Below are 64,899 nucleotides of genomic sequence, written 5' to 3'. Positions count from 1 at the left end.
CCAAATCTTAAGCTATTGCTTCATTTCTGTGGGACCTGCTCATTTTTAATGGGAAGAGATAACGGACAGGAAGGACAGTACAAGACCTCACTAAAAGATCACGAGAGGCAGATCACGTTAGTTTCAGAATGTCTTTATTTTATTTTCGAATTAGCATTTAATTCTAAATGGACAATATATAAGCACTTTAAACATATACATTAATACATTTTAAGTATAAAGATAGTTTTTATTAACATTTGTGAAAAAGAAAGATATAGCGCTTGAGTTTGCAACGGTAGTTTCAAATATGAGTTAATGACTCAAAATATCCATCTGAGATGATGGCGTAGTGGGCAGCACGAAGAAATGGAGGGGGACCTTGCTCAGATATCCGAAACACCTCTTGGCCTTCATCTGAGTTGTAATAATTTAGGCTTTTTAATATCTCTCTTTGGTACAGTCTGTTTTATGTGGATTTAATGCAGGCGTATAATCAATTCCAATGAATTTAGCGAGCTTTACTAATCAACCACACTATGTAAACCACCTGCAAAATCCCAAATGGTGCTTAAATGCATAAGTGCACACACAGGTGTGTGTATGGGTGACATTTACTGTAAATTAAAAGGATCACGTTGAGTAGTAGTATAACTGTCTGTTCAGAGATTTAACTCTCTATTATTATATTTAATAACACAGATTCATATCATGATTTCCAGTTTTCAGGCAGCTTTTGCAGATGCACAGGACAGTTCAGTAATTGCCCGCAGAAAAAGGACTGTCCGCAGTGCCAAAATCGCCATGGACAGTCCCAATTTTTTATGGAATAGAACCCCATCTGTAGAGTTTGTGGGAGAAATGGGTGAAGATTTGGGAGGCCCACGACGTGAGTTTTTAAGGTATGTTTATTTTATATAAAATTGTCAATCAAATCACAATGCTGCTACACCAACAAAATGGTAAATGGAAAATGTCCCTCAGGCTGCTGATAGCGGAGGTGAACTCCTCTTTGGGAGTATTTGAGGGTAAACCAGATAACCTCCTTTTCACATATAATCTTCAAGCCCTCGCCGATGGAAAGTATCACCTTGCTGGCAAACTAGCAGCTTGGTCCATTTTTCACAATGGCCCTGATCCACGATGAATAAACAAACAATTATTCCAACATATGTGTGGTCAGAAAACGGACCTTGGTGGTCTGGGCCCTGATGTCCTGACAGACGAAGATGAAAGGCTGAAAATGGAGCAGGTATTCAATGTTTAATTTGATGTGTAATTACTTTGATGGTGCCACTGCAATGTCTACAGGTGTGGAAGTGCTTGTCCCAGGAAGATGTCAGCAAACTTAAGGAGGAACTTGGGGACTGGGTGGCATCCTGTGGCGTGCCTGAAGTCTTTGCCACAACCTTGGAAACCAGCTGTCTGTGTATTTGTTGAAAAGGTTAAGATATACCTGGACAGAAATAGTTGTGTCGCAGCTGTCTTTATTGATTTCAAACGTGCATTTGACACGGTGAATCACGGAAAGCTTCTCTCCAGACTGCCTTTAATCTTAGCGACAATACAGTGTGAGCTCTTATCTTACAGACAGAAAGCAGTCCGTTCAGATATGTGACATCAAGTCGCCCTATCTTCATTATAATGTAGGAGTACCTCAGGGTGCAGTTTTGGGCCCCCTGCTATTTTCTCTTTATGTCAATGAACTACCAAGTGTATGCAAGAATGTAGATACCATTATGTATGCTGATGACACAGTAATCTTTACTTCTTCTTCTTCTTCTAGACGACCTGCAGAGGTGGTCGGTTAACTCGTGCCTCTGCTTGAACATTAAAAAAACTGTCTCCATGTTCTTTGGGAAGTCAACCACAACCTTGGCCCCAGCAAAAGTTTGCCTTGGAGGACAAGTGCTGCAAAATGTCAAACACTTTAAGTACCCCGGGGTGCTATTAGACTCAAAAATGACATTTCAAAAACATGCCCAGAAAATTGTAAAAAAAAATCAAAATTTTAATATACGCAATTTTAAGCATACTAGAACATCCCTGACTGATAAAGCAGCACTCACTTTCTTACATTCAATAATGACGTCTCATATTGAGTACTGTATCACTAGTTGGTCATACTAGTATCTCTGTCATTAAACTGATTGAATCATGTTACAAAGGGGCATTCAAAATTCTTGATAAGAAACCTTTTTCCTTTCACCACTGTCAAATCTTGGATAGATACAACTTGTTGAATTTCACAAATTTTAAACTTTTCAAATCCTCTTGCTTGATTTACAAAGTATTACACAGTTTGGCTCCTCCACCAATGAATGAGTTCATCAAACAGAAATCTGTCAGTGGCTCTACTCGGGTGACTCGAGCCACTGTCAGAGGAGACTGTGAACTCCCGTTCAGATGTACAGCCTTTTCACAAAACGTCCTCTCAGTCCAGGGCGCAAAGACCTGGAACAGTTTCCCCTGTCAGTGAGAGAATGCACAGGTCTGCTGACATTCAAGAAACAGTTAAAACTGTGGCAAAGAGAGAGGCAAGTATGTGAGCATGTGTAATGTGTAGGCAATGCTAACGTACCGGTGCAGTAGAGATCGGTGCAATAGGGATCGGTGCAATAGGGATCGGTGCAATAGGGATCAATGCAATAGAGATCAGTGCAATAGAGATCAGTGCAATAGAGATCAGTGCAATAGAGATCAGTGCAATAGAGATCGGTGCAATAGAGATCAGTGCAATAGAGATCAGTGCAATAGGGATCGGTGCAATAGAGATCAGTGCAATAGGGATCAGTGCAATAGAGATCAGTGCAATAGAGATCAGTGCAATAGAGATCGGTGCAATAGAGATCGGTGCAATAGAGATCGGTGCAATAGGGATCGGTGCAATAGAGATCGGTGCAATAGAGATTGGTGCAATAGAGATCAGTGCAATAGAGATCAGTGCAATAGGGATCGGTGCAATAGAGATCGGTGCAATAGAGATCAGTGCAATAGAGATCAGTGCAATAGGGATCGGTGCAATAGAGATCGGTGCAATAGAGATCAGTGCAATAGAGATCAGTGCAATAGAGATCGGTGCGATAGAGATCGGTGCAATAAAGATCAGTGCAATAGAGATCAGTGCAATAGAGATCGGTGCAATAGTGGCCGTGTGTTTCTCAAATTCAAAGAGGCTCTGTAATGGGAGGATGTGCAATACATATGAATTTGGTTCTTTCCCACTGTCATTGTTCCGCTGTCTGTGTTCAGTTGTCTCTGTACATGTCTTTATCCTGTTCTGTATGTAAATGTCTGTGCTGCTTTTGTGTACATAGTCTATGTATATAGTGTTTGTGCCTCTGTGTCTTTGTGATATCAACCTGCCAGGGAGTCTGCAGATGGAAATTAGCCTAGGGCTATAATCTGGCATATTTACTTTTTTTTTTTTAATGTTCATTAATATGTATTGTTCCCCCTTTCTCTTAAATTAAATAAATAAATACATGTATAATACTGGACAGGTTTTTAAAACTAACAAAGCGCAGTGGAAAACTTCATATATCTACTGTCACAGTTTAGTGGCAACACACACACAACCATTGAGCCATGCACCACCTTAACACTAGGGGGTGCCATCACCATCAAAGTACAAAAGAAGTAGCCACATGCATCTAAAAACAAAGACAGAGACCGAGCACATTTCGTCCATTTTAGCTTTACCTAAATCTAAAAGCTTCTTTGGAAAAAAAAATGTGTCAAAAAAGTGACAAAAATGTGACAAAAAAGAAATGAAAAGAAATGTCAAAACAGTGACTACATGAAGACAAGGAAAAATATCAGTTTAAAGTGAGGCATTTCACTGACCTATAGGCAGTAACCTTTTAGATGCGGATGAAGCTGAACTGGAGAAAATGCACTTGGTTAGGGCGGGCTTTACAACATAATGATTAAGGAGATCATTCGACTAACAGAATGAGTCACTAAAGTCTGAAAACAGGCTGTACTGGTTGCAGTAACGTAAATAGCATTAAACAACTTCTTTAATTCCTTCACACACAAGGGAGCGTCATCACCGTCACAAACTAAATCCTTCATACATTGGTCATGACTTTGCACGTCCATGTTACCTTTGTCCCGTTTCAAACAGGTTATTCTCAGTTTAAATGTTTTGCCCATGAAGCTGGAATGAAACATTTCCCTTTCACGTTTCATTTCTTATTGTGCATACACATAAGGGGAAGTAAATAGTGCATTTTGTTCAAAAGAACCTTTTGCTGGTCACTTTACCCATTTCTTTGAAGACACATGTACTATATACACAAGAAAAATACAATGATGTGAATTAACTACAAACTCTATGGGTGGTAACCGGTGCTTTCAGGCAACAGCCCTCCAATGATGTCAACCAAAAACGATGAAAAAGAGCTCCTTTAAGGCGAGGTAGGCAGGTCAAAATGGAAAAAAGAAGAAGAAAGTCATTCAGACATACTTTGGAACTTGTCCTGCAAGTTTTCTATTATTGTACGTTTTCATATCAAAGTAAGACAGTTAATAAATATAAATGGCCAAAATGTAATCTATCTTTAGCGACAAAATCTAAATAATGAGACAGGTTTAAATGTATAGTTATATTTTTTTGATATATTAGTTACAGATTATACAGTTTTTGAATAAGATAGTCATTAGTGAGGAAATATAATGTCTTGTTTTTTGAGATTAAACATTCAATCAATCCCGCAGGTATTAAACCTATTTATGAGAAACTGGGCCCTAAAGTTTCGTAATGTCGGCACATGTATGTTTGGCCACTTCTGTCTCGTAGAGAGGAAATGGCCCAGGCCGCCCCAGGGGCCACACCACTCAGAGGACCCGCAAAATCGTCAGCAGACTTCAAATGAATATTAATGATAAGTAGACACAATGATATATTAATGCTAATGCCAACCCATATTGTTATACTGTTAGCATTAGTTAGTTATTGCCCTGCTTGAATCTTTGGTTGTTTGGTCCAGTGGAGATTTTACCTCAGAAATATTAAGTGGCATTTATTTCAAACGTTGTTGTGTTGCTTTTGCCTAATTGTTTTTTTTTTTAATTCAGCACATAACGCCAAATTATTTAAATTAGACCTAATGCTGCAATATAACCTGAAATTTGGTATCCCCCAGACTTCACACTGTGCTTCATTAAACAAAAAAGTCATAAAAAAGTCCTTCAAAACCCTGGTCCTCATGCCACCCCAGCAAAACCAAGCGCCACCCCAGGGTGAGTTCGGTCTATTTTAGATGTTAAAGGAACAGGCCACTGTTTTTACATACTGAAATATGTTGTTACCTGAGCTTAGACAAGTTTATGCATACCTGTCTGGTCTTTGTGAGTGCGCTCGACCAAAGATGTTGTTAGCATTTGGCTAGCATATTCCTATAGCTCCAAGCTGCCACGCTCTTCCACAGGAGAAAGACCAGACAGGTGCATATCAACTCGTCTAAGCTCAGGTAAGAACATATTTCAGTATGTACAACAGTGGCCTATTCCTTTAAGGAAGAAAATGTTCTAAACATCTCAAAAGTCACAGTCGTTAGAATCAGATGTTTGCATCCAGAAAACTAGACTCTCTACTGCATAAGAGTATTCCAACTTCATGTGCCACAACGTCAACTTCAAAGGCTCTCAAGCCTTTAAAGTCTAACTGCACCTATATCTACATCCGCAGCACATCGTAGCGTTTCTTGGCCCAAATCATCCGCGCTATTTTGATCTCGGGTCTGCTTTTTAATACGATGGCGTCCCAGTAATACTCCGGCGACAGCACCTTGGATGGTTTATGGAGCCAAAAGTACTTGTTCAAATGGCTCTCGTCGTGCCACAAAGCCTCCACGTTGTTTTTCTTGTCCTCTATGATTCCGTCGTAGCACGAGTCCACCAGCGCTTTGACGTTTCTCCATGTTCCCCCAAACACTGCCGCGTGGTAGTAGTAGTCGCCCGTCTCCATGTAGGCCTTGGACTTTGGATTTCTGTCGTAGCTGAATGCTTCTTTGGAATACTTATAGTAATACGTGTGCAAAAGTGCGACGGACTCGCCCAGGGCCTCTGATCCGAACCGGCCTTCGAAAACGCTGTCCACGTCCATGCAGTAGACGTACGGGAACCGGTAGCTGATCTCAGATTCGATGATCCTGGAGATGGTTTTCATCCGCATCATTGAAATGTCCTGCCACCGGGAGTGACGCGCCGTGTACAGGACTTTCACGCTGCGTTCGGGGCCCAGTTTGAAGTCGGGCACTTTTTCAGGAGTGTCCGTGAAGATGTAGTACGTCACGGGTAAACCAATCATGAAGTGCTTCTCTGCAGAGATCATGAAGGCTTTCAGGTAGGCCTCCAGGTACCTGCAACCAAAATGGGAAAAAAAGGATGAGAAAACGGCTAATCGGAGTTTCAGTCAAATGTTCTGTTTGGTCAAGTAAGGCGGGGATGTCCAAACCTTTCTCCATCGTGGGTCTCTTATTAAAGAGTAGGTATTATGCTTTTAGCGGGTATTTTGTAATAATCTCAAACACACCTTCGTCACAGTCTTACACTTTGTAGGTTAGAAAATGCAATATTGATCTATAACAGCTGAAACAAAATTACCAGTAGTTTCACTTGCTGATTCTTTCAATAAAGATTAAAAATGAAAATGATCAAGTTGACTGGTGGCCCTTGTAGCTTTATGGGATGTTTCCACTGGCAGGCCCTACCCAGCCCAGTGCCTGGTCTACCCGGTTTGGGAACGTCTCCACTGGGATGACCAGGCACAAGTTTTGGGACCGACCTGAACCGAGATTGGCAAACAACATATTAACATGCAAGTCATCCATCCATCCATCCATCCATCCATCCATCCATCCATCCATCCATCCATCCATCCATCCATCCATCCATCCATCCATCCATCCATCCATCCATCCATCCATTTTCTTCCTCCTCCTGCAGGTGGTGGGTCCAGGACAGCCTCACGATTCAAACCGGGCCTGTTGGTCTCTCATAAGGGGACATGCAAGTCATACAGATTTAATATTTCACAACATCATACGGCCGTTGAAAAAGGGGAATTTGCCGATGATAACATTTAGCCGCTGTTAGCACAAGTTTAGCTGGTGTTAGCATAACATTAACATGTTGCTTCCCTTCATAGTTCATCTTTTAGCAGCTTCTTTCCTCTAGTATTTGCCTTGGCAGCTCTAAAGAACCCCTCCTGGAGCCGCCACCTTAACCTGGTGGAGGGGTTTGAGCACCCAAATTAACCTAGCTCTGTTGTCGGGGACTTTGTGTCCCTGGTAGGGTCTCCCATGGCAAACAGGTCCTAGGTGACAGGTCAGACAAAGAGTGGTTCAGAAGCCCCTTATGAGAGACAAACAGGCCCGGTTAGAATGATGAGGCCGTCCTTCCGTGGACCCACCACCTGCCAGAGGAGCCATGAGGGCCGGTGCAATGTGTTTTGGGCAGCTCCAACAGCTGCCCTCACGACCCGGAAACGAAAAAGGTGGAAGAAAATGGATGGATGGATGGATGCATGGATGGATGGATGGATGGATGGATGGATGGATGGATGGATGGATGGATGGATGGACCTCTAAAGAATGCCATAAACACCAACAAAAGCAGCATTTGTTCACGTTGTTCTCACAAAACCTTTGATGCTGTTCTGTTGTCCTTTCAGTAATGTACATTCCAGCATGCACATCTGTGGCAGCGCCACCCACACAGTTGTGATCCTTATGTGTAGTAGAAACTCTAGCCTGTACAGGGTAGAGTAGATACATGACAAGGCGAGTACATGGATGGAGGTGTGCGGGACACAACCATGTTATGTGGAACTGCGGCTTTAGTGAAGTTATGGCGAGTGTTTTTACTTCGCGATGAAAGGTTTAAGCTTAGCAAGAGACGGAGAGGTGAAGGAAATAGTCATGCGATTTACGGCTCTTTACTGGGAGCCAAGTCTTTGGGATCCTTTCAAAAGACTGGTTCTTTTTAATACTGTATATACTTAAAAAAATAAAAATAATGCCAGCAAAACATAATTGGGCAAAATTGGCGCATTGCATTATTGCAACCTGCTGACAAGATAATTGTTCACGACCTTACAGCTGAGTTTACGAGGTGACAGAGCATCAACGGTATTTTTTACCAGCCTTGTTTATACTGTACAGAACTTTAAGTGTCTGGATGAAAGTCTGCTTCCTCATTCCACCTCATTCATCTGCCTCTCACTGTCAGTCAGCAGTTTGTCAGCCTGATTTGTCACATTCATTTACACTGTATCCCCTCTTGAATATTGCATATGACAAAATTATTTTCTAAAAAAAAAGTTAGAATGAAGCCTATAGGGGTGAATTCAACCTGGCAGCCTATCAGCGCAGAACTACACTTTTAAGGCCGCCAATTATTGCCCTCGGTTCCACGTCTGATCCCCTAACGTTCATGGCTTGTCCGCTTCCCAGCTGTGCTGTGACCCACCTCTTCACCGCCTCTTCTATCCACAGCTTCACCCTGCTACATCTGTCACTGGTCTTCCATACCACCACCAGTGTCCAGGCTCCGGACGAAGACATGCCTAACCTCATCAGGCTCCGGGCCAAGACATGCCTAACCTCATCATTGTCTCTGAGTCTATCCAGGTTGAAAAAAACTTGTACAAGCATTAGAAGAGGGAGAGTTCTATGGTCCCATTTGTACAGTATTTTTGTCTAGAAAGAGTGTTGGAAATTCTACCTCTTCACATGGCAAAGAACAGATTTTCTTTCATTGTAATGTTTATGTACTGTTTATGTAATGCTGTCTGTGAATATGCCCGCGCCACCAGGGAAAAAACAATCCATTCAGAAGCTAAGCTCTTTTCTAATGTTGCTGATCATATATTCACAGTGAGGCAGATCCTTTCTCAGGTGTTGCCTTTGTGGAATGAAGTAAGAACACATTCGTTGTGGTTATAGTTTGAGCCGTACCTGCCGATCGCGAACACGGTGAGCGCCACGGAGGAGTTGGCCTCTCTGTGGGCCTTGTCGTAAACCTCTCCATCGAACATCCCCTCCCACATGATGGGGGCCTTCCAGGGGGTCTGCGTCCCCATGTCCGTCCGAGCTCTGCAAGAATACAGTAGTGAAAGAACGAGTCTGAATATGTCCATTGTAGCGACATGCACACATGAAAACTGCAGAAAAACACAACTTTATCTTCCTGCGTGTATTCAAAGAAAATGTCCTCATCGCACTAAAGGTAATTTTAGCAGAATATGGCTTTTCCGGCTACTCACGAATAGTTGAGGCTGGCGTCCATGCGGCTCACGTTGAGTGCGTCCACTCTCCTCCGCTTGGGATCCATGGGCTGCTCCGTCATCTGCTCCGTCATCTGCTCCTCTGTGAACCAGTCTCCTGCCCCCACAACCTCCAGCTCTCTTCTCCCGAAAAGACAAGACGTTTTCAGTTCGTTTGTAAAAATCCAATATGTCAAAAACAAAAAAAATGTCCAGGAGAATCCCGGTTAAATGGTACGTACCTGAAGTACATGGATTTGAAGCCGGTGAAGAAAAACACAAAGCAGCACATGGCGACGACGGCACATAATTTTCCTCTAAGAAACAGTTTCCTGGAAGAGGCAAACTTATTTTTTAATAATTTACATCTACAGTTCTTGCAAATAGATCTCATACCATACCATACCAACTTTATTTATAAAGCACTTTAAAAACTGTACAGTTGGCCAAAGTGCCGCACACAGAAACAGATGCAAATATTTACAGTAAAAAAAATATGAGGTAAGAAGTACAACAACAGCAGCAATCTCAATTTGCATTAAACGCCAGAGAAAAAAGGTGCGTTTTTAGGAGAGATTTAAAAACAGGAAGGGACTGGGCCTGTCTAATCTCTAATGGCAGCTGGTTCCACAGCCGCGGGCCGGCAACAGAGAAGGCCCGATCTCCCCGAAGTTTGCGCTTGGTTTTTGGGACAAGCAGTTGCAGCTGATCCGCTGACCTGAGAGCACGAGAGGGAGCGTAAGGCTGAATCAGGTCAGACAGATAGGTGGGGGCGAGGCCATTCAGACTTTTAAAAGTAAAGAGAAGAATTTTGAAATCAACTCTAAATCTGACTGGGAGCCAATGGAGAGAAGCTAAAACCGGTGAGATATGGTCATGTTTCCGTGTCCCTGTTAAAAGCCGAGCTGCAGCGTTCTGAACAAGCTGCAGTCGAGAGAGCGCCCTCTGGCTCACACCAGCATAAAGGCCGTTACAATAATCCAACCTGGTCGTTACAAAGGCATGTATTACAGTCTCAAAATGCTGCCTTGATAAAATGGACTTCAATTTCGCCAGTTTTCTCAAGTGGAAAAAACTGGACTTAACGACAGCGTTGATTTGTTTCTCAAATTTGAGTTCGGGATCCACTCTTACGCCCAAATTGGAAACAACCGGCTTGACGAAATCAGACAAAAAGCCAAGGTCAGGAGGGGTGCAATTAGGGCCACTAGGGTCAAAAACCATGACTTCAGTTTTGTCCTGATTTAGGCATAAAAAGTTAAGGGCCATCCACGCTTTGATATCACTGATGCAATCGAAAAGGGGCCTAGCAGCATGTGGGTCACCCTTCTTTAAAGGCAGGTAGATTTGACTGTCATCGGCATAACAGTGAAAAGTCATCACATCACATACACAAGAAAAGCTTAATTTACTTGAAATAATGAGTTCAATTAAGTGTAAAAAAAAAGTTAGCTGCTTAAATCAGGGGCAAACTTACATATTCAAGAAAATGTTATTATGACTAGATAACTTTTCACAGTGTTTTGATTACTTCAGTCTTTGATTTGCAAAAGTTCTAGGGCAGCAGTTCACAACTGGTGGATTTTGGAGGACATTGTTTTCATCTGTGGTGTAGTCTTCGTGATAAACTGGGCAAAGACACGCATCACTCATTTGCATAGTACCGGTATCTCTCCCTCTCTTTCTCTCTCACCGAATGCACAACATGCCACTCAGCAGCAGCAGAGGCGCAGGTTGAACAGGACAGAGAAAAGTCATTTACCAGTGGACAACGTCTCACTGTTTAAATATTATTGTAATAATATTAAGTTAAAGGGGGGGTATTATATTAAGCTTTACATCATGTTATTATGTCATTTCCTCATTAAAGACATGCCTGAAGTGTTGCCTTGGCACATTCACGTATTTTTGAGTAATCTGTAAAAACTCTGATGGCGGCCATTTTAGGGATAGCTTTGCCTGAGTCCTCCTAGGAACGCCCCCACCTCCTGGAGACGCCTCCGAGCTTTCATCACCAGCCGAGTAACCAACCACTGCTCCTCAGCAGAGCCCCCTCCCCACTGATGCCACAGACAGTGTGTGGAGGGGGCGTGTCGGAAAGGGTCAGAGGTTCTTAAAGAGACAGAGGCCTATTTCAAGACATTCACTACAGCTATTTTGAGAGAGCAATTTTATACAAGGCAGTTATTCTAATTTACTGCATTTACAGACCAACAGAAGGTTTCGTCTTCATTGTAGTGTGATATAGACTGGTGCTATGTGACTGAAAAAAGCATAATACCCCCTCTTTAAGGCATCTTTGCGTAGTTTTGTTTCCACTTATGAAAGAAACTGAAGCGCACATGGTTAATTTGCATGAACTCTGACAATACTACTACAGAAATATATAACTCTTTTTTTTGTATATACTATTTTTTGTAAAACGTAAAATGTCTAAAAATCCTGGCCATTCTTCGCTCTGCCTCTGGTCTTTGTTCTTCCGGGTGGTCATGCCATCGTCCGCCTGTGTTTGGAGCAACAGGCTAAGCCCCGGCTCACATTAACTACGGTCCTGGTTCGGACCTGAGGGCGTCGCTTAGAGAAAAAGGGGTCGGCAGGGCGTGTGCTACAAGCAGTGCTGACTACAACGAGCGCTTCCTCTTCGCTCTCTTCTTACATTAACATCGCCTTGCGTCTGTTATAAAGCGTTTGCTTCTCCCACTGTGAGTTAAACACTGTCCATGTCCACGAGAGAGAAAATATATCAATGCTGCTCTAGAGTTCAAGAGCGTAGGGAAAACTCCATGCAGCAGAAATGTGATCAAGACACCAGTGTAGCGACCCGCTAAAACAATAAGTTGAGCCAGTGGGTAAGCTGAACTATATATGATATTTTGAAAATTAAACATTTGTATTTTTATGTAAGATGATGAGTTCATCTTTTTTCACGACTCCAAATGAATTTTTGGCCTGATCACAAAAACGATCACAAAGAAACAGATTCATTTAGGTATTTTTTTTCTGATGTTAGTTGCTGATTTTGTTAGGTATAAAAGGAGAATAATAGTTTAGGCAGGTTTCCCCTTAAATAAACAAAACTGGGGGTATATGGACTCAGGGACATTGGGGTAAATTGAGCCGACTCTGGTTCATAAGAAACAATGAGTAACAAACTACAGAAAATTGAAAAGTACAATTCTATAGTTACATTTTTGCATTGTTCATTGGTGGTACTAAAATTAAATATTACATACAATTATTTGATTTTTATCAACAATTCAATTCAAACCGCTCCTGGGATACAATGAGCCACAAGACAACTTTTGTTTGAAGACCAACATATTTAAAACCAAATATTCCAGACAGTTTTTGAAAATGCAAACAAATAGAAAACATCCCAAAATGTATGGCTTCCATTTTCCTCCGCTTTATCCTGGGCCGGGTCGCAGAGGCAGAAGTCTCAGCAGAGATGCCCAGACTTCCCGATCCACACACACCTCCTCCAGCTGTTCTGGGGGGACCCCGAGGCGACACCAGGCCACAGAGACATAGTCCCACCAGGAGGCATCCGGAACAGATGCCCTAGCCACCTCAGCTGGCTCCTTTCGATGTGAAGGAGCAGCAACTCTACTCCGAGCTCCTCCCGGGTAACTGAGCTCCTCACCCGATCTCGAAACCACCAAAGCAAAAAGTGTGCTCAACTTCCCCCACTCTCCTACAGTATCCCCAGAATTTGGGGGCGTGGCTTGTCTTTATAGGCGGAAGGTGGGTCCCTAAACTACACCAGTTGTGGGATCACTGCCCCTCCAGGTTGGGAACCGCAGAATTAGACAATGGTAAGAGTGCAAATATGAAATGCATACTGACCTCATGGTGGAGGTGGCGCCGCAAACAAACCTGAAATCACAAAAGCAAATCAATGTCTCAAATTCACTTCCCCAGAACAAACAAAACAATGTCTCTTCTGCAAACTGTCTCAGACGCATTTTCTCAAACACTGGCGCTGATGCACCGCAGATCATGTTTCAAGTGGTTCATTATTCAATCGTAAAACAGGTCCTTTTTTCCCCCCTTTTGTTAAATATATATGAACTATGATCTCATTTTTGTTCATCGCAAATAGCCGTGAATCTCTGTGTTATTGTTCGACAGGAATTGTGGCCTCAGCGGGTTTTTTTTTAACTGACTGATATATTTAGTGTAATGTTTGTGTTTACTCAATGTGTGTGCCTTAAATCCAAAATGGTTTGAGTTAAATACCCAAATCATAGTGTCATAGTGTATCTGACCACTGGATTTAGAATAGTTTTGTATCTGTCGCCCCAAACCTCTGCACAGTAAATGTTTTTTAAATGACTCTTCCAATTTTGAAGCCTTGACAATAACCTGGTTTAGCCTTTAAGACCAGCGTTAACTTCAAGATTTCATCAAACCTTTACGGTCTTATCATCAATGTCTGCACTTGATATGAAGATGTTGGAGCGGTGCAACAGGACAAACAAGTCAGGCAAACTTTATACACTGCCTTGTTTCTCTGAAAGGGGGACGTCATTGGGCAACTATGAGTCAGTCATGACAAGCCCTGTTCCCAGTTTGACGAAATGTGGTCATCACAGTATCCAGGTGCACAAAAATGGACAGAATTATACTCTTCTGGTCAGAAAAAAAGACACTTTTACCCAAACTAGAGCTGTAAGAAGAAGCTTCTGTGACTAGAAGCGAAAAGTCCTCAACTAAACCAAAACCCAGTCCAGTTTATGATTTAGCTTCTCTATGATGGACACTCCCTGGATGAATGAGAGCCTTCACAAACATATGATCTCACACTTATAGAGTCAGTACTACAGACAAACATTCATGACGTCATTAACAAAGTATAATCTTTGTGTTGGCGCACACTCCCAGTCGTGCAGGAGTTTTTCATTGTAGACAAAGGTTCTTAAAACAAGTACTACTACTACATAGTTTATAAAAAAAACCATTACATTTAATCTGTGAAAACCAAAGACCACACCGGGAAAAGGAGATGGATTAAGAGATTAAATCTGAGTGGAGAAGATCTGCGGAGCCCCTCTCCCCTCTATTAAGGACACGTACTCGACCCGTCTCACCCGCAAAGCCGTCAGAATCACCAGGGACCCTTCGCACAGTCTCTTCGAGGTTGTGCCTTCAGGGAGGAGACCGTGGTATCTACGGGTCAGTTCCAGTCGACTGAGGAACAGTTTTGTACACAGGGCCGTCGGGAGGCCGAACTCCCTGTTTTGATACAAATTACTTTCATCAGTAAAGAAAAGCACTCAAGGCCGTGGGAACCCAGGGTGCTGAGGGCGCTGCAGCACCCCCTGGTGGATAGTTTGTGAACTGCAGGCAATATTAACCTCTTAACTCCCACCTGAACCGAGCACATTTTCTCCAGTTTGGCTTTACCCCAGTCCAAAAGCTTCTGGGGAAAAAGGTGTGAAAATAGCAATAAAATGAGATGAAAATAATGAAGGAAATGTGACAAAAGTGAGAAAACATTGACGAAAAAGTGACAAAAAATGTACAAAAAATGACAAAAATGGCACAAAAAAATTGACAAAAAAGTGAGAAAAATTTGACGAAAAATGGAGAAAAAATGGACGAAAAAGTGATAAGAATTTGACAAAAAATGCGAATAATTTGACGAAAAAGTGAGAAAAAAGTCACGAAAATTTGACAAAAATGATATGACTGCCCAACAAAAACAGTGATGAAAAAAAATCTGATGTGAGGATAAAGATCAATTTCGTTTTGTAGGTCTTTCAAATGAGGCGTTACACTGGCCTACAGGATTTGGGTAAAGCTGAACTGGAGAAAATGCTCTCGGTTCAGGCGGGAGTTAAGAGGTTAATAAATAGGATTTATGCACAGAAAAAGTATTTTGGGGGTAAATTTTGTCCCTCAGCGCCCCCTAACTAAAATATCTTCCCACGGCTCTGAAAGCACTGCAACCAATTTCAATAATTATGCCTATCGTAAATGTGTGAACCAACTCTAAACAATTGTGACTGAAATCAAGTCTAAGCAACCACAAACCCCAGATTATACCACAACCAAAGCCGTTCTTATTCGATTTTGAATTCTGCAAATCTCAAGACACTCAAACCCAAACAGCCCAGAGCTCGAAATTCTCCTCTTTTTTTTTTTGGAGTTCCCGAATTTCTCGACCCAAGCCATCCTCGAGTGACTTACCGCTGTTTGAGAACCTGTTCCTCTCCTGTGTGTTGTCAGTGTGTCAGCTCACTCACAGTGAAGCACTCGGTCTTAATGCATCACAGACTCTTGTTCACGCCCCAGATTCTGCACCCTGCCAAGTCAAATGACAGCTCATTCAAAATAAAAAAAGAGGCATTTAGGGAAGAGAGCGCCATTGTCTTCACTGCTACAACAGCCCCGAGAAAATATAGTAAATGTGGTTGGTATACAAACGAAACTTAAAACTAAAAATGAGAATGCTAATTGTCCCCCTTAAATGTGTTTTTATGTCTCTTACGGATTTTCAGTACACCATTTTTTTGTGTCATATTGTTTCGGTGATAATTCGATATAATCCTCTGAGCTTAAAAGAATCTACTGTTGCGCACCGAAGGCAAAGGTCTCTAGAAATGCAGTGGTGCCAGTGTGAAGGTTGAGGCAGCTCATTTTTCATCTTTAACCTTTTGCCAAGTCATGCAGATTCTATAGAGAAAAACAATATTTTTGAGGTAGGAAAGTCATTTTTTTGACCAAGACTATATTTTGTTTAGTGCTTATACTATTGCACATAAAACCATGGGACTTACATGATCTCACCTGAGATTCAAGGGCCATGGTGCAGCATATATCTCAAGGCTAGACTTTAAGAATTCAACTTAATTTAAGCTATCGATGAATCTAGTTCCTTGTTTGAGAACACAATTTGACCGAGAGAAACTGAGTTAGTCTAATTGACAAGTAAAATAAATAAATGAAAGAACACTTTTTTCACCAGAATTTGAAAATAGAAAAATCTTCGTACTCTGGCATCAACATTTCCTTATGGTTCTCTTGACTCATGCCTTAAAGCAGTACTAAGTAACTCTTCCCCCTAGAGGCCATAAGCGCAACTGCAGGTGTAGTAGCAAGTTACGATTTTTTAACGTATTAATTGTCTTGGAGAGTAAATACTACGCTGACAGGAAAGGCGAAGGGAGAGAGGGTTACTGTGCATCAAATTATACAATGGAAATATTTTTTTTCACTCAAACTTGGCTGTAAATACTGTTTAAAGTGACGTTAGCCCACAGTTAGCTTTGCCCGTTAGCATGTTAGCTTCTTCTTCGTGATTCCATTAGTGTGTATTGCTTTCTCCGCACCGGTGGCAGTCAAGTTGCAAACATGGTTTTCTGGCCAGAGACACCAGGGGGAGATGAAAGACCCTCCAATCATCCCATAAACACTTGTATTACCCCCACAGGGACTACGGAAAGGATTTATTAAGGTAAACACGTTACTTAGTACTGCTTTAAAATGAGGCTGTGATCCTTACCTTCCAGGCGAGAGCCACTGGTCTAGACCGCGGCACACTGGTGACTTTGGAAGCTAAGCAGGGAAGGGCCTGGCAGGACTTAGATGGGAGACCGTTTGGGAACACCATGAAGCCTGGCGAATGTGGTGCGTGAGTGAGTGGTTGGTGGTGGTCGGAGGGGCCGATGGCGCAGACGGGTTGCCTCGCTTCCGTCAGTCTACCCCAGGCCAGCTGTGGCTACAATAGTAGCTTAAAACCATAGTTATGGAGTGAACGAATAGTGCAATGCAAAGCGTCTTTCAGTGTCCACAAAAGCGCTATATAAAACTGATGCATTATTATTATTATTATTATTATTATTATTATTATTATTATTATTATTATTATTATTATTATTAATGTGTCGTAAGATACTGTCTGGTGTGCCTTAGGAAATTATTCAATTTCACGTAGTTGGTCTAAAATAATACTTTTTGAAAACAAATTAATTATTATCCACAAATAATGAGCTGTTAGTGAGTCTGCTGTCTCATGATCAGCAGAGTACTCTTCCATATCAGCGGTGACAGTGGCTGATGAGACTAGACAGTGTTCCTATTCAAGACACTTTGTGCACATAGGCTACAGAGTTACATTTTTTTTAAACATTTTCTGCTGTTAGTGTGCCTCATTAGTTTTTCCAATGAAAAATATGTGCCTTGGCTGGACTAGACATGTACTGAAGACCACACCCACAACCCTGTCGGAACACTTACAGTACTGACACACCCCAGGGATTCTTATCCTCAACCTGCTGTGACTGATCATGTGACTGTTTCACCTGTATTTCCCATTCAAAACAAGTCCGCTCAATGGATGTCCCTGAGACGCATGCAAACCAGAGATCTTTGAGTCAATCTCACAATGCAGCACTGTACAGAATGTACTGCTGATGAAAAAGCAGTCCTTCAAACATTGCCACTTGACATGAAAACTGCCACGTGGGGCCAACCAATTTACCAGTCTTATTACAAAAAACATACTTTTTCTGTCAATCTAATTCTTAACCCAATATACTGAGCTTTGAACCCCCCAAAAAATAAGGTCAAATCTGAGTTTTCACAGATTTTTGTCCCAGTAAGAACTAGTTCAATAGAATATTTAGATATGTTAAAATTTTTGTTAGAATAAATCTTTGCACCTAATATGTCATCAAAATAATGAAAAGTTCTAACCTGGCTCTATTATTTATTCATATAGTGAAATAGTTTGTGTGTGTGATTTTTTTCTTCATACAATGATTCAAAATATGAATGGTCGGCACTGACCAGTGTGAAGCCGCACCTCAGAGTCAGAAATGAAGTTTGTAGCATGGGCGGAGCACAGGCAGCAGAGGCCTGGGGGTCTGGGCCCCCACCCACGCAGATTGATAAGCAGTGTTTTGTTAAAATATAAATAAAAATTGGGAATTTAGCAGAAAAGTTGATTATAATCTTTATGTGGGGCATCATTATTTCATTGTGTGCTGAAATATGTGTTGTTTAATGTTTTAGGCCTTTTTTGCATGAATAAAATGTAGCATTTTATGAAAATTAAAAGGCACCAAATGGCAGGAGACGCAGTCTGTTCAGTTAAATAAAAATCTAGAGGACCACCACCCACCCCTTATTGTAAGTTACTGTACATGAGCAGTTTAAGGTATATATGTTTTTGTTAATGTTTTTTTTTTTTTTTTAAATGACGGGGGCCTGGAATCTTTGTTCTGCCTTAGGACCCAGAACATCTAGTGGCACCCCTGCTAACTGTAGTACAGAATACAATGAACAGGCTCACTTTTACCTGGACTAGTCGACTAACCAACTCAGACGCTGCTTCTCCTTTTTATTTCAGTGATGGACAAGGCTTTGCGCTGTGGTCACACATCATCGAAACAGGATGTTCAATCAATGCGACACTGGATCTTTTGACATTACAGATTCTTACTGAAACAATCGCATGCTAATCAAAGCTAACTGCGCTACATCCACATATTAGAGCATAATGACTCCACATCGCAGAACACAGACAAATAGATTGATATATAATCTACTTTCTGTAGGAAATGTGCTTGGTTCAGAACCCTATTAAGATACATTAACCCTCTTAAGATGAGGCTTAAATCTGTCAATGACGTCACAGGGGTTGGTGGAAACAAAGTAGTTTTTTTTATCGGAGCCTGCGTCTGTCATCTGTGATAGATATTATGCACAAAGGTTTTATCTTCAGGAAGTCTTTTTTTTTTTTTTTTTTACATTCTTTTTATTGAACATTTTTAACAGTTTTTAACAGTACAGTACAGATATACATTTTATACAAAACATGTTTTCCATGCAGATCCAAGTAAATCAACACAAAAATAAAAAATAGAATGTGCATAAGTTGTTGTATTTCAGACAATCCGACTCTAAGTTTTAATGTATTCTAACATTTTGCCAAACTTTTATACAAATGCTGCATATTGACCTTTAATACAGAATCTCAGCCTTTCCAAAATCACAATATCTACTACCATGGCTCTCCACATTTGTATTGAGGGTGGCTCATCCCCAACCCATTTATGGCTCGTTTCCACCAGCCCTACCCTTCTCTACTCTACTTGGTTTGGTCCTACTCTACTTGGCCTGGTTGTGTTTCCATTATTCTGTAGAATCTGATACGGTATCCATGGATATGGCTTTGCTTTTGACTGTATCCATTGGAAACAGTACCTGCTTGGCCTGGTTAGTACCAGGGCCAAGCAGGTACTAAAAAAAGTACCAGTTAACTGTAAAGTGGGCTGGTGGAAACATTTCAAATGCAGGCAAAGTAGAGCAGGGTAGAGTAGAGTAGGGTAGGTGGAACCGAGCCATTAGTCATAATAGCCTTCCGCCCCATCATGAGTAGAAACTGTATTGTGTCCTTATGAGTGGAGGATAATAGGACTGGGCTGTATAAACCGCTGAGTTACTGCACTAATCTCACCGCATACTGCCTTCCAAAACTGATGTATTTTTCCACACTCCCAAAGACAGTGGAATCTGGTTCCAAGAATGGTCTTACACTTTGGGCAGTTAGGAGAATCCCCGGGTGTATATTTACAGTACATTTGTGGTGATATATACACATTTAGTAAAATGTTGTACTGAAGTTCTCTAAGTCGATTACAGATTGATATTTTTGAAGGTAGAAGCAGTTGTTTTTCGATCAAGTGAGCAGACTCTCTCCTCATATTGTCAGTGGGTTGCTCTGAGGTGATGGAGTAGTCCTTGCTCTGCGAGCTGCCTCCCCAGGGTCGGGCAGCAGCAGAGTTTAAGCCCCTGGTTTTACATCCACTTCAAAAGGGTATTGAACTTATATAAGTAAAAATGATTAATAAATGAATAAAATAAAATTATAAGCATTGTATAACTGGAAAGAAATGTCTTCTATTTGATTGATTTTACTATTCTATATTCTAGTTGTATGACTGTTACTAACATTATTAGTAGTAGTATTTTTCTGCTCCTTTCTATGCTGCCAAAACTCTCCTTCTCTTGTGTTTCCCCTATAAACATATCCAAGTCGCACTTAGCATTTCATACAGGCACGCACACACATGCACACACGCGCACGCACGCACATACACACACGCACACACACACACACACACGCACACACACACGCACGCACGCACGCACGCACGCACGCACGCACGCACGCACGCACACACACACACACACACACACACACACACACACACACACACACACACACACGTAAATAGAATTTAAGGTAGCACTTCTAACTTGTGCCTTTTTTTGTTGTTGTATAGAATTTATGGTTATTACACGTCAGTGGACTTGTCTACTGTTTTTGTATTGTTTGTCTGCACTACCTTAAATAAAAATTTTTTTTTTAAAAACAAAAAAAACAAGCAGTTGTTTTTGTTGTAGAGTTGTTTTCAGGAGATTTGTCTATGCCGTTCTTAAAAATGATAATCAGTCAATATTAAGGCGTTGAAGCTTTGAGTAAAATCAGAAGTCTTTTTTAATGATTCAGATGATTGACAACAGGCAGGTTATAATAATGCCTGTTATGGAAAAAAGTTGTTTATCATAGCTACAATTTTAACAAAGTAAGCAACAAAAATGTCTCTTAAATTGCCATATGTCTTATTTTGATTCACGTGTTTTGTGTTCTAAATCCACCAAACTCATTCAGATCTTACTACAATAGAAAGATTAAGATGCATAAACTGTTTTATTTTCACTTCTTTACCAGCTGGTTGGGAAACCCTGCTCATTTACTTCACAATTAAAGCTGTATAATAGCCATGCAGTGCCCAGGGCCACCTTAACCTGCCCATAGGCCCCTGTGCTGACCATGAAATATGGCCCCCCCAACCCTTCTCTTCATCGCCATCCACCACAACAGCAAATACAAACAAAACACCTGATGACGTGAACTTTCTCTGCAGCGAGACATAGTGGATTATACGGTTTGTGCGGTTGGTCAACTGATGCTGCACTGATGTGACTGACAGATGCATAAACAAATCGCTTTTTATCAGGCTACTTGGTCAGTTCTGGCCCTTTGACATTAGCTCGGCCCTCTAGAGTGAGGTTGCGCCGCAATTGTAAAGTGATCAACAGAAAAAACAACAATTTTGTTAATTATTGAACTCTGATAGGCCCTTGACTACTGAAGGCTCCTGGGCTCCAGCACAGGCAAGCCCAGTGGTTAAGGTGGCCTGGCAGTGCCCTCTACTGGTGATGAATGTTACTGCTTCATCCAATATTTTCAGACCTGAGAGTGAAGCAGCTCATTTGTTTTTAACTCATGTTAGCATATATTTATATTTTAAGTTGCTTTTATACATTTTCAGAAACTACATCTGAACTTGGGTTGCCTTTCAGCAGCAAAAGAACACTTGCACGAGTTTCACTCTATACAGACATGCCATTCCTCATTTGAAAGCCAAGAACTTCACCAAATAGATCACTTTAGCTTTAAACTGGAGGAAATGCACAAGTTAGGGCTTGATTGGGAAATGGTGCCGGAATTCACTGAATGTTTTCAAGGTTTAGCTTTAGGATCAGCTCAATTTAAGGAGCAAAACAAAACTTAAACATCTTAAACATCTATGAGTTATTTACTAGAAATGTTACATAGCCTTTAAGCACGCACAAGTTTAACTCATTGACTGCCAGCCATTTTCAAATCACAGAGCTCCCCACTGAGTTTTTTTTTTTAGGATTTTGACTGTTTTTTCAAGACCCACAGAAAATGTAGGTCTATGTCAACACAAAACCCACCAAAAGAAAGATCAGACTCCCCACCCAATAAGCTGTTTTCTGACCAAAAAGCTGAGAAAACGAAAGAGCACCACAGATTTTAACACCAGACATACTCAAGGCTTTGGGTGAGGAAGGTTCAGACTGATCATACTTATCGGAGCAACGTCAGAGTATCTGCACTTGTACTCATGTAGTAAAATCAGGCACTTTGACCCTCTCTGGGATCAGCCCGCTGTGCGTGTTTCGAACGACACCAGAGGACAGAGGATATGCAAACCTCAGGGAATGGGCGTTTCCCCCGCTGCCGTGCGAGCGTGACGCTGACCGCTCCGCTGTCATGCCCTTTCATTTGCACAAGAAACCTCAGTCAAATGCGACCCCGACGTTTGCATGAACCAACATGAGGCCGCTCTCGTTCAGGGAGGAAACAAGCTGCGTGTTACAAGAATACAATCGCTCATCACTCCCAGTGTTTTGGCTTGTGCACGAGCGGTCACAGTGTAATTCAGCCCTTTGAATATATGAAAATGTTGCTTACCACGAACTATATGAATCAGGGAAGTAATCTGAAATGCGTGTGTGTGGATGGGCAGATTGATAAAGATATGAGATGTCTTTTATGATGGTTTTATTTATATATAGGATCTCCTTTTCAGCTATTCCTGGCCACAGATGGGACCCTATTGTAAATTTTTTCAGTGGCAGGGGAATGTGCTAATTGTATTTTTTGAAGAAGATTGTTGTTTGATCCACATCTCCTTTTTTCTTATTTCAGCCTCTCCACAAATGACCAACGTACCCCGCCCTCCCCTGGCTTCAGTGAGGGCTAAAGCTATTAGTCAGGTTACGGTTGATGTGAAAGTAAAGTCTCAAGTGAAATCACATACTTTGTTACATATTTATTGTCTACAATCACCCGTCTTATTTCATACAAAATACAAATAGAAAAATAAATACCTGTAAATACAATCACAAGTGCAAGGACAGACTTCATGTGTTTAGGCAGATCACGGATATTTGCATGAGTGAAGAAGACGCTGTCAGTGACGATTTCCCTTCAAAGTGCCCATTGTTTTTTTACTCAAAGGTACGAGGCATGGAGAGGAGCAATGTAGTTCAACAGCCCATGAATACATAAATAACAGCGAGAGCATGATGCTAACGCTAGCTATGACTGCCTACTGAACAATCTGCTGTGAAAAACACACCTGAGGGCTGTTTCATTAAGCTGGCTTACTCTGCATGCTAGGCTTATTTGGCCGAGTCTGGCTTATTTTGTTGTCTTTACGGTTTCATAAACCAGGCTCACTCTGAGTCTGGCTCAGCTACTATGGAAATATAGGCTCCGTCAGAAAGCGGTAAATTGGTAAGAGGTCTTACGCCAAGCCGGATGTGCGTCAGCGTCCGCCATTATAAGTATCGTCCGAATCTGTCTGTCAGTTAGGAAGTAGTTAGGGAAAGAAGCCTCAATGCTAACTATTTCAGCCACTGTAGCATAGGGACCTCTGATGGTCCCTTACCGGCGCTTAGGAGCTATATGTGCCATCCCATAAGCACGGCCCCACCCCCGAGTGATTCATGCGCAACCACTGTTGATTGACAGGTGCACAATAATAAAAATAATGAAAAAAAATATAGATATATACACCGCCGTGGTCATCGTCTACGGATTTTCCCATCAACCAGTGCTCCTCCTGTGACCAAAACAGTGAAGATGGCGGCCGCGACACAACCATCTTTCACCAAAAAAAAAAAAAGAGTGGTGCGCACTGAATGGGTGCTGCTGCCGGATGCTCTCTCATCGAAGGCAATTTCTCCATCTGTGAGATCAATAAAGTATCATCTCTTATCTTATAAGATTCTGCCCAAGCCAAACTTTATAAAAGTGACAAAATACATGTTGTCGTCACCACAGCTCAGTCACATGTCAGTGTTAAAGAGGAAACTCAGTAAACGGATTAACTGAAGGCAGTTTGTGCTTTTTGTTCATTCAGTAGAAACTTCAGCCACATGGTTAATTTGCAACTGTAGCTTTATGAAACAGCTGTTGAAATAAAATAACACTAAAGGGAAATGTGTGGCTCATTTGGATATTTTTTTCTCCTTAAATGTCATTGTTTGGACATGTTGTTGTTGTTGTTGTTGTTGTTGACTATACAGTAGGGGGCGACATGCACTGTTGTCTGGCCTGCACACCAATGACTGCAGCTGTTGGTGATGTCACTTCCCTTTCCCCTGTTTAAGGACGGACGGATTGTGCAAAATAGCTGTGAAGCTCTAGTTCACTGACTGCAGAGATCTAACAGTCGACCCCATGAAAGGTTAAAGATTAGTTGCTAGTGTTAGTGCTTAGAGGATACAATTTGATGGTTTCGGACGCAGCTGAAGTCAGAGAAAGAGCAAACTGAGCACAAGCCATGTTTCTTCTTCGTGGAATCCAACACCAATGGGCAATGTAACTGACAAAAGCAGGGTATTAGCGCCATCTGGCCAAAATGTATGTATGCCTCAAAAATGTGAAAAAGAAAACACGACATCTCAAAATCAGTTACTTTATGCAATACATCATAAATATACACCAACGTTGTCTTTGTCATCTGTGAAATACAAAGTTATGTGACATATTCATGACAATATGTGTCATCAAAAAGCTTGTCCAATAAACGGACCCTTGGCCCTCATGACCTGTGTCCTTTGTCAACAGTGTTTCCAGTGCTTGAATTCCTGGGGAAAAAAGTAAAGTGTTTAAATTCATAGGGGCTGATTTAAGTTCTTCGCAGCTGGTGCCCAGTCCAAAGGCAGCTCAGTCAAGGCTGGGATTGATCTCCCAGCCTCGTGGATGGGAGCCCTTCCCTTTTCTCAATGAACTCTGTGATCATTAGCGTGGTCCGCTTATGTACGCGGCAAGTGAACCTGTCTTAAGTGAGATTAGCCAAGCTTGGTGTCCCTTTGGGGAAACCCAGTAATGGCAGCTTGAATTTTTGTGCCCAACGTAAATCAGGATTTGGAGCCTAGGCCGAGCTTTACTGAGCGAGTTTAATGAAACAGTCCTCTGTTTCTGTGTTTGATTGGTCAGCAAACTCACCTGACCTGACCTTGCCAAAAGAAAGATGAGGGACATGAGACCGAACAATGAAGAGCTGGAGCTATTGATGTATCCTGGGCTGCGTCCGAAATGAGCAGATTGTAGCCTCTGAGCACTAACACTAGCAACTAACTCCTTAACCTTTCATAGGGATGACTGTTAGATCTCTATGCAGTCAGTGAACTAGAGCTTCAGCAGCATTTGCACAATCCGTCTGTCCTTAAACAAGGGAAGGGGAAGTGACATCACCAACAGCTGTTTTACTTCTTCTTTAAAGTTATTGGTGGAGTGCAGGCCAAACAAAAGTGCATGTCGCCCCCTACTGTACAGTGTCCAACAACAACATAGTGTCCAAACAAAGACATTTAAGGAGAAAAATAAATCCAAATGATCCAAACATTTCCCTTTAGTGCTATTTTATCTCAACAGCTGTTTCATAAAGCGACAGCAGCAAATGATCCATGTGGCTTATGTTTCTACTAAATGAAAACAAAAGCATTTAATCTGTTTACTGAGTTTACTCTTTAACACTGACATGTGACTGAGCTGTGGGGACGACAACATGGATTTATCACTTTTATAAAGTGTGGCTTGTGCAGAATCTTACTTTTTAATTATTATTATTTTTATTATTAAATGTGCTCCTGTCAATCCACAGTGGTTGCGCATGAATCACTCGAGGGTGGGGGCGAGGGGAGTTTGGCGCAGTGGCTTATGGGATGGCACATAGCTCCTAATCACCGGTTATTTAGCATCAGAGGTCCCTATGCTAAAGTGGCCATGATAGTTAGCATCAAGGCTCCTTTTCCTAACTACTTCCTAACTGACTTACCAATTCGGAAGCAACTTGCCATGGCGGACGCTGACGCACATCCGGTTTGGCGTAAGAGCTCTTACCAATCTGATGGTTTCGGAAGGAGCCCTGGTCTTCCATAACACCTCAGCAGTGCCACAGGCTGAGAGCTTCCATGCCACGCAACTGCATTACGGCAGTAATTCAAGTAAAAGGGGCCCAAACCAAGTATTTCTGTTTATTGATTTCATGTAATATTCTAATTGAGATTTTGAAATTTGGGTTTTTTACAAGCTGTAAGCCAAAACCAAAATTAAAACAAAGGCTTGACATGTCACTTTACATGCCATGAGTCATATATTTGTTGCACATTTTAAGTTGAATTACAGAAATAAACTAGAACATTTTGCAGTTGCGATTGACTGCGGAATTGTAGGCTACTGCTGCAGAAATTACACAAATTGCAAAATATTGTGAAAATGTCATTAAATCCCTATTTAGTTGTATCATACTGCTCTACATGCAAAAATCCCCATTAAGTTGCATTCCAATCCAATCCAGCTTTATTTATAGAGCACTTTAAAAACAACGTCGACCAAAGTGCTGAACACAGCAGTAAAAATGACATCATTAAAAACAAATGACCAGTAAAAGAAATACAAAATACAAGACATTCAAAAGTCAAACTACTCAGGCTGTGTTAAAAGCCAAGGAAAAAAGGTGCGTTTTAAGGGATGATTTAAAAAGAACAAGAGACTGTCTGTCTAAGGTGCTGGGGCAGGGCGCTCCACAGTTTAGGACGAGTGACAGCAAAAGAGCAGCCGCCTCTGGTTTTCCTTTTTGTTTTGGGAACAACCAACAAGGACAGATCTGCTGACCTCAGAGAGCGTGCAGGGGTGTAGGGCTGCAGCAGGTCTGACAGATACTGAGGAGCGAGACCACGAAGACATTTAAAAACAAATAAAAGAATTGTATACTCAACACGATATGAAATGGGGAGCCAGTGCAAAGACCTCAAAATTATACCGCATTATAGTGCTTTATATGCAAAAATTAAGTTGCATTATACTGCTTTATATGCAAAAATCCCTATTAAGTTGCATTATAGTGCTATTATTGTGAAAATCCCTATTTTGTTGCATAATTGTGAAACTCTAAACATTGTATAAACTTTAAATCACTGACAGACTGTATCAAAAATCCTATTAAAATGAATGGGCAGATTTCTCAATGTAAATCAATGGCAGAATTCCCAAGCCCATAGGGGGAAAAAAAATGGAAAACTGCAGAACTAAATTTTTTTCTGAAAACTGACAAGTTGTAGAACCTGAACATGCACAAACTGCAGAAAATTTAGAAAAAGTTGCAGAAAACCATCAATTTGTGGAAGCCCCATTATAAGTCAACGGAAGAAAAAAAAACAGAAGTTGCAGAATTCCCAAAAGTAATAGCAGGATTCTCTCCAACGTTTTGATGTATAACTTGTGGAAGTCAGTCAATCAATTAATTTTTGTAATGGGCTGAGGATGACTAAAAAAATATATAGCAAATATAGCAAAAAGGAAAACAAAAGCATTATAATGAATCACTATAATAATTCAAAGGTGCAATGCTGCTTATAAATATATAATCTTTCTTTCCTCACATTTTCAAGATGTGAACGTCAAAGGAGGAACCAATTCAACTTGACTTCTCCATTGATAATGTACTATCTTTAGATACTATGATCTTTTCCCCCCTCAAATTGTGACGTTGACAACACGCTTCAAAGAAACTTGCACTATTGTAAGGAAATTAATCAGTTCAACCAGCTTTAACCAGCCTAAAGATCACATTACATCAAACTTCATACTCGTGATTGTTTGCTGCTGTTCTCGCCTGGCTAACCCCAGACTGCTGTGTGCTCTCGGATCATTTCGAACTGCACAACAGCCTGGGGACCGTGGGTGAAATTTTGTCATGGATTTGGGGACCAATCACAGAACGAGGAGTGACGGCAAGACGATGACGCGCTGCTCAACATACGGAAGCTTGTAGTTTGATTAGTTTGATTAAAAAAATATATCTACAGATCCAACATGACAGCAGTGACTCCATCGATCAAGCTTCAGACCGTGTTCTAAATAGTTTAGCTGGAAAGTTTACAGCGGGTACGTCATCGGATCCGATGATACAATTGGCTATGGCTACGTGCAGACACATATGATAGACATTCGTAGCGTCCAATAAAGGACTATAGATACAGACGGCATCTCGTCATAGAAGGGGCCTAGCTTCACCGAGGGGGAAAATAGAATCTTTAGAGAAACACAATTTTTTCTCTTTTTAGCCATTTTCTGGTGGAATATGAACTTATTTATCACACATAAGTAAAGTCAAGTGTAAATCAGGCCCATATAGATATTTTCTCACAACAGATTGTTCAGTAGAAGTGAAAAAAACAGCAGTTGTAGCAAGCGCTAACTAACCGCTAGCATTGGCTCGATGCTAATATGTAGCATCAGGTTAGCATTCTCCGTTTATGTATTTATGGGCTGTTGAACCACTTTGCTAGCCCGGCTAACGCCAGACTAAAATAATTTAATCTGTAAATAAAACTACAAGCTTCAGTATATCGAAAATAGCGCGACATCGTCTTGCCGTCCCTCCTCGTTCTGTGATTGGTTCCCAAATCCATGCGAAAATTTCGGCCATTTAATTCCACAGAAAAGGGACTCTGACCTCGGCGACGCCCACATTCTCCTCGGGCACTTCCCTGGAACCACTGTAGAGTTTAATAAAGCTGTTCCACAGAAGAGCCCCCCAATTATTTATTTATGTGTTTATTCATTTATGTATTTTTCAAGTATTTATTCATTTATTTATTGATGTATTTATTTTGTTGTTTATTTATTTTATTTCTGTATTTATCCATTTATTTCTGTATTTATTTATTTCTGTATTTATTTATTTCTGTATTTATTTATTTATGTATTTATATATGTTGTTTATTTATTTATATATGTATTTATTTATTTATTCATTTTTTTAATGTATTTATTCATTTATTTATTTATGTATGTATTTATTCTAGTGGTGGGCCGTTATCGGCGTTAACGTGCTGCGTTAACGCGAGACTCTTATCGGGCGATAAAAAAAATATCGGCGTTAATCTATTCTCAAAGCTGGGTTGGGAGCTGGGTCTATACTCTACAAACTATGATGACTTTCACCGTGATATTTTATGGTCAGCACACATTACACGACTTTTATGCCCAATTTGGGATGCACAGGAGAAACGTGACTGAATATAGCGTCTCCGAAGCGTCACACAGAAGCAGGGGCCAAAGACAGAGTGAAAAAAGACAGAAAAAAACCGCAGCGCCTCCCTCAAAACAGCGACATAAACAACTCATTTCATGGCCACAGCCCCACACGAAACAGCGCAACTTTATCACCAAAAGTTCACCAGAGCCTTTTCCAGCTACATTTCAACGACATTGAAATGTAGCTGGCAGAGTTTAACCGCAGCACTTACGGAGTTGAGACAAACTTTACAGCTACTTCTCTCCGAGTCCGTTAGCTTCTCTTTCTCCGCTCTCCGCTGTCTCCTCAGCCGCCCGTTTACTTTTCTGATCAAATCCAAAGAAATACGTCGTGTTGTCGACGTTTATCTCCATTTTGACAGAACTATCGCCAGGTTGAAGCTCGTAGTAGCAGCAGCTGCAGCAGCATGAGCTGTTGTTGTGATCACGTGACACTGTTGACACTGTTGACCAATCAGGAGACGCGCACATGTTTCCCACGCTCACAAACAGAGGCCTATATATTCGGATCTGGTCAAATGGCCCACATTACCCGTAAATAAATACTTGGGGACTCCTGCCACAACTGTCCCATGTTCTTTAGCAGGTGATAGTGTGCAGAAGAGGAGATTCAGTTTGTCACAAAGCTACTGACTGTAAACAGTTCATCAGGACCTCTTATGTAGTCGGCCTACAGTTCAAAATTCATGTTTAACTGAATAAACAGTTAGTAAACACAAGTGCATCTTCTTGAACATTAATTATTTAAATCACCAATTATCATAGTAGAATGTTCTCAAGCAGTTTGTGATGCATTTTGGAAACAGGAGATGAGCCCCTGGTCGCACCACCTGACTTGACTATTTGGGTAGCACACATATTCTAAATGGCTTCGGCAGAATTCAAGCGAGCCAGTCAGAATTAATCTAGATTGAAAAAATTAATCTATGCCCACCTTTACAAAAAAGTGACGAAAACACGCCAAAAAGCCACAAAAAAGTAATGAAAAAGAAACTAAAATCTTTTCTAGATTTTAGCTTCAAATGAGGCGTTACAGTGTTGCTCTCCAGTCAAGAAGCCTTTTGATTTGGGTAAAGCCGAACTGGAGAAAATGCTCTCGGTTAAGGCGGGTGGTAAGAGGTTCACATATGTATTTGTGGAAGTGTCACATTTACGCTAATTTGGGCCAGGCTGGCCAGAGTCCAGGGCTGTTTTTCAGTCCCAGTCCGCCCCTGCCTCAACCATTATTCGGCTGATAATCGTGAATAATTGTAAAATCGCAGTATTTTCTCTCACAGTAATCGTGACTCAAAATTTTTTAATCGTAACACCCCTAATGTGGACAAATGCTGCCTTTTGGTGCAGTTTATGGAATTAGGTGCCAAGGCAAATACTAGAGGAAAGAAGCAGCTAAAATATGAACTATGAAGGTAAACTACGTGCTAATGTTATGCTAGCAGCAGCTTAAGTTGCTTAAGCTTAAGTTAAGAACTGTTTCGAGATGTTGTGAAATATTATATGACCTGGCCATCCTCTCTCCTCTGGCTAATCAGTGGCCAGCAGTCTGTTCACGTCACGTTAGCAGCAGTTCAATGCGCTTTGTCAGAGGTCGGTCCCAAAACGTGTGGTCAGCCCGGATTGTCTCTGGCATGAGAAGTGGGGACACTCAGACACTGGGGTGGGTCGGGCCTGCAATAATTATAGAGAGTGAAAAAGTTGTAACTCCAGTTGTTTTGTTGTTTGTGTATTTGTAATAGATGTACAATTATTGTCCAGCTGCTGACCCGTGACAACAAACACTTCAGAGTTCAGTTTTGGCATGCCCTTTCCAAAAGTAAATATAGAGCCTATACAATGTCCTAATGTGTAGAATGAGCCCACACCTGTTCGCCACAACTGCCTCTAAAATCCTGCACTGTCACTCAAAACGGTGTTACTTCGGGTCCGACTTGCCGTCATGCACGCGCTTAATATAGAAGGTGCAGTTACACGTATGACCTGAGGTGGCAGTAGTGAGTATAAAATGGCGAACTTGCATCTAGCCCCTTTAACCGAGCACACATTTTGTTCGGCTTCACACAAATCTAAAAGCTTCTTGACTGGAGAGCTTGCAGCCTATAGGCCAGTGTAGCACCTCACATGAAAGCTAAGACCTAAGCTAAGATTTTGCCACGATGTCGTCACTTTTTTGTATATACAGTATATTGTGTTGCGTTTTCATAATGCCGAACTCGAGAAAATGTGTTCGGTTTAGGTGGTGGTTAAAGGCATTTCAAAAAACCTCCAAGCCTTCTGGCGTTTGATGAATTACTCATGTAAATAGTTGGTAGAGTCTCTCTGACATGATGCAAAGATGGATGAGGCATGTACTAAACCTATTGAAACTGGATATCGGAAACAAGTCAAATGACATTCCGTTTGTCTGAGTAGGCAAAGCAAACAAGCAAGTAATCAGAACTCCTTCATTCACGTTTCGCTGCATTCTTCTTTCGATACAAGTCAAGCATCACAAAGGTGCAGTGCCGTTGTCGGCCGCCGTTGGTTCTTGGACCCGCAGTCTGTCGTAATCTTTCGGCGCCCAAATCAAACGTGTCACGAAAATATCCTTCCTGTTGAGGTTCCTATCCCAGCAGTACTCCGGCGACAGCAGCTTGGAGGGCTTATGAATGAAGAAGTACTTGTTCAAATGGCTCTCGTCGTGCCACAGAGCCTCCACGCCGTTCTGCTTGTCCTCGACGATGCCCGCCAAGCACGCGTCGGCTATGGCTTTGACGCTTCCACACGAGCCTCCGAAAATCGCCGCGTGGTAGTAGTAGTCCCCGGTCTCCATGCAGGCTTTGGATTTGTTGTTGCGATCGTACGAGAACCTTGTTTTTGGCAGCGTGTAGTAGTGGGCGTGCAGGAGGGCCACCGAATCGCCCAGAGCCTCCGATCCAAAGCGTCCCACGAAGCGCTGGTCCACGTCGAAGCAGAAGACGTGAGAGAACAGGTACTTGATCTCCGAGTCGATGAGCTCCGAGATGGTTTTCATGCGCATCATGGAAATGTCCTGCCAGCGCGAGTGCCGCTTCACCCGGATGACGCGGAGGTTGCGGTGAGGAGCGAGGTCGATTATGGGGACGTCCTCGGGCCGCTCGGTGAAGACGTAGTACATCACTGGGAGTCCGATCATGAAGTGCTGCTCGGCGGAAACGAGGAAGGTCTCCAAATACGCCTCGAGATACCTGCAACGACAAGGTGCGCAGGCAAAGGGTGAGGTGTTCAACATGTTCAAATCACATTGTAATCATCAGTGGAACCAAGGTTAAGTTATGTTTTATTAATCCCTGTAGGGAAATTACATGTGACCCATCCTCTAAGCTGCTGGGATGACCTGTAGGAGCATCTCCAGATGTGAAGCCAGGCTCATGGCCAGAAACACCGTGGTCACGCTTTAAAGGGGGGGTATTATGCAAAATCGACTTTTTCAAGCTTTACATCATGTCATTTCCTCATTAAAAACATGCCTGAAGTGTTGCCTTGGCACATTCACGTATTTTTGAGTCATCTGTAAAAGCTCTGATGGCGGCCATTTTAGGGATAGGTTTTCCTGAGTCCTCCTAGGAGACGCCTCCAAGCTTTTGTCACCAGCCGAGTAACCAACCACTGCCCCTCAGCAGAACCCCCTCCCCACTGATGCCACAAAGAGACAGAGGCCTATTTCAAGACATTCGCTACAGCCATTTTGAGAGAGCAATTTTATACAAGGCAGTTATTCTAATTTACGTCATCATTGTAGTGTGCTAGACTGGTGCTATGTGATTGAAAAAAGCATAATACCCCCTCTTTAAGGGGAAACCAGAGTACCCAAACTCCAAGGCCCTGTCCAAGGGTAATCAAACCCGGGACCTTCTAGCTGTGAAGCATCAGCGCGAATCGCTGTGCCACCCAATATATTTATTATTACATTATTCCTTTTGCAGATATTTCCTAAAAACCTCAAACACATCTTTATCACCATCTTAGGATTTGTAGGTTAGAAAATGGATTGATCTAAAAGATAAAATATAAAGATTAAAAACACAGTCTTCCCAATTAAATCTTATTATCAATTATTCTTAATCTTCCCAATCGGCGTAAGATTGGGTTGAAGTATTTTGTTTGTTGTCAATTATAACGTCAAATATATCGTTATCGTTTTATTACGTTTTTAAGTCATGATATACGCTCAGGCGTGTGGCAAATTTGGCAATCTATTTTAGACCTTTTCAAGTGCAGGTCATTAAACCCGAAATCCAGTTGTTTAGTCAAGAGTAAGTGTACCTTCCGACGGCGAAGACGGTGAGCGCCACCGAGGTGTGGTTGTCCGCATGGATCCGGTCGTAGTCGAGAGCCTCCCACATCCCCTCCCACATGATCGGGGCCTGCCAGGCCGTCTGGGTCTGCACTGCCGGCCTGGCTCTGAGACGCAGCAGGTAAAGACACTGTTGTGATATTCAAAGCATTTTTTTGTTTTGTTTTTGCACAAGTTCACCCTCAGTTCAAAAAGGAAGACGTTTTCCATTCTCATCTCCCGTCACCTGTGTGTTAATGACTTGTCTTTTCCTGGCAGTCACTCAGTCTTTTTCCTTTGTTTTAGCCAGGGATGGGCAGCCTTTTCTCAGTGAAAACACTTAGTGCTTTGAGCAACCAATCTTAATGTTAAGTCTTAATTTATTCCAGGTTTAGTCCCATTTTAGTCCTGGGCCTTCAGATCCGTATTCTGTGACATACTCCTCTTACACCCCCTATGCACAAGGTGTTTCTATTTGAATATTTTTAGCAACTGACAGAAAGTGATATAGATGGAGGAAAGAGTTCGAGTGTTACAGAGCAGTTTGACTCATTTCTCATTGACTTAACATGTTTGGCACAGCAACAGTTTAAAATGGTTTGCCTTCATCTATGTCATTTCCTGTTGGTGTCCAAAAGGAAGTGAAACTATTAAAAAAAAAGTATATATCACAAAAAAAATGTAGTCAGACCAAAGAACTCTGGGTACAATCTTTAGCAAAAATGTCATATGTCCTTTAACCCTAAACCAAATGCATTCTGTCCTCTTTGGCTATTATATAGGCCTGTGTAACACCTCATTTGAAAGCTAAGACCCACAAAACTGATCTTTTTCCTTGTGTTGTTGCTGTGTTGTGTCATCTTTTTGGGTTTTTTTTATTTCTTTTTTTTTCTTTTAATTTTTGTCACTCTTTGGTTGAGTTTTTGTCACATTTTTGTCATATTTTTGTTGCATTTACATTCCTGTTTTCTTCTCATTTTTTGTGGCTGTTTTGGCGCTTTTTTCCCAAGAAGCTTTTTGATTAGGGTAAAGCCTTTTTGTGTTGTTTTTATTCTTTTTTTGGTCACTTTTTGGTTGAGTTTTTGTCACATTTTTGTCATATTTTTGTTGCATTTACATTCTTGGTTTCTTCTCTTCTCCTGCTTTCATTTTTTGTGGCTGTTTTGGTGCTTTTTTCCCCAAGAAGCTTTTTGATTAGGGTAAAGCCTTTTTTTTCTTTTTTTATTCTTTCCTTTTTGTCACTTTTTGTTGAATTTTTGTCACTCTTTGTTTGAGTTTTTGTCACATTTTTGTTGCATTTACATTCCTGTTTTCTTCTCATTTTTTGTGGCTGTTTTGGTGCTTTTTTTCCCCCCAAGAAGCTTTTTGAATAGGGTAAAGCCTTTTGGGTTTTTTTTAATTCTTTTTTTTTGTTGTTTTTTTTGTGTCACTTTTTGTTGAATTTTTGTCACTCTTTGGTTGAGTTTTTGTCACATTTTTGTTGCATTTACATTCCTGTTTTCTTCTCATTTTTTGTGGCTGTTTTGGTGCTTTTTTTTCCCCAAGAAGCTTTTTGATTAGGGTAAAGCCTTTTTTTTTTTTTTATTCTTTTGTTTTTGTCATTTTTTGTTGAATTTTTGTCATTTTTTTTGTTGAGTTTTTGTCACATTTTGTTGAATTTTTGTCACTCTTTGGTTGAGTTTTTGTCACATTTTTGTCATATTTTTGTTGAATTTTTATCACATTTTTCTTGTTTTCTTCTCATTTTTTGTGGCTGTTTTGATGCTTTTTTTTCCCCAAGAAGCTTTTTGATTAGGGTAAAGCCTTTTTTTTTTTTTTTATTCTTTTGTTTTTGTCATTTTTTGTTGAATTTTTGTCATTTTTTTTGTTGAGTTTTTGTCACATTTTGTTGAATTTTTGTCACTCTTTGGTTGAGTTTTTGTCACATTTTTCCAAAAGGGGGGGGGGCAGGAAGGTTGTGCAGAAAATAGATGAGGCAAACTGCAAACTACTCCGCTGCTGTGTAACTTGTGTCATTTACACGACAGTAGTTTTGCACTTACTTGTAGTTGAGCATGTTGTCCAAATCCTTCATCGTCACCAGCTTCCCACCTACGGGCTTGGGCGTCATTCTGGATTTCAAAAAATGTGTTTCTTTGCTGTTAAAACACGAACACAAACATCACCTTCTTTCATTTCACACTATTAGGGCTAAAGACAAAGTTCTCACCTCAAGTACAAAGAGGTGAGGGAGATGCCGAGCATGAACGAACAGCAGAGACCGAACAGTGGTCCGACCTTCCTGCTGCAACAAACACCAAGACAAAACTAGTACGGCTTCACCTCTCAACCTGAACCCGGCACATTTTCCCCAGCTTTGCTTTACCCGAATCAAATTTCAGCATCAAAACAGCGAGACTAGAACGCAACCAAAAAAGTGAGGAAAAAGCCACAAAAGAGCGTCAAAAAAGTGACCAAAAAAACGTGACAAATCGCAACAAACAAGTGAGAAAAATGTGATGGACAAAAAAAAAAAGCGAAAGCGAAAAAGCGAAGGAAAAGAGCGATGAAAAAAGAAACAAACACTCACAAAAAAAAAAAAACGTGCGATAAAAATAGTCACGGTCGGTTTCGCGTGAGGTCTTAGCTTTCAAATGAGGCGTTACACTGGCCTAGCTCTCCAGTCGAGAAGCTTTTAGATTTGGGTAAAGCCGAACTGAGAGACAATGTGGTTAAAGTAGAACCCTTGGCGGTCTCGTGTTGCTTACTTTGTCGTCATATTGGGGGATCGCCGCGTCGTCACGTCCGAGGCACTGGTGGGCAACGCAAATGTATTAAATAGATAATAACAGTTCTGTGGTGGATCAAAACAGAGCATTGCTTCGGCGCTGTGAAAGATCTGTGATTGAAATGAACAGATCTTCAAGCGTGGAATCAATCAGCTGTTTGCCCGCCGTTAGCCAAAACATCCAGTGAAAGTCGCAGAAATAAACAATAACAGCGATCCTCCCTGTATTTCACGGACTGTCATTACCTTGGAGTAAGAGAGGCCAGACTTGTCGACATTTCAGCAAACTGCGAGGCTCTGGGTGGGTTCTGCAGATGCTGTGGATGGAACAAAAAATCATTTCAGGGCGTTATCACACATGTCAGAGCGCTTCGTGGGCCGACCCGAGACTTCTTCCAATGCAGGCCGCTGAAAACTGGTCCATTTCTGTCCTCCCGGCTAAGAAAAATGGCCTTGAACTGGGTCGAGCCCCTTAGTTACTGTTGCTACGCCCGACAAACAAATGGTCAAACAGAACCAGCGCGACAGATTGCCATGACGGCACCTGTGCGAAGTCAGTGACCTTTGACCTCCGCAGTATAGATACAGACGGCATATCGTCATAGAAGGGGGCGTGGCTTCGCCGAGGGGGAAAATAGAATCTTTAGAGAAACACAATTTTTCTCTCTATTTTTTTCTCTTTTTAGCCATTTTCTGGTGGAATATGAACTTATTTATCACATACAAATAAAGTCACGTCTAAATCGGGTCCATATGGATATTTTCTCACAGCAGATTGTTCAGTTGAAGTGAGAAAACTGCAGTTATAGCTAGCGCTAGCTAACCGTTAGCATTAGCCCGATGCTAACATGAAGCATCAAGTTAGCATTCTCCGTTATTTATGTATTTATGGGCTGTTGAACCACTTTGCTCCTCTCCATGTCTTTGTTTCTTTATTTAGTAGAAACTATATTCATATTTCAGCGTCTGTTAAAGTCGTTTTTGAATAATTAGAGAAAGTTAAGATTTTTCTCCAAATTGTTTTCCCCCTTAACTGTTTTCAAACATGACCATATATGGGCGATTCCAGAGATGCCGTCTGTATCTATCCTCCAGATCGAGGCAAAAGGGGTTACAGTGTGCAGTGGAGGGACATATTCAAGATATTAAACTATCCCACGAAGGATAAAGTGTTATTGACACAACAGCAAACAGACGGACAGGTCTCAAGCAAAATCAAAGAAACCTTATGATCTCGTCCTTAAACGCAACAGCACAGCCTAGTGGACCAGTCGTGCTCTTGCACTGCCCAGCAAGCGCCCTCTTATTTTTTTAGTATTGCTAATAATAGAAACATTTCTCTGGTGCGCTAAAGTTAGCTAACGCTAGCTAAACCTACAGGTGCCACAATGACAATCATCTACAGCCAGTTATCAGGACCGAGACAAAACACACAGCACTTTTATCAGGGAGACGAAAACAGGTGGGACTGTCGGCTTGTAAAAGTTCACCGCTGCAGTTAAAGTTGCAACTCCAGTTTGTGAAATGTTATGTGACTGTCAGTAGCTAGATGTTAGCATGTTAAGGTGGTAGCATAGCCGTCCACATTGTAGGCAGTGCTCAAGTTGTTTTCAGCTTTGAGAAGGAAAAAAAACTGGACTCCCCCAGACACACTCTTGTGGTACCTAATGTAAAAAAAAAGTGCTCATTGCTGGTTTGTCCTATTGTTTTGCACTAGAGGTCTGCGGCAAGTCGGACCTGGCTTCATAGTAACGGTCGCTAGGATGTCTGATTGGACAATTACCGCTTGGGGGCGGGGCCCGGCGAAAGGTCAATTACATGCACGTAAACTCGGATATGATCAGAGTGGTCCGAGTACAGATCATGGACTGTAAAATTAAGAATGGACTGAGGGCATGCGGCTGCCCAAATGGCATTTCAGTGCAGACTAGCTGAAGCCCGCTGTTCATGCTAGCTATTTGACTGTTTTTTATTTATTTATTTATTTATTTTTTTGAGCAGGTGAAATTCTGCTCAAGAGGAGTGGGCCGAAGCAAAAGCTTACAAACAAACGCCCACCCCCGAAATCATTACAATAAAAAAAATTATATCACAACAATAGCACAAAAGAACATATTGCAAGTACAAAGTGCAAGAGCCTGGGAACACAGCATGCACACGTACACACAACATACCTGTTTGTGATTTAACTTTACTCATTATCAATGATACATTTAGAAACAACATCATATTTGGATTTGCCTCGCTAACAATAGAGACCCTGTTACATTTACAACAACAGAGGTAAGTGACAAACGGCGATCATTACTGACTTACAGATGGTTATCGATCAATGCCAAAACAAAGTTAACATTCCCTGAAAGTCACTAGTTTTGTGTTAAAAGGCACATTAAGATACCTAATATTAATTTGTGAACAATTTGCTTGTTTTTTTGTTTTGTTTTTCTATGTAAAATGAATTACGTAATATGTAATAGGTAATAAGTAAGTGTAATGCGTTAAAAAGCCAGGGTGCAGAGTGGGTCAAGTTAGCTCCCCTTCAACAAACCCCCACCCACCTGCCCTAACAGCTGATTTAGTAGATGATGTTCCTATACATACAGACGGCATCTCGTCATAGAAGGGGGCGTGGCTTTGCCGAGGGGGAAAATAGAATCTTTAGAGAAACACAACTTTTCACTCTTTTTAGCCATTTTCTGGTGGAATATCAACTTATTTATCACACATAAATAAAGTCAGGTGTAAATCGGGCCCATTTGGATATTTTCTCACAGCAGATTGTTCAGTAGAAGTGAAAAAACGGCAGTTATAGCAAGCGCTAGCTAACCGTTAGCATTAACCCCATGCTAACATGTAGCATCAAGTTAGCATTCTCCGTTATTCGTGTATTTATGGGCTGTTGAACCACTTAGCTCCTCCCCATGTCTTTGTATCATTATTTAGTATAAACTATATTCATATTTCAGCATTTGTTACAGTAGTTTTTGAATAATTAGAGAAAATGTTCAGTTTTTCAAAATTGTTTTCCCCCTTAACTGTTTTCAAAAAATGACCATATATGGGCGATTCCAGAGATGCCGTCTGTATCCATACTACTACTAAAAGACGAGGTTTACGAGCCTGTTGGGAGGCTCAACAGATCCATAGCTTAATTCTCTATTTGGACAATAGATTGACAACCGTTCAGAGCAACAACACTCTTCCTAAATTAACAGAATGCAAATTGATCCTACTGCTCCCCCTAGTGGCAACGCATTTCTTCTTCTTTGTACTTTTCAAAAGTTTTGTTGGCATTTATATTTGAACAGGGCGATGTTTTGTTTCATCTCCATCTCCAGTTTATTCCACAATTTTACACCATTAACTGTCAGGCTGAAGCTTTTCAAAGTTGAGCTTTGTTTCTGAATCCGAAAGTCCAATTCATCACGTAGTTCAGAACGACCAGTACGTTCTTGGAGCCTTCTTTGTATTTGGTTCGGTAACAGTTTGTATCTTGTATAACATCTGTACTGTTTGGAACTCAACAATGTCACAAAACTTCACCTTTAATTTGAAAAAGAATGAGTTTGTGCGGTCCAAGAACCCAGCGTTATGAACTACTCGTTTTTTGGAGCCAGCCTCATTGTTTAACCTCTTAAGCCCCACCTACAACGGCAAACGTTCTCCAGATATTATCCATTACCAAAATCTAAAAGGTTACTGAAAAAAAAAAGCATCAAAATAGAGGTGAAAACGTGAATGAGGATGAAAAAGCGGAACCAGTAAAAAGTGACATAAGGAAAAATCTTAGATCAGTATTGAACGTCTTTGCTTTCAAATGAGCCGAAGTTTTAAAGATTTGGGTAAAGCCATACTGGAGCCAATGCGCTGGGTTTACAGTGGGGGTTTAGAGGTCATAACCGAAACAAGCATGAAGTTTAGCATCTTCTCACAAGATTAAAGTACAATAATGTGGAGTGGGCCTGTACCACTATTCATTAAAAATATATATACTGTATATAAAAACTCACCTATACCGGCCTCCACCATCTAGGAACTGTATATGTCGGACACGTCCCATTTCTGTTCACCTGCCTTCCATGTCCTCAACTCCCTCCCCTCCCTCGGCTCTAAAAATGCTGCCGCTCGAAGAGAGACGAGAAGTAGACGGAGGAACATAGTCACTTGGAGGCAACAGAGATGGGACGGTCCGGCCAAAGTGTGCCCCATACTTCTTGCTTCCTTGCATTCCTCACCTGTTTGCTTGACTGCCCCGCCCTCAAGGGTCACACCTGTGGCTCATTCACCATCAATACCTGTCTCGGCAAGGTCTCTTCAAGTTTGTTCCGGTTAGAATCATTGACCAAACCCTTATCCCCACCCTGTTGGCATCTGTCTTTCAACAATTCTTAGGTCTGAGTTTCTGCTTTTTGAGAAGCTTTTGTAGAACCTCTTAACCCCCACCTGAAACAAGCACAGTGGCCCTCATTTATCAACATTGCGTACAAAAACGGTGTACGTGTAGGTGTATTTGCGATATATTTCATTTATATTGCATTTCAAAAGTTAACGACTAAGCTCCGCCTTCCCTCCTGATTGGACCTGACAGGCCGGTCCACAGGAAAACTCGACTCATTGGTCAAACGTGCGGCTCCGGAGATTGTGATTGGTGTCTGAGAAGGGTGGGAATTTAAGGAAAACATTTTGAATGCCTTTAGGTTAAGTCAAATTGCGGGTCAAGGCGGTCGCTTAGATGCAAATTTGTAAAACATTTAAACTTACAGACTATCACTTTAATTATGACAACACACACACACACACAGTTATTGGGTCCGATCTTGTGTTTCTAATCGCCGACTATAACACAACTTTTACGCTTGATAGGAGTGCACTTTAAGACCTTGCCACTCCATACTTAGCACATGAACCTCTCAAGCCCCGCCTCATTTGAAAGCTAAGACGCACCTTATTTGAACACATTTATATTTTTGTCACTTTTTTGTCACATTTTTGTCACTTTTTCGTCACTTTTGGGTCACATTCTCATCACTTTTTTGTCACTTTTAAATCCATTTTTTTGTCACTTTTTTGCCACATTTTTGTTCCTTTTTCATCACATTTTTGTCACTTTTTCATCACATTTTTGTCACTTTTTCATCACATTTTTGTCACTTTTTCATCACATTTTTGTTACTTTTTCATCACATTTAGATACATTTTTTGTCACCTTTTCATCACATTTTTGTCACTTTTTCATCATATTTTTGTCACTTTTTCATCAAATTTAGATACATTTTTGTCACTTTTTCATCACATTTTTGTCACTTTTTCATCACATTTTTGTCACTTTTAATCACATTTCTTGTCACTTTTTCATCACATTTTTGTCACTTTTAATCACATTTCTTGTCACTTTTTCATCACATTTTTGTTGCTTTTTCATCACATTTAGATACATTTTTTGTCACCTTTTCATCACATTTTTGTCACTTTTTCATCACTTTTTCATCACATTTAGATACATTTTTTGTCACCTTTTCATCACATTTTTGTCACTTTTTCATCACTTTTTCATCACATTTTTGTCACTTTTTCATCACATTTAGATAATTTTTTGTCACCTTTTCATCACATTTTTTGTCACCTTTTCATCACATTTTTGTCACTTTTTCATCACATTTCTTGTCACTTTTTCATCACATTTTTTGTCACCTTTTCATCACATTTTTGTCACTTTTTCATCACTTTTTCATCACATTTTTGTCACTTTTTCATCACATTTCTTGTCACTTTTTCATCACATTTTTTGTCACCTTTTCATCACATTTTTGTCACTTTTTCATCACATTTTTGTCCCTGTTTTGTCACTTTTTTCGTCACATTTTTGTCACTTTTCTGTTCTTTGGTTGCTTCTTTGTTGAGTTAGTCACGTTTTTGTCGCTCTTAGATTTGGGTAAAGCCCAAACTGGAGAAAATGCGCTTGGTTCAGGTGGGTGGGGGTTAAGAGGTTAAGTGGGAAGTGCGAGAGCAATGGAGATGTTATGGCAAAAGGCGAAAGACAAAATGTTCAACTAGACTAAATCTAAAATGTATTCAGTCGACTTTACATTTATATTATTTTATTCAAACATACCTAATTGCATTGCATTGTTTCATCGAGTTTTTCCCCAGACCTGTTCCTTCGGCCGTGAAATTTAAATGATATGAGGCTCGTTCAGACATTTTCATTTTGTCTTTGTCGACAAAATTGGTAGTGTTTTTAGTCTTTTTTTAGTACTTTTGCTTTAGCTACATTATAGGTATAATCAATTTTTTTCTTTGACTACAACTATGTAAAGGAAAGTTTCACAAGACACTGTTGTCTGTGCAGTTCAAAGATCATGTTTAACACAGAGTGACTCACACCCTCAACCAACTTCCTTTTTTTCAAACGATGGGCTGGAATGTAAATGAGATCGGGATAGGCAAATCGCAACGCAAGTCGAAGCCCAGTTTAGCCTAGAATAGTTAGTTTTTGTCTTCTACTTATACAGGTTCACACATGGGTGAGATTCTTGTGCTTTCAAAGCGACCAGCAGAGGGCAGTGCAGTTGAAAAAGAGGAGTCCTCAACAACCACAACCAGACATTTACACTATTTTTTTTTTTTTTAAGCGTTAATGCTCTTAAAATGTCTTCAGTTGAGAGAAAACTTGACAGAAACATAGATATATGAATTATTACTATTAATGAAACAAGTCAACTGTGGGCTGATGATATTGCTCTGTTTATGAGGGTTCTGAGAGTTACCTGGTTTTGGTGGTTTGTGCTATAAATGTGGAATTACTGCAGTAAGAATATATTCCAGGTACTGAGATCCGCTTGAGTGTAAAAGAACTTCATTTGGTTTTCTGTATCAATAAAGATTTTGTAAGGCAACAAATCAAAAAAAGAATGTGGAAAATGTCCCCAAAGTAGATAAAGGATTCATAAACAGCACAAGGAAGTACAAACTTTTTGTTTTCTCAAAAGGGGGATAAAAACGCCCCGTTAGAGGTTAAATTTCTTTAAAAAATGAAAATTAAAAAAACTTCTCAGAACAATCTAGATGTATTTGTATCATTACTGCAAATAATAAAAAAAATACGGGCCCCTTACCTGCTTGTCTTTGAGGTTGACAGATAAATTCCCCACAGCCTGACTCAGATATATCTCCTCGATGCCTCTATTTGAAATGTCTTGTAAATAATGAGTGCAAGGTGCAGCGTATAATAGTGGGAGTGGCTTGTTTCTGCGCGATGAGACTCTGAAATGGATCATGTAACACGAGCAGAGTTGCCTGAGGCAAAATGTTTGATTTAGTGAAACACAAAATTCATGTACATACACACATTTACAGTGGGAGGAACAGGTGAGTGTGCCTTTTTGGACTTTCTGCCGAAAACATAAAAGCCATAAAAATGTGACCAAAGAATGAGTCAATCAATCAAACTTTATTTATAAAGCGCTTTTCATACTGAAAGGTATCACAAAGCACTTGACAGATTACAACATTTAAAACAATACGCCTGGCACAACCACCCATATATATATTATAAAACGCAATCGCGAGTAGGGCGGGGCTTAGCTCCATAAGGGCGCCGCTATGTTTATTTCCCAGAAGTCCGCGGGCGGTCACCACGTGACCGTCCCACCGGCCGCGGGCATTGGCCACGGGCCAATATGGACCGCGGTGCATTGCTGTACGCACCGCTGTCCGAGGACAACCCGGGGTCACAACAACGCGAGTGCACGAGATCTGAGTGCCGTGCGTGTGCGCGCATCCAAAGCTCCGAGTGCTTCAGCCTCCGTGTGCGGAAAGTGAAAATGAAACTACCGCTTAACGAGCGCATGGCCTGCACTGCGTAGGTTTCTTCTTTTTTTTTGGATTACTTTGGTCGTTCCAGAGGCGAGGGCCGTAATATTTGAAAGCCTCACCGTGAGTCTTTTTGTTGACTTTAGGAATAACTAGGAGACCCCTGCCGGAGGAGCGAAGGGGCCGTGAAGGTTCATAAGGTAAAAGCAGTTCTGAAAGATAAGAAGGACCAAGACCATTAAGACATTTAAAAACCATTAAAAGAACTTTAAATTCGATCCTGAAACACACAGGGAGCCAATGCAGCGATTCTAAAACCGGTGTAATGTGGTCCCGCCTCCTGGTCTTCGTCAGGACACGAGCTGCTGAATTTTGTAAAAGTTGTAAACCTGAGATACTCTTTTTGGGAAGACCAGAAAGCAGGGCATTACAGTAGTCGATACGACTGGTGATAAAAGCATGCATTAGCGTCTCCGTGTTGGCCCGAGAGAGAATGGAGCGGACTCTGGCTATGTTCTTTAGATGGTAAAAACCTATCTTTGTGATATTCTTAATGTGTGGAATAAACGCCAGCTCAGAGTCAAAGATCACACCCAGGTTCTTCACCTGTGAGGAAGGATTAATAGACAGGGGGGATGATTAACATTTCCGTTTTGTCCTGGTTAAACTGGAGAAAGTTTTCTGCCATCCAGAAATCTAAAATGCAGTTAAAAAGTACATCTATTGGCCTGGTGTCATCAGGAGACATGAAGATGTATGTGTATCATCAGCATAACTGTGAAAATTGACCCCATGTCTCCTGATGACATCACCAAGAGGGAGCATATACAGGTTAATAAGCACGGGGCCTAAAATTGAACCCTGGGGCACACCACATGTAATTCCATGGACCTTAGAGAAGCAGGTATCCACACTTCTTTTCTACCTCTTTGAGTATTCCGCGCTGTGCCCTTGAAGTTATCTTTACAGGACGGCCACTCCTTGGAAGTGAAGCAACAGTGCTGAACTGTTTCCATTCATAGACGATCTTTCTAACCATGGATTTTTGTACATCAAGACTTCAAGAGATGGTTTTGTAGCCTTTTCCAGCTTTACACAAATCAATCATTCTTGATCGTGCATGTGCATGTGACATTGTCAACTCTGACAATGTTCAAATCCAGGCTGAAAACAGTTCTTTTTGCCCATGCGTATGACAGCGATGCAAGGTACAGTACATACAGCCCAGTACAGTGCAAAATTAAAGCATGTACATACATGCACACATTTACAGCAAATGAACCATCGGGCCGGGCACCGAAACCGGGCCGTGACGTATTTGCTACCGGGCCACACAGAAATATTACATTATTTACATGCGACCACATTAATGTTTTCCTGTCCGTCTTGACATGTCAATAGGCAAGGCAAGGCAAGGCAAGATTATTTGTAGAGCACAATTCATACAAAAGGCAATTCAAAGTGCTTCACAGTTGCATAAATATAAGAAAACAAATACAATCAATAAAAACATCAACATAAAATTAATCAATTACAGTAAGAGGCAAGAGTGTAGATAAAATACTTTCAGTTATATGCATTTTTAAGTCTTGTTTAGATTTGCTCTGTCTTGAGAACTATTTTAAGTCTTGTTTGTTCACACAAAGTTACCTAACCTCTGTTTTTGTGGCTCCTTCTCCTCTGGACATCAACATAAAATTAATCAATTACATTAAAAGGCAAGAGTGTAGATAAAATACATTCAGTCATATGCACGGGCAAAAAGAACTGTTTTCAGCCTGGATTTGAACATTGTCAGAGTTGATGCCTGTCTCACATCCTCATGAAGACAGTTCCAGATTTTAGCTGCATGAAACTGAAACGCAGCCTCACCGTGTTTATTATTGACTCTGGGAACCACCAGGAGGCCCCTCCCTGAAGTTCTCAGGGCCCGAGATGGTTCATACGGCTGTAACATGTCAGAGATGTACTTTGGTGCTAAACCATGAAAAGACTTGTAGACAAGCAGAGCTGTTTTAAAGTCTATTCTCTGAGTGACAGGAAGCCAGTGCAGAGACCGGAGCACTGGACTAATATGGTCGTATTTCCTGGTTCTTGTCAGGACTCGAGCAGCAGCGTTCTGGATGTACTGTAGCTGTCTGACAGTGAGCAGGCCGTTACAGTAGTCTAACCTGCTGGAGACAAATGCAGGGATAAGTCTCTCTAAGTCTGGTTTTGACACTATTCCTCTGATCTTAGCAATGTTTTTCAGATGGTAAAAAGCTGCTGATGTTATTGCTTTGATGTGGCTGTTTAAGTTCAGGTCTGAGTCCATGATTACTCCTAGATTTCGAACCTGATTTTTTGGTTTTAGAGAGAGACACTCAAGGTGACTGATAACACTTTGTCTTTGTGCCTGTGGGCCAAAAACAATGATCTCAGTTTTGTCTGAGTTTAGTTGGAGAAAGTTGTTTTGCATCCACAAACTGATCTGTTGGATGCAGTGACAGAGTGTACAGGCCCATGTTCACCAGCCGTCAGTGACACATTTGAGTGTCATCTGCATAGTTGTGGTACGACACATTGTTGCTGTTTATCAGCTGACCCAAAGGAAGCATGTACAAGTTGAATAAGAGGGGTCCCAAGATTGACCCCTGGGGGACTCCACAGGTCATGGCAATTTTGTCTGAGACACAGTTGCCAATTTCAACAAAGTACGTCCTGTCCTCGAGATAGGACTTAAACCAGTTTAGAGCAGTACCAGAGATTCCCACCCAGTTTTCTAACCTGTGAAGTAAGATCCCGTGGTCCACTGTGTCAAAGGCAGCGCTCAGGTCCAGCAGAACTAAAACTGAGACCTTACCTGCGTTGGTGTTCATGCGGATATCATTTGTCACCTTGATCAGAGCTGTCTCAGTGCTGTGTAAATCCTGACTGGAAGGTATCAAACACATTTCTAGACAGGAGAAAGTAAGTGAGCTGCTGATATACTACTTTCTCTAGGACTTTTCCTAAGAATGGCAGGTTTGATATGGGCCGGTAGTTGTTCAGTACCTTGGCATCAAGGCGGCTCTTTTTTAGAAGAGGCTTAATGACTGCAGTTTTCAAGGCCTTTGGAAATGCTCCAGTCTGGAGTGAGATGTTAACTAACTGAGCAAGTTGTGGTAACAAGCTGGTCAGCACAGACTTCAGAAATCTAGTGGGTAATTCATCAAGGCAGCATGTACATGAACTCAGACCGGAGATAACCTCTTCGATTGTTTTGTCAGTAACAGGTGTGAAATGTGTGAGCTCAAGGTGTTTATCTGGTGGCAGAGTTTCTATTTGTGTTGTGGAAATTATGGCATTTTTAATGCTTTGGACTTTGTCATAGAAAAATATTGCAAACTCATTACACTTAGATGTAGAGATTAGTTCTAGGGGCAGTGAAACTGGAGGGTTGGTTAATCTGTTTACTGTGGAAAACAGAACGCGAGAATTGTTTCTGCAGTTTGAGATGATTTTAGAGAAGTACTTATCCCTTGCTCCACGCAAAATCTGGTTGAACACACAAAGTACTTCTTTGTAAACCTCAAAATGAACCTGGAGCTTTGACTTGCGCCATTTCCGTTCGGCTTTTCAGCACTCCCTTTTCTGTGCCCTGACCGAATCTTCACTTCTCCAAGGTGCCTTTTGCCTATTGTTAACCATTTTAACCTTGACAGGAGCAATAGTATCCAAAACATTTAAGACCCTTGATGTGTAAGAGTCCAACAGATTATCAACATTAGAACATGGGGCATTTTCAAATCTGATCATCTCCATAAACTGTGTCCTTGTTGTATCATTTATGTGTCTAACTCCAGGCCCAACCACTGGTTTAGGTGTAACACACAGGTCAAAGAAGACACAAAATGATCAGACCAAGCAACATCAACAATATTCACATTTGATATATTAACACCTTTTGTAATAACTAGATCTAGAGTGTGGCCTTTGTTGTGAGTCGCCTCACTCACATGCTGAGTTAAACCAAACATTTCAAGGACAGCACCGAGTTCTATTGCATGCCTGTCGTTGGTCACATCCACATGCACATTAAAATCACCTGAAATTACTAAACAATCAAAATCAATGCATATAAATGAAAGTAATTGAGTAAAATCTTCAATAAAACAGTTCTGTGGTGGTTTGTAAATAGTCATATAAAGTATGGAAGATTGTTTTATCTCCATTTTGAATGACACATACTCAAACGATGGAAAAACCCCAAATGACAATTTTTGTAGGAGTAAATTGTCCCTGAATATTGCACAAACACCCCCACCTCTCTGGTTTTGGCGTGTTTCAGACACAAAATTGAAGTGAGATGGACTACACTCAATCAAAACTGCATTACCAGTGTTTTTGTCTAGCCATGTTTCAGTTAAAGAAATTCCAACTTCTGGCGAGTGGCCTCTTCTTTAGGATAGGATATAGCAAAACAACATGGCTAAAAGCTCCAAAAAGTCGATTTTGCATGATATAGGCCCATTGATGACCAGCCTAAAGGCTCAATCATACTTCACAAGACACAAGAACGTCTTGTTCTTGCACCCAAGCCCACCTTAATGTACCCTTAAACAGAATTGTAGCCCCCCCCAACCCCCCTCATTGTATTTTATTTTATCGATAATACCATTGATAGTTTCTCTTATTGATACGGTTCTTTATCATTTCGCTTATCAATTCATTAAAAAAATAGGCTATAAATTAGGCTATAATATGAAAAGAAATGACCTATTTTGACATAAACTTCCTCAAAGCATTTTTATAAAGCTCATGTAGAATGGTTATTAAAATGTGGCAGACACTCACACATTTTTAGGAACGAGGGTTGAAGGATATTCTCAGCCCTTCAGCGTCGTAGTTTCTGAATGATAGGAGCGAGCGGCAAAAGCACATGTTTCAGCACGTGCGCTTTGTTTTGGTTCTTAGTTTATTTGTTCATTTGAGCAGTTAAAATTCTGCTCAAAAGGAGTGGGCCGAAACAAAAGCTTATAAACGCCCACCCCGAAATCATTACAATACAAGTGTATATCACAACAGTAGTACAGTAGAACATGTTACAAAGTACGAGAGCCTTGGAACACAGCATGCGCACACGTGAACACAACGTACCCGTCTGTGATTTAACACATTATGATTCAATGATACATTACACCAATGAATTATGTAATATGTAGTAAGTATTTAAGCCCTGCATAGTGTAGTGCGTTAAAAAGCCAGGGTGTAATAACGTTCTTAATAACGTGGCGGATCCTAAAACAGCCCTTGAATACGGTAGGCCCCTGGGCTCCAGCCCCTGCTAGCCCATTGGCGTTGCACCCTGAGCTGCAGAACCAAATGTCTTGCGGCTAAGGAAACGTTTTGTACCTAACGACATTCCTTTGGCGACAAGACAAAACAAGAACAAGTTATTTCTCCTTGTGAAATGTGAATGAGTCATGTTGATGAAGATATTTGCTGTGAGCTAGTTTGTGAGCGGTTGTCAGTGACATAGTAAAATGACTTCAGTGCAGAGTCTTTGAATTACTCATTTTGAATTTACTCATATTAGACCACATTTTGAACACTTGGCTACTGTATGTATTTTGTATTTTGCGCATTCTGAAAGGTATTTTTTTTGTCAAATTTGTACTTTCTACTTTGAATACTCAAGTTTTTCTACAGCAAATACTGACTTTCACTTGAGTAATAATTCGACGGAGCACCTTCCCTTTATTGGATTATGGGAGTAACGGAATGCGTGGACCGCCGTTCAATTTTGAGTAACTGTAATATCGGTGCAGTATAAAAAAGACATATACATTACAACCATATAAACAACCCAAGGACAAGACTCACATAAACAATACATACACGATTATAAAAGACAGCTTAATCAATGTTTCCATAAAGGAGACAAGTACCGCGCAGCACAAAGACCTGGGGTTCACCAGAGCCACCGCCAAAGAGTTCGCAGAGTCGTTGAATTTCAAACACAAAGTTGTCATTAGTGCCTGAAAGCTGCTGACACGAGCCTGGCAGAAGAGCAGACTGGCACTGCTGGACCTGGGCTTTTTCAGTAGCATCCTGAAAGCATCATTATGTGCAACTTTGAGCTTCGGTAGCGTGGCCATTTTTATATTTACACCACAGTGGAGCTGTGTACAGAGGTGTGCAGTAAGTCATGTTCACACTATCAGAGCACATGTGAAACTTCCTGACCAGAATATTTGCTTAAATTAATTAGATTAATATCATCATCATCTCAAAGGCGCTCTGTAATAAAGTATTTTGTCCTGTTGCACACAGTTAGCCTTCAGTCAGAGGGTATTTAGAATACAGTTACTTTGCTAATACCAAGGGAATACATACGTTGTTTAAATTTCATCATCCAGTCATCCCACACATCATTTGTTTGGTTGTTGTTGTTAGCAGTAGCACAGTGTTCATTTCGTCGACTAAAATATTTAGTCTTAATTTTAGTCAAAGTGTTATTTTTGACGACTAAAATTGGACCAAAACTAAATTAAAAGTTTTTCATGAGACTAAAACTATGACTAAAATGTTCAGATATTTTAGTCGACTAAATAAGACTAAATAAAAATGAAAAGGAGAGACTAAAATCAGCCAAACTTCTCTTGACCGTCTGAAAGAGCCTCATATCATGTAAATTCACTGCCAAAGGAGCAGCTCCATGAAGCAGAGGAACAAGATTAAATATGATTATAATGAATATTATAAATATAAGTCGACTAAATTAGTCTTAGTTTTAGTCGACTAAATTAGTCTTAGTTTTAGTCGACTAAATTAGTCTTAGTTTTAGTCGACTAAATTGACATGCAATTTTAGTCGACTAAAACTAGACTAAAATTGAAAAGTTTTTTTGGACTAAATATGTAATAACAAAATATGTTGTCAAAATTAACACTGCAGTAGCACTAAGCTAAGTTACTGGATGATGTCACACTTTCCCAAACTCCTCTGTCGAGTGGGAAAAAAAGATCAAACTTGAAACTTATCCATGGAGCATTGAAACGTGCTCCCCGTGCGTGCCATGGTTTGGTGTTATAATCTGCAAACTGGACCGGCTGCACATTTGCGACACAACCTGTTCTCCCACTGAGCATTAAGCACTTCTTTCTTGTCTAATTCGTGGTAAATAAGCAAATTAAAGGGACACTGCGTAACATTTTGGACTATACTGTTGTCATCGGTGCAAAACACGCTCCAGCTCAACACAGAAAAAGCTATTACTGCGGGGAATAATCAAAGAATGGATTTGGATGAGGACCGAACCTATTTAAATCTCAAAATCTACTGACTTTGGTGAACATCTCCATGGAGACGAGCTGGAGACGCACCCACTCCCAGTAAAGCTACAGTCACGTCTTAGGAGAGCTGAGCCGCTCACAGCACAAACACGTTTGTTTGTACTTTTATGAGGTATTTTTCCAATGATGATATGATCTATCATAAAATAAATGCTAGTATTTAAATTGTATTTATACATGAAAATCCTACGCGGTGTGGCTTTAAGCATTATTATACCATGGTCTGGGTGAATACTGGATTCTGATTGGCTGGTGGGGGCTAACAAGTGTGCATTATTTTGGTATAACCGCACACGTAGTCCGGTAGTTAAATCACTGGGATATCACTCCGCTGTGGCATCGCCATAGCAACGCATGACACAGCTGAATCAGATAAACACGTAATTAGTGACAGGAACATATGAGATGGATTTTGTTTAATTTCACCGTTTTTGGCCAAAACAAAATGTTTGATAAATGGGAAGTAGAGGAGAGTGAGCAGCTAGGTTAGCTACTGTTAATAAAATATGAGCTTTCCATTTCTATTGAAAACGGTTAAGGCACTATTCATGATTTTCAGGCGTACATAAAATGATCCTGCATTTAAACATATTTGGCTGGATTAGTAAAGTCAATCAAAAAAGTTTCAGTTCGTGGGGCTGAGGTGTAAGCGACTCCACCGCAGCTGTTTCCATAAACAGTTGAGCTGGTTGAGCTAGCTAGCTAGCTTCAGGTTAAACAGCGTAAAAGTGAAATAACTCCTGCCCACGAGTGCCGCACATCGGTGTTTACTTCCACGGAAAAGTGCTGGTTTGTCCTGTTGTGTTGTGATTCTGTGCTGATGTTGTTTCGTTGAGCCTGACTGAGATCCTCGTAGCTGCGGAGAATGACTCGCTCTGAGACGAGCCTTCAGTGACCGGCTAATAACCCACATAAAATAGTGCCGGTGGTCTGGCATATTTAGTGACTTTAGTAAATGAAACAAATACTTATTATAAATGTTACGTTTGTGGGACCATGGTATAAGCGGATTAAACAACTCGGAGCCGTGCATTAGACGGTTATAATGCACTTCGTGGTGTTCTTGACTCCGCGTCGTGCATGACGAATGCACGGCTCCGAGTTGTTTAATCCTTACATAAACGGCAGTGTATTGAACTTACACATGTTTTTTTTAATTCTACACAAAGAGTATACACTACAATAATATACCAGGTATTGAAAAAGTATTTAAAGTATTCAGAATACAGTACTCTGATTGGCGGAATACATTACAAAATACATTATCAGGCAAGTATTCAGTATTCCGTACGGAATACATTTTTAAAGGGACTATAAGGAGTTTAAAAATGTTAAAATTAAGTATTTTCCTCCCCCTACATGTTCCAGCCATGTCCTAATGTGTAGAATGAGCTCAGACCTGTTCACCACAACTGCCTCTAAAATCCTGCACTGTCACTCAAAAACGTGTCACTTCGGCCCGAATTGCCGCCATGCACGAGCTTAATATAGAAGGTGCAGTTACACATATGGCCTACGGTGGCAGTAGTGAGTATAAAATGGCGAACTTGCTTCCAGCCCCTTTAAAGTATTCTCCCCAACAATGTCTGCACTTTTACTCATGTAATAAAGAAGATGAACAAGTCGATGATGAAACATGTTGAATGTTCCTGTTTACAAATGGTCCTGTGGTGTTAAATAGGAGAGCCCTGGTGCTGCTCGCCCTCATCTACATCAATGTTTCCATAATAAACACAGGATGGGAACTAGGCGCTTGCACGTTTGAACACCTGTGCCTGTGTTCATTATGCACATATGCAACGGGCAATGGGCAGAGATAATGCACGTTTTATTGCCTCCAGGTTTTGGCTCACATAGTGTAACCCATGTAAGGACTGTCTGAAATGGCCTGGCACTACGTGGTTCAGGAGGCACGGCAACCAGATAGACCGCTGAAGCTGTGAGCGCTTTGAGCCGAGGGAAGCTGATGGTGAGTGAAAATGTCCTGTGTTTTGAAGGCACTTTTGCCAAGTCCCTGATGCCTCTGGGGGAAAAGACTGAACTTTCTATACCATTACTTTACCAAATGCTCAATAAAGACAGAGCAATGGGCGAGGAAAACCCTTCTCTTTCGTCCTCATGGCGGGGAGCTGACATTGCTCTCTTGGGCCTTATTTGCACACGGCTTTAAGGCCTGGCTCTATAGAGTTTTCTTTTTTTCCTAAAAATTGCTATGACCCATGTGACAGTGCTGGGGCAGGTGCCATATTTTTAACCACATTATTTGTGTACATTAGCAATAAAAAATGAAGCCTCCATCTATGATTGTCAGGCTCTAGGACAGTGTGGGGACTCATAGCCAGTCCACCCGCTTCCTGCCCTTTTGCACTTTTAAGGAACTGCTAAAGCTGGCGTGGAGCTGATCAGGAGAGGGAAACGTAAGGAGCAAATAGTGGCTAAATTAGCTCTGACTGAATGAAATAAAAAGATCGAGCATTCGAAGCTACCGATACTTTTTTGCCAGGAAAGCCTCAAAGTGTTACAATTTGCGCGTGCCCGCGGAGTCTTGTGGGGACTCACAGTGGGGTTCAGCTCAGTTTAAAACCAACAACTCGGGACCCCCTTCTGTAAAATGTTATTAGCATTTATAATTAAAAAAAATACCCCGACCCCCACTTTGCAAACCCCTGCCATAGATGACACTCCCATCTGTTGTATTGAAACTGGGAGTGCTGTTCATGAACTCTCTCTAGTCTCTAAACCGGTCTCATGTACGATGTGCAAATATGACTGTTGTTTTAGTCAAATAAAAGTGAATTTGCATCTGTTTTGTTTAAAGGTCCCATTGTGCAGTGCAGAGCCACGCTGTTGGCAAGAGTTAAAACATGGAACAACTCTTGCTTCATCATGAATAGATTGGTTTTGTCAAAGCTGCTGAGATTTGTGGCAAAAAAGTCAGTTTGAGATTTCAAGATCTGATATATTTTTCCGAGAAAAGCTTTTGGATGATACAGTTTGTTAGAAGTACAGTGAAAGTTTAGGCTGCCCGGTGTAACAGGCCAAATGAACCCCCGCCCAGATTAAAGCCGGGGTATATTATGGCCCAGGCCAAACTATACCCATGGGCATAAAATAGCCAAGGCTCGACTATACCCCTGTGGGCCTGTCTTTTTTCCCAGTCTGAACAGATGTTCAGATGTTATTGTTATGTTCTCAAAGTGGTTATTGTTATTGGTATGTTCTCACTAAATAACCAGTAGGGAGAAGAAAGAAAAATGCATGACCATTTTCAGAGATTTTGGGATAGAAAAAAATGTTTGACATTGATTTGACTTTTGAAATGTGAACCTTGGTAATAACATATTATACCATGGTCTGGGTGAATACTCGATTCTGATTGGCTGGTGCATTATTTTGGTATAACCGCACACGTAGCCCGGTAGTTAAATCACTGGGATATCACTCCGCTGTGGGCATCGCCATAGCAACGCATGACACAGCTGAATCAGATAAACACGTAATTAGTGACTGACAGGAACGTATGAGATGGATTTTGTTTAATTTCAACGTTTTTGGCCAAAACAAAATGTTTGATAAATGGGAAGTAGAGGAGAGTGAGCAGCTAGGTTAGCTACTGTTAATAAAATATGAGCTTTCCATTTCTATTGAAAACGGTTAAGGCACTATTCATGATTTTCAGGCGTACATAAAATGATCCTGCATTTAAACATATTTGTCTGGATTAGTAAAGTCAATCATAAAAGTTTCAGTTCGTGGGGCTCAGGTGTGAGCGACTCCGCCGCAGCTGTTTCCATAAACAATTGAGCTCGTTGAGCTAGCTAGCTAGCTTCAGGTTAAACAGCGTAAAAGGGAAATAACTCCTGCCCATGAGTGCCGCATATCGGTGTTTACTTCCAGGGAAAAGTGCCGGGTTAGTCCTGTTGTGTTGTGATTCTGGCGATGCAGCGTGTGCTTATGTTGTTTCGTTGCGTCTGACTGAGATCCTCGTAGCTGCGGAGAATGACTCGCTCTGAGACGAGCCTTCAGTGACCGGCTAATAACCCACATAAAATAGTCCCAGTGGTCTGGCATATTTAGTGACTTTAGTAAATTAAACAAATACTTATTATAAATGTTACGTTTGTGGGACCATGGTATTAAACAACGAGGAGCCGTGCATTAGACGGTTATAATGCACGACGCGGAGTCAAGAACACCACGACACGCAGTGGAGTGGTGTTACTCCACGAAGTGCATTATAACCGTCGAATGCACGGCTCCGAGTTGTTTAATCCTTACATATAGGCCTAGCTATTAATATTGCATCACATGTCAACTTTGTAAGTCTTGAATTACCATAATAACAATCCTCGATGGACGGAGCTAGCTGAGCTAAGTGTAAGTAAATAACTTCATTAAAATACTATTTCAAAAATTTAAGAAATACGTGCAGGAGCATGGATTTGAACTGCCAACTTCACTTTCCTTTGTTAAAGGATAACCCACTCTATCACCCTAAGCTACTGTAAAATTCTTGCTATATCACTTAACATAACTGTTATCATTGGGGGTGTAATCTGGCCAAGGGGGGTATGAAATAGCCTAGGCCATAATACACCCCGGGGTATAAAATAGCCAACCAAGGCCAGAAAATACCAGGGGTATAAAATGGCCTCGGCCCCTTTAACCCGGGTATAGTCCAGATCGATGGTAATCTCTTACCTGTTACTCCGGATCTAAATTTCGATTAATGTGAACAATACAGCAAAGGGGAAGATGACATGATTAGAAGTTGTTTGAGACATTCCCGGATGTGTGGCTTGTGTTGCTCCGGGAGGAGCCGCTGCTGCTGTGGAAACCTCTGGGTTGATCCCACACGCTGTTCCTGAGCACAACAGTGTGAATTCAGTTTGTTTCCTGATTGCTTTGGTGACAGTGGGACGGTTTGACCACCTTCCTCAGACGCTTCACGCAAACCTCACCCAACTGTCATCCCTCCGCCTCTCCCGGAAACTCCGAGAAGCCTTCCCCAACACTGCCTCTCCCTCCACACACAACTCCACACTTCCTCCTGTCGCCAATGCCGTGTTCACTCCCAGTCCGTGACGTAGCAAGGGTAGCGGAGGGAGGCGGCACCGGACTATATCAGATATTGACACTGACACAAACCTAATTCCTAAATCCATATTCCAGCGCTGTGTCGTCATTTTGTTCTTCAGTTTTCAAAGCTTATTCCAGAGACCGGCCGGTGTTTGAGTTTCAGAACGCCAGCTTGTTGATGATATTTGCATGGCTAACAATTGTGGCCGTATGGTCGGCAGGGTACAAATAAATATAATCTAATTTAGGAATAATGATCAAATTAACAACACCACCACCTAGATGGCTCCAGGACCAAACAATAACTGCTGGTATTAACCATAGACTGTAAAAAAAATGGACGTCTTCTGCTCACTCCTCCCCGTTTACTATAATGACCACGGCCGTGGGGGAATTCATGGCGGATTTACAGACTCCCCCTCCCCAGCTCTGACGAAGCATGTTCCTAAAAAGGACATACGGGCGGGATTTTCACCGTAAACTCGGCCCTTGCGTGACGTGTAGCTCGCGCTGCTCCAATGCTAACAGTCCGACCCTCATTAAGTACGAGATTTCAAAAATTCATATTACGAAAACCAGCCTGGTTTCATATATTGTGATTAACCCAGCGTTATCTCAGGAGGAAGATCCAGCCTAGTCTAGGTTTGAAAAAATTGAAACCAGGCGTTAAAGTTGTTTTTAAGGTGTCTAAACTCCAATGCTTTTCAATGGGGGCCTAGTGGCGATATGGAGGTACTACAGCAATGGCGGAGCAATGGCGGCCCCCACGTTCGTGGTCAAAAAGCAGGGCAGCCAGCGGCCATTGGTATTAACCACCAACACAAAATAACCCCCGCAGTAATGCAGCACAGGTTTATGGCCTGAAGAGCACAGCAGACAGTATGTTGTAAAAAATATAGTTTTCTTTATTTCAACAATTGATCAAATCTTTTGTTGATTTAAAACCTTGATTTCTGTCACCCATTCACTTTCACACCAACAAAAAAATACATTTTAACACAAAAAGTAACCGGGGATACAGCAGTACCTACAGCATTTCAGTGATTTTGTCAGAGCCTAGATAAAGTAGGAAGGGCCAACGCAATGTTACCAGTTTTTTCCTGTACACGAGCTCCACTACACCTGCGTAAGACAAGTTTATCAATGAACCATGGATACTACTCACCACGCGACACACAACTACAGTAACTTAATAAACTAGCTGCTGTCTTCTTTCTCCTTATTTTATTTTTGCTGCCAGAAGCACAACTTCTCTTCATTGTGTTGGAGGAGATGCGTAGCTTTCTATTTACTTCCAACATGTGAGTTTGCACAGTCTCTCTCTCGCTCATGGGGCCCTTTCAGGGAATATGCGACGGCCAATTGTCACTTCTGCTGTGCAACGACACTTGTACATATACAGAGAACTTGATTACGCGGGTCATGTGGTGCGATGCATCACATGACCGAAGACAAGTCACATGATCTGAGTCCAAAAGAAACATTAAAGTGTGAGGTGCATGGACAAACGCTATACATGTCCTTGAGACAGTAGGAAAAGTCATGTGTAGGCTCATCTAGGTGAGGAAAGTCGATAAAACCACCACACATGTACACAAATACAATGTTTACAGATATTTACATTTTTACATTCATATATATTAAACTTGAGTGAGTCTGCCAGCATTGGGACATCAGCTAAAGAAAAGGTCTAAGGGCCAAGTCGTCATTGAGGCCTTTGGGACTCATTGTGTCCAAGGTGTATATGCTCTGTTTTAAGTTGGAGAGCTTACATATTTCCACCTCCGTTTGACAGTTTGACATGTTCGATCCCATGGTACTTAAGTGTACTTCTGTTGTGCTTCTGCAAAGTGCGTTGCTACAGGGCTCCTAAGATCATGGTTACGGATGTAATCTGTACAGGTGTGTTTGAGCTGCTTTTTATTGTCTGAGGAAGGAATTATGGCACGAAACAACACCTTGATGATATTAGAAAGCTGGGGAGCTAAGAGTTGTGCGGCTCTTTCGCCTTTTGTTCATAACATTCAGACGAGCCAACAATGCATTTTGGAGACAAAAACAGTTAATAGTAAGTATGTTCCAAATCATTATGTAAATTATATATTTTTTACGATTTTATACATTGTCAAATGACAGTCAGTATTCACCTTATTCCGCCCCACCCACTTTTGCCTCTTTTTGCGTTGTCTCGGCACTTCCGTTGTCCAGACACTTCCAGTCGAGCGCGAAGCCCGTTCATTTAAACGGAGAACGAGGGAAAATATTCTCCCCTCAAATCTGATGTTTAGTCGATTGATTTGTGTAAAATGTTCAATGTTCATTTGCACCAACATGACTGCGCTGTTTCTCAGCGCGGCAGAAAAACGGCTTTGTTTTCGTGTAGTGACTGATTTTATGTGGACTTCTCCGGCCCCATGTTAACAGATAGGAGAAAAGGGGCGGGCACAATTCATGGCGGCGCCCACGCGAGGCTCCGGAATAAGGTGAATAATTTTCAAGTCTATATCACACTACAATGATGACGAAACCTTCTGTTGGTCTGTAAATGCAGTAAATTAGAATAACTGCCTTGTATAAAATTGCTCTCTCAAAATGGCTGTAGTGAATGTCTTGAAATAGGCCTCTGTCTTTTTAAGAACCTCTGACCCTTTCCGACACGCCCCCTCCACACGCTGTCTGTGGCATCAGTGGGGAGGGGGTTCTGCTGAGGAGCAGTGGTTGGTTACTCGGCTGGTGACGAAAGCTCGGAGGCGTCTCCAGGAGGTGGAGGCGTTCCTAGGAGGACTCAGGCAAACCTATCCCTAAAATGGCTGCCATGAGAGTTTTGACAGATTACTCAAAAATACGTGAATGTGCCAAGGCAACACTTCAGGCATGTTTTTAATGAGGGAATGACATAATAACATGATGTAAAGCTTGAAAAAGTCGATTTTGCATAATACCCCCCCTTTAAAAAAAACAGCTACGGGAGGGGATCGGAGCTGATGTGGGGTTCCAATGAGGGGACCCTCTGTCTTGGCGCTGTTCAGCTGGAGAGTGTTGTCATTCACCCAGGCCCTCGTCTCCTGCAGGCAGGACAGTGAGAGTGGATAGTGAAGATGCAGATGATGGGTGGGGTTCAATCTGACATACAGCTGAGTATCATCAGCATAGCAATGGAAGGAGACACCACGATGGTTATGTTAGCCTACCCATCACATGGCTCATTGTGAGTTAAAGAAAACACATTAGCGACTACAGAACGGCCGCAGTAGACACAATTACTCATTAAATGTGCATGCGAGTCGTGCATAAACATTGTCGAATGCCACACACCCGGGAAGTTTGGGCATCTCTGCTGAGACTGCTGCCCCCGCGACCCGGCCCCGGATAAAGCAGAAGAAAATGGATGGATGGATGGATGGATGGATGGATGGATGGATGCCACACAACATGGCGGGCCGCTGCTGTGGATCAAGAAACGAAAAACCATCTATTGAGTGTTTCATGACATTAAAGCAGGTATGAAGTCACAATCCCCATCTCTTTACGTGATAAGGATGGGGCTTCCATCTGTCATAAAGACTTCATCTTACACCGAATTTAGCTAAACCAGGAGCTAGAACTGAAGTGACATGTGCGACGCGGTATAAACACACATTTTCAAAAGCATACATTTACACATACAGTACAGTACGCTTGTGTTCGGGTATCTCTGCTCTTCCCCAAATCACAATTTTTCCACTCCATTCGAATTGAGGCGCAGTGTTGTGTCAATACGCCCGTCTGACGCGTGTTTAACAATGCTAGTGTAAATATTATGATTATAATGGAACAAAGTTATGGCCATATGCTGTAATAGACACCACTATTGGATCATCCAAATTCTGCTTTGCTATTTTTTTTATTATCATTTAAACTTATTTTGGAACTGCATCCCTGTTACCTTTCGAATCTTCTCTGCTGAGAGCCAGAGACATGTGGAGTCATCTCTTGATCTTGTGCGTTCTTACCTTACGAGGCCTCGCTTCACCTCTTCCGGACAGGTAAGTCAACCATCAAATGTGTTTCTTTGCCACATGAGCACTTATTCAGTAATAGGCTTTGTTTATCGCCACGTTTAAGCCACGGGTTCAGTGACATTTCAGTTTCTACTCCAGAGTGACTTATAGATAGTTTTCCATTCACATCACACTCCCGCATGTAAGGATTAAACAACTCGGAGCCGTGCATTAGACGGTTATAATGCACGATGCGGAGTCAAGAACACCACGAAGTGCATTATAGCCGTCTAATTCACGGCTCCCAGTTGTTTAATCCGTGTATACCATGGTCCCACAAATGTAACATAATAAATGTTTTTTTTTTCATTTACTAAACTCACTAAATCTGCCAGACCACCGGGACTATTTTATGTGGGTTATTAACCGGTCACTGAAGGCTCGTCTCAGAGCGAGTCATTCTCCGCAGCTATTACGAGGATCTCAGTCAGGCGCAACCAAACAACATAAGCACACGCTGCATCGCCAGAATCACAACACAACAGGACTAACCCGGCACTTTTCCGTGGAAGTAAACACCGATGTGCGGCACTCGTGGGCAGGAGTTATTTCACTTTTACGCTGTTTAACCTGAAGCTAGCTAGCTAGCTCAACGAGCTCAACTGTTTATGGAAACAGCTGCGGTGGAGTCGCTCACACCTGGGCCCCACGAACTGAAACTTTTATGATTGACTTTACTAATCCAGCCAAATATGTTTAAATGCAGGATCATTTAATGTAGGTCTGAAAATCATGAATAGTGCCTTAACCGTTTTCAATAGAAATGGAAAGCTCGTATTTTATTAACAGTAGCTAACCTAGCTGCTCACTCTCCTCTACCTCCCATTTATCAAATGTTTTGTTTTGGCCAAAAACGTTGAAATTAACCACAAAATCCATCTCATATGTTCCTGTCACGCGTTTATCTGATTCAGCTGTGTCATGCGTTGCTATGGCGATGCCACAGCGGAGTGATATCCCAGTGATTTAACTACCGGACTACGTGTGCGGTTATACCAAAATAATGCACGCTTGTTAGCGCCCACCAGCCAATCAGAATCCAGTATTCACCCAGACCATGGTATAAAGTTCCATATGGCGCCATCTTGTGTGTCACGGGTCTAATTGTTTGTGTTTCAGATCATTGATAATATCGTGAAGAAATAGTGCTCACACCTGTGTTGTGTGGGGCTGATCCCGACATGACGAAGAGAAAATGTCTCAATATCCCAAAAGAAATTCATCACTAAGTAACAGAAAAATAAAAACGTTTGTACGAGAGATTTAAACTATGGCCGCCGACCGCTCGTCCCGGGTGTCGGGTCTGACTTTATGGGGCAGCCTGCGCTTATTCCGCTCTGTGTCTGTGTCTGAGTCTCCTGCCTTGGCCGATGTACCCTGGTTTTGCCAGGGTCTGTCAGCTTTTATCTGACAGATAAAAGAGAAAAAGTGGCATCAAACAGATTTTTACAACGGGGCTAGCTGCTAGCATGAAATAAAGCAAGTCTACGATGAGCTCATAGTAGACTTGGATTATTTCATGCTGCTGCCAAATGCAAACCAGGTACAGTTAGCAGCTAGCAGAGAGATGAGACTCGGACAAATCACGGAGGAAGCACAGGCCATCCCCGTAAAGTGAGACCCGGCGAGAGCGAGAGGCGGCCGGGGAAGAGCGCGAGTCGGCCGCTGCTACTCTCTTCGATCATCAGGAGGTAAACGCAGCATAGATTGGCACTGATACACATTATAAACACAGCCATTCCTCATTGTTTAACAGCTCACATGACGGCTGTTTGTTTGGTTCAATGGACAAGTTTAAGTGCACGCTATGGCCTACGTGTTTTACTGTTATGATTACCGTGCATGTGTACATCACAATGCAGGGCTGCCAACTTTTCACCAAACTCTGGAGTGAGACTTTGGTCGGTCCCGAGCTGGGGGGCCTTTTTCATGGCGACAGTGTCTCGTAATCGTATTAAGTTCTAATCCCCCCCCCCAAAAAAGTATACGTTTTACATGACTGAGCACATCAGGAGCTGCATTATGGATCAGAGGGGCTTTGGCTCCACCCCACATGACCATCAGAACCTGTTGAAATTGTGGGAGGGGGGTTTGGGGGTCCTCCCCCTAAGAATTTTTTTAGAATTCAGATATGATTTCCTGCAATCTGGTGCATTTTAGATCATAAATAATAATTTTAGCAGGTCTATTTACTGCTGTTGAAGAATTATATTTCTGGTACAATGACACAATGTCTCTGTTTCTCTGCGTCAGTCATTCCAATTATTACCAACAAAAAGCAGCACAAGCTTTAGAAAATATGAACATTTGATCCCTGTATTTTGCAGTATGTTAGAGCATGTTTGATGATTAAACTTTGAATGATTATTCAATGTAATAACTGCTTTTTCTCTGCCTCTCTGCCTCGCGCAAGTAGGGAAAAAAAACTTAAGTAAAAGAGGTTTAGCTTCAACGCGATCTCCGCTGAAACCGTTGTTTATTATTTCATTAGGACTTTTATTTCTCAAAGTCGTTGCCTTATGCTGCTCACTTTGAGCTCCTCGTGGGGCAGCGGCGGCGGAGGTGACCGGGGCGGAGGAGGCATAGGCGCGGTGATGTCGCTTCGGAGGCGGCCAGGAGTGGAGTGAGCTGAGCGAACAGGCCCGGGAGAGCTGGCGCGGGGAGCGTTCGGGCGCGCTCTCTCGCTGTTTCCCCGGAGCCGCGCTCTAAATGAGCCGTTCTCTGCGAACCCGTTTCTTATCACATCACTAGAGCCGCCGACAGACACACAAACACACGCCAGAGGAGCCGTGCACAGGCACACCGCTCACTGCAAAAAGTCAGGGATGATTTTTAGTTGAGCGTGTGATATGAGGAGTGTGGCGTGAGAGCGTGTGAAGGCACTCAAATGCGTGTGTCTCACGGTGAAACCGTGAGAGTTGGCAGCCCTGACAATGATTATGTTAGCCTACCCATCACATGGCTCATTGTGAGTGAAAAAAACACATTAGCGACTACAGAACAGCCGTAGTAAACACAATTATTCATTAAATGTGCATGCGAGTCGTGCATAAACATTGTCGAACGCCACACAAAATGGCGGCGAAAACCATCTATAGGTAATTTCTTTTTTTTTTTTTTTTTTTATTCAAATATATAATTTCAGGCACTAGAGGGCACTGCAGGCTAAGCAACCAACCGAAAGAAAGTTTGGATTGAGCGAGAAAGCAGAGGTGACTCTTACTGCAATGAAGTAAACAAAAGAAAGCTAATCACGGGCTAAAAGCTAGCTAGCCACAGCGAGAGGAACGAGTTCACAAATGAGAGCTTGAAAAACATGCTGTTGGAAGAGGTTTGTCAACGGTGCAGTGGTTTGTTCTTTATGCTATGGTCATCTGAACAGTTTGTGTGACGCTAACATACCAGACACCTTTTTGATTGACTGCGGAATTCTTCCGCAGTCAATTATTGGTTTTCATGTTCTTTATTATTATTCCTCTTCCATCTTTTTCCCGATTTTCTAGAGCTTTCAGCACCTTCATGCTTTGTGCAATTTATGCAAGTTATGCATCAAAATGTTCCGCATGTTGAGGAGAAGGGTGCTATTACTTTTGGGACTTCTGCAACTTACGTTTTTTCCGCAATCGGCCAAAATGTCAGAGATTTTTCCCATTGACTTATAATGGGGCTGCCGCAAATCCATGCTTTTCTGCACTTTTTTCTGCATTTTATGCAATTTCTGCACTTTGTGCATGTTCAGCTTCTGCAACTTGTGGGTTTTGAGAAAAAATTGGCCTTCTGCAGATTTCCAGTTTTTTTATACGGGAGTTTGACATTTTTGCATTGGTGTGTATGGGGGGAATCCAGCCAATGGGGAAACTCCAGGCCTTTCAGCCATTTGTGCAGCTTCTGCCAATCAAGCACTGAGGCCATTTCAACAGTTTGACCAGTTTATGGAATTTAAAAGTTAATGCAATATTAACAATTTATGCAAATTAACCACTTTATGCATTTTAAACCGTTTATGCAACTTAAGAGTTTATGCCATTTAGGATTTATGAATTTTAAAGAGTTTATGCAATTTACATAATTTATGCAAATTAACCCATTCATGCATTTTACCACTTTATGCAGTTTATACAGTTTATGCAACATGACATTTTATGCACTTTACCAGTTTATGCAAATTAATCAATTTATGCAATTTGAACAGTTTATGCAATTTCTGCATTCGCTTCCCGCAATTCCGCAGTCAATCGCAATGGCGCAGCCATTGCATTTCTAGTTTTAGTTTGTTGTTTATGCTTCATGTAGCTAACCATCCATGCGCTACGTTAGCATAGTGTACGCCTATTCAGCCTGTTGTTTTTTTCTTCATTAGGCATTATATGGTTAGTGCGTCTTATACTCCGGAGTGACT

General features: G+C 41.5%; 2 protein-coding genes across 2 annotated transcripts; both read right to left on the bottom strand.

Moving 5' to 3' along the window:
* Positions 1 to 5,662: 5,662 nt before the first annotated feature.
* On the bottom strand, positions 5,663 to 9,545 carry LOC306962339 (N-acetyllactosaminide alpha-1,3-galactosyltransferase-like; the record flags this gene model as incomplete). The annotated part of the gene is made up of 4 exons (XM_079555458.1): positions 5,663 to 6,347; positions 8,946 to 9,083; positions 9,254 to 9,394; positions 9,496 to 9,545. 4 exons carry the CDS (start codon positions 9,543 to 9,545, stop codon positions 5,663 to 5,665), a joined length of 1,014 nt encoding a protein of 337 aa, XP_079411584.1.
* Positions 9,546 to 31,680: 22,135 nt separating this feature from the next.
* Positions 31,681 to 35,596, bottom strand: LOC306962338 (alpha-1,3-galactosyltransferase 2-like; the record flags this gene model as incomplete). The annotated part of the gene is made up of 3 exons (XM_079555457.1): positions 31,681 to 32,398; positions 33,477 to 33,614; positions 35,529 to 35,596. The coding sequence occupies 3 exons, from the start codon at positions 35,594 to 35,596 to the stop codon at positions 31,681 to 31,683; spliced, it is 924 nt and encodes a 307-aa protein (XP_079411583.1).
* Positions 35,597 to 64,899: the final 29,303 nt, after the last annotated feature.

The sequence above is a fragment of the Gobius niger genome (assembly GCF_951799975.1).
Source record: "Gobius niger genome assembly, chromosome: 4".
NCBI classification, from domain to species: Eukaryota; Metazoa; Chordata; class Actinopteri; order Gobiiformes; family Gobiidae; genus Gobius; species Gobius niger.
This window is presented reverse-complemented; position numbering and strand designations above follow the sequence as displayed.